Here is a 72,089-nt window from a genome sequence, read left to right on the forward strand (position 1 = left end):
TTATACTGGGATTGCAGAATCCCATTGTTAGACCTGACATCCTTGGTATTACCCCAAACATTTTGCCTTCAATCCTCTTGTGTCCTAAAATAGTTTGCATTGGCATAAGGACTCAGTGCACTTTACCACTGCTAACCAGTGCTAAAATATTTGCATTTGCTCCATAAAACATGGTAACATTGACCTACACCGGTTTGGCACATGTAATTTACCTGTGTGTCTCTAGTATATAGCCCTACATGAACCCAGGGCCTGTACAATAAATGCTACTAGTGGGTTTGCAGCATTCCTTGTGCCACCCAATAAAGTAGCACTTTAAAACGTGTCTCAGGCCTGCCACTGCAGCCTGTAGTGCAGTTTTAACTGCCATTTCGACTTGGTAAAATACATCTTTTGTCATGCCTACACATTCCTTTTTCTTACTCTAAAGTACTAATAGGCCCATAGGGTAGGGAACGTTGTATTTAACAGGTAGGACATGTGGATCTAACTGTTACATGTTCTGGCAGAGAAAAACTCCTAAAGCTGTTTTCACTACTGCAAGGCCTATCTTTGCCATTGGCTAACACTGGGTTATTTTATTACAAATATTAAGTGATAACTTTGTATTGAGAACAGATAGGGATATGTTGTTTGCACTGGAATTAATTGATACTTAAACACCTCTTTCATTGTAAAGTCAGATCTTCAGTCACAATTCTGAAAACGCCACTTTTAGAAAGTTGCCATCTATTGTCCTTATCATTTGTGCCTTATGCTAGTGTCTGGGTAACATGATTGTGAATTGATCTGCTCTTGGGGTTGGGTATTCCTCTCAGACAGTGATACAAGGGAGAATAGCTGTGGGCAGAGTGGGATGTCCTACCCGATGGCAAGGGGCAAAGCTGTGCCCTGCCCCACATGCACTTCAAAGGGGCTTGCCTCAAGCACACAGAAAATACCTCACATCAGCCTTTTGTCACCCTAGACAGTTTGGATCCTTGACAAGGGAAGAACTTCTCAAAACATATGTGGGGACAGTACAGGGTATCTCTCCACACACAAATGCACCAGGTATATATTGGACCCTAAGAACCACTATTTAGAACATTCTGGGTAGTTTGCTGCTTGAAAACTGCCTTGCTGTCTAAGAAGGGGGAGTTGACCTGCTTACCTTCATCACAGGCTAACCTGAGTGACTCCAAGAATCAGTTGGCTAACCTCTTTTGTGAGCAACAGGGACACAACAAACTCCAGAGGAGTCCCTGTGGCTGCCCAGCTGACCTGCTGCACTGGACCTGCCATGACCTTTAACTAGACCTACCTAAGCCCTGCTGGCCTATGTTGGAGTGAGTCTCTGATCCCAACAGGTGCCTCTACAGGCCCTGAACGATCAGATGGAGTACTCTTCTCTGCTTATTTGTAAGTATAGGTGCAAAATCCGTTCCGCTCGCGGAATTTGCGGACTTTCAGCAATTTTGCGATCCGAGAATCTCGCGAAATTGCAGAAAAACCTGCAAAACCGCTTGCGGGCCGAGTTGAAGCTCAAATTCAGTAACGCATTATGATCAGCCCAAACAACTAGTGAGCACGGTCGAGGCTAGGCAGGTGTGCTTCCTCCCTATATCTACCATCTACAATTAGATGTAATCCTTGATGGAGGTCTTTGCATCCAAGAGTTTCTTGAGCCCAATCACTGTGTACTTACTGTGACCAGGAGGCTGCTTCCTTCTCATCTGCTGCTCTGATCAGTCTCTGACCCTTTATAAACAAGAGGCATGTGAACTTGCATAGAAGCCCCGCCCGTTTGCCCCCCCCCCACACACACTAGGGTATGCAACGTCTTCGCGCCCTTTCCTCACTATGATGGACAGCTCACTCGAGGGACCTCAGCACCTTTCGGCGCGGTGTCAAAGTTACAGACACACGTGGTCACTGGAGACAAATCTTCTGGCCCTTTACGCAGCTGTAGTGTAGCAAAAGCACTATACATTTACCTAACGAGGTAGCACTTACTGATTAGCCAGTAGAAAGTACTCCAGTTGAGTAGAAGTATGGCACAACAGGGTGGCATCTTCGTGGATAAATATGCAGGCAGGATTCATTCTGGCACGATGCTCCTGTCACAAAAATTAAACCTCAACAGGAAGCACTTACAGATATAAATAAAGCAGGTGCACGAGTTGAAGCTCAAATTCAGTAACGCATTATAATCAGCCCAAACAACTAGTGAGCACGGTCGAGGCTAGGCAGGTGTGCTTCCTTCCTATATCTACCGTCTACAATTAGATGTAATCCTTGATGGAGGTCTTTGCATCCAAGAGTTTCTTGAGCCCAATCACTGTGTACTTCCTGTGACCAGGAGGCTGCTTCCTTCTCATCTGCTGCTCTGATCGGTCTCTGACCCTTCATAAACAAGAGGCATGTGAAGTCGCATAGAAGCCCTGCCCGTTTGGCCCCACCCCACACACAATAGGGTATGCAATGTATTTGCGCTCTTTCCTCACTATGATGGACAGCTCACTAGAGGGACTTTGGTGCCTTTTGGCGTGGTGGCAAAGTTACAGACACACGTGGTCACTGGAGACAACTCTTCTGGGCCTTTATGCAGCTGCAGTGTAGGAAAAACACTATACATTTACCCAATGAGCTAGCACTTACTAATTAGCCAGTAGAAACAGAACTCTAGTATATATTTTTGCAAATCAGCGAGTTCGCGGATTTTCCTGCGAACTTGCAGATTTTTTGGCCATTTCGCGAGATTTCGCCGACCACAAATCCCCAAAATTCGCCCATACTTACTTATATGTGGGTCTCAAGAAAACCAACGGAGCACAATGCAGCACGATGCAGTGCAACACAGGACCTCACAGTTCTTGATCGGCAGGCTCATCTAAACCGGCGTGACGCAACTTGATGCGGGACCTCGTATCACAGCACGTCACAGCTCCTGATCAGTGGCCTAATCGAAACTGATGGAGCGATACCCAACTCAATGCAAAACCTCGTATTGTAGCATCTCACAGCTCCTGATAGGCTGACTCATTGGATCGGATGTGGTGTGATGCAACTCAACGTAGAACCTATCATCACGGCCCTCTCAGCTCCTCATTGGAACCGATGTAGTGCAATGCAACTCGATGCAGGACTTTTCATTGTAGCACTGTGCAGCCTCTGTCTCAGAATCAATGTTGTGTGACCAAATCCTCACCTCTGGGACATGAGGTATAACTCTCAGTGGGACTAAGCAGACCCCTGTACCCTGGATTTTATAAACTGTGGGTACCTGGTCATGCTGGACCAGGACAAAGTCACAAGTTCGGGCCAACCATGATGGCCTGCTGGTCTAATACAGGGACGCAGTTAGGTCTGCTTTACAAATTACATTAAATCCTGGTTTATGGAGTGTTGTGAGAGGATGCCTTGTGCAGCGGCGGACCCAAGGAAGCTGCTGGACTACAATGTGAAGTGCTTGTGATATCTAGCCCGGTGTCAAAGATGTTTTGCGTACTCTCAGTTCCCAAAAATATGTGGGGCTACAATGCAGAGTCCTGCATTGTCACCCAGGATGCCATCGATGTGGGGCTTATGATTGTGAGGTCTGGTGTCAGGAATGTGTCACGCTGCTCCAGTTCTGAAGTGGCTACAAGGATATGCCTCATGCTGCACTGGTTCTGCTTACACGACCGCAGCTGCGTTGGCAGATTGGCAGAGCACCTTCAAGCCCACTTCCAAGGGTCCAAGACTGGGGTGACATCGACTGGGAAGCAAGGCTCACAATATACAGTGTCCAGGTGTTGGGTACTAATTGGTTGGAGCCTTTTCTGTCCCTGAGGTTCTGATCAGGAGGCCAGCCATCTAGCCCTTGGAGTCACTCTGGTGGTCCTGGGATCAGTATTCAGATCCTGTCCTTTCACTTAGGCAGTAAGACCTAATTGGGTCCCTGTATCCGGCCTGTGCTCCATTACGGCTGGCTTGAACTTGTGACTTTGTCAAAAGCAGACACAACCACAGTTGGCATTTTGTGCCTCTAGACAGAATTTTTACTTAAAACTTTAAAATTGCATATCTCCAAATGTACTAATTGGAATTTTGTTGTTTTGGCTTCAAATAAATTAGTAAATGTTATTCTATTTTTTAAACAGGTGTGTGTTTTTTCTTATGTTGTTGTTTCACTTTATTACTGTTTGAAGTGCTGCATGAATACTTTACACATTGCCTCTGAGTTAAGTCTGAGTGCTGTTGTACCAAGCTCTACCACAGGGTAAGCACATGTCAATTTGGGGTTTGCTTGTATTTCACCCTGACAGAGATTGTGGTTTCTCCTTGAATAGAGTTTCACCCCCCCCCCACCTCTCTCAACCAGAAAACCCAATTTCCAACATTGGTGCTCAGTGGTGAGATTCCGACTTCTGTTTGTGCAGTACCATACAGTGATTTTGTTTTTCACTTAAAACCCAGATGAATACTTTGCTTCCCTTTGAAGTGTTTTTAAATCCCCCTTGATTGGCTTTTTTGCTTTTTATATATCCACTCTCATTCTAACTGACTGTCTGTTGTTATACTTGCAGAAATGGGATTTGAGCTGGCCAACCTGGAGAGTTACACTGTGGTTTACCTCAAACAGTTCTGTAAGGAATGGAAAAGCACATCAAAAAGGGAACCTAGATGTTCAAGCTTCAGAAAGCTCTGAGGACCTGGACAGAGGTCGACTAGTTGCTGCGGGCAACAGAGGATGGGAATGAGGAGGAGGAAAGGGTTTATCTGCAGCAGGGCCTGGATATCAGATCTGAGATGCAGCACTCCGAGGATTGAGGTTGTAGCAGGGATTTCTGCTCATATACAGAACTGTTCACAGAGACTTGGAACCTCAGTGAATTGGGGTGTGCCAAAACTCACCTCAGCATCCAAAATCCCTTACCAGACTAGCTATCAGTGTCTCATTGGTACTTACAAAACCCCAATGATTTAGACAACCCAGAACATGGACTAGAACACCTCAGGTAACGTGGAACACATGAACACTCTTTCGTTATACTAACATATCAATCCAGAACGAGGAGGCAATGAGGACACGTGCAAGTTTGAAATGTTTTTTTCTAATGCAGTGTTCTCAAACGCAGTATCTTAGCTAATACAAGCAAACATATTATAAAGATCAAGGTTAACAGCATGGTTACTATTCCATAAAATACAAAAGGTGAAAGCATGTTAATATGCTAAAGGAAACAGGTCTAAATAGAACCTCAGTTTAAACTCCCTAGCTAGTATATTATATTATATCTACAGAAGGTCTCTTAAGGTTTTGGAAGGGCGGGCCCATACCTTTTGGGTTCAGTGGAAATGGATCACATAATCTCCTGCACCAACACTCTGCATACGGATATTCATCAAGTGTGTCTCCTGCCTTGTGCAGTGCATTATTATTCATGCCTAAAACCAAAGTTGGCGACAGCTGCATCCATATTATGTCTACTCTGTGCGCTGATCAATCCAAACAATAAGGCTGTGTTGAAATAATCTTGAAGGCCTCGGCACTCACTGCACAGATATAGATTACCAAGCAAGACTGATATTATAAGCAAACATGTTATTCTTGTGTAAAGCAAAATACCTAAGTAGGCGAATAACAAAATGTGTCGTGTGCAGAGGCAGCAGGAAAGGAAAACTGGCATTTAACTTCTAACCAGCACATGCTAAGTTAACACAGTGCAAAGGGGAAACCAATACACAAGACACCCTCCCTTTGATCCGAGCAATGATAGGACAAGAATGAAGGTACAAATTTAGGAACGCAGAGTTCAAGTTCGATAGTTCAAACACAAGTCTCTAATTTGGCACTTAAAAAACTTTAAGAGGAATAAAAATGTAATAGTCGTGAAAACACACAGCATTGGACATTGATATAGTCAATAGGCAAGCCTTTCAAAAACAGTCTGAGAGTCCAAAAAAATTAAATCCAACGAGATGTTTTAGGTTAAGCAACCAAGACTGCAAACACAATTCATCCTAATAATGCATATGCAAAATATGCAGCAACAGCCTCCAACAGGAAGTCACTATTAAAATACGAAAATAGGTCAGCCATCCAATTTAACAAAGGGAAAGAACATACATGCTCTTCGATGACCGGAGCCTCTTGCACCATCAGAGGACAACTCGGTGGGATCTCGAGGAAACTGCGAGCCAAGAAATCTTGCGCCACTGCAAACACATTCCAACCACCCAATTTACCATGCATCGCTGCAAAGGCCATAATCCCTCCATCAGAACAAAGCAATTCATGAACAACTAAGGGACTCATAAGTTGATTATAATCCGCATTGGGAGACACCATATTGCAGAGACACAAATCCAGGGCACATTCGAAGTCGCAACTAAGGCGACGGAAAACAGGCTGAACGCATGTAAAGAAGGAAAATCGAAGCGATAATCCATAAGCCGCACTCAGTGTAGCAAGAGGCAGAGCACCATACTACTCAAGCATCCGGGCGCGAAAGAGCCCCAGCTGAGACAGCCCGTCTTGCAACACAGGATGTGCATCCATTTTGAAATAGACAGAACAGCAATAGCACACCAGCAGCAAGAGCCAGTAGCAAGGGAAATACACCAAACAGGCTGGAGAAAATAGAATGGAAGAAAGCTGGAATGACTCCGAAAATCTTTTGGAAGGAAGTCACTAAGCCACTGCTTACAACTTTAAAAAAGTGAGCCAGCCCCGAAGTAGAGGACGCATTGAAGATAGTATGAATTAATTCACCAAAGTACAAGGGCAAATCAGTATTTAACAAGGCATGCACTTCTATGCAGGTGTTTGCCACGTGAAGAACAAATGTTTCATGAGCAGATGTGAGGGCAACTTCTTTCTGGGACAATAGAGCTCTCATGCAACTCATCTTATTGAACTCTGCTTTCAAGGTCGGAATCTTAGGCCAGATGGAAACATCAAGTTTCCCATGCGGGGTGGATACATTACATTCTTGCAACAAACTACACGTTCACTGACTGTAACGACATAAGCAATCCCTTTTATTAACCCACAACAATCCTCATTGTTCAAAAGTAAATAACTTCCGTTAGCCAGCAACGAGAATGTGGGAACTATTGCAGGCACGGGTGTACCTTTCAAAACACAGGCTAAATTAGGCTTGGTTTGGTTGCAAGAGCCATGTAATTGGATATGTTGACACATTAAGGAATGATCCGGTGTTTCAGTGCATTCTTCACTATTCAAATAAACTTCTCTTCCCTCCCTAAGACATCTCTATGTAAAAGGAAGCGACCAGGCTTCACAGAGATAAGAACTTCCCAGAGGCTCACATCTGCCAATGGCAAAGTACTTCACACAATTTTTAAATGCAAATAAAGGAAACGGAAGTGTTAATAAACCATGAATAAGCCATGTAGCAGCATTGGCTTCCGCGACAGAAAACGGTAAAGGCTTTAACTTCTCAATGTGTAACATGGAAAAAGAAGCATCCTTCATTGATAGTAAGCGTTGCTTGTCAGTCAAATAAAAGGGGCAAATAAGGATGACGTATTCATGTAATGCCACTGCACTTTTCCCGCCTTAAGAGTCTGTAATGTACATGCAAATTGCATAATGGAACGCAACTGATTCTGACCGTGGTACAAAGTGGACACTTCATCCTGCACAATATCTACAACAGATGACACAATATTATCTAATGTGTAAATGCGAGAACAGAGCGTGTTAAAGCTGTTATCTACAACTGCTAGCACTTTTTCTAAATTAGCTTGATCTATAGCCCTAAGGCGAGTAGCCGCCTCAACCTGGGAAGCTTTCCAGATTTCGTTATAAACAGCATATATCCATCTTTTTGATCTACCTTTAGCCGGGCCATTAATGAAATCATTCTAATCAACATCATCATTCAGTTTAGACAAATGCAGTTTAACTGACGCCAAGGTAGAATGTCTGAGCCAGTTCTAACACAATTTGCCTACAGAATATCACTTATTAACAAAATATTGGCAAACTGGTTGGCAAAGGTTATTTCACCACTGGTTTCCCTACACCAACACGGCTTCCTTCGTGGCCGAGGGACGATATCTCATGTTAATAAAGTGGTGACTTTATTTGATATTGCCCAAGTGGAAGATAGGGATTTGGGGTTAATATTGCTTGATGCTGAGAAAGTCTTTGATCGCGTTGCCTGGGACTACTTATGGAACATTGTGTATTGGATGGGTTTTGGACAAGGGTTTATTCAGGCTATACAAGTACTATATCAGTCACCGGTAGCTAGGATATGTTCAATGGGTATGGTATCGTATCCGGTAATAATAACTAGAGGGACTCGGCAGGGGTGTCCTTGTTCACCCCTGCTGTTTGCCATGTATATCAACCCATTTGTAAGTATGTTGGAAAAAAGCACCTTGGTGAAAGTGTTTATTGCTCAGGGGAATTAGTATTCAGTCTTCGCGTATGCGGACAATATAGCCATTACTACTTCAGATCCAGTTTTGGCTATATCGGAGGTGTAACGCATAGCCCAAGGATTTGGTGAAATATCAGGCAATAAGTTGAATACAACAAAAACGCAAATCTTTGCACAAACAATAGTTTGCCCGATGATCCAAGAGTGGTCAGGGAAGTGACATATCTAGGGATAAAAATGTGAGTGTCTATGAAGGAGTTGGTGTAAGCTAACTGGGTGGCTATAATGAGTGGTGTAAGTGAATCTTTATAAAGGTGGGGGCGTCTTCACCTCATATTGGTGGGCAGAGGTAATATCTCAAGAATGAAGTTACTCCCCAGGGTCTTATACTTTTTTTGATCCGTTCCCTTAGAAGTTCCGCGGGTTCAACTTCAACATTTGCAGGCACTTGGTGCTAAATTTCTCCAGGCAATCCCAGACGAGCTGCACGGATTATGACTCTCCCAAGAGAGAGTGGTGGCTGGTCGATCCCTGATTTTAAATTTTATTATTATACGTGTTTCTTATCCAATATGGGGTTATTATTTACCGGAGAGGAGGTTAGTAATGCCGCAGAAGCTCCGTCAATCTACCATATGCTTTTAGGAACAGAGGTTAAAAACTGCCCGTTTGCCGTTTAAAGAAATGGACGGTAGCTACTATAAAAGAACGTGCTATAAAGTTAAAGAGGCCGTTTTTAAGGTGTGGAAAGTTATTCGGTAAAAATTTTGTTTGCAGGGGATAACATATTACACATCGACGAATGCTTTAAGGATACTTCCAGCGATCTTTTGGGATTACGTGGAAATGACTTCGAGAAGTAAGGGTATTTTACGAATTGGAGATTATTATGAATCTGGTGGGCGTTATCCTTCCTTATTGGATTTTGCAATGAAATATAATTTACCTAGGAGCAGTTATCAAAATTTTTCCAGATTCAGCATTTTTTGGCCAGACATAATTTAGCGCCAATACCGCACAAACTTATCGAGGCCATTAGGTGTCAGGAGAAAATAGGGTTTTTTATAAAATCCTTTTAACCTCTAGGGTAGATGATTTAGAGAAGCATAATGTTAAATGGGCCAATTTTCTAGGAGAACAGGAGGTTTTCCTGGAGAAGGCTACTGCAATAGCTGGTGAAGGCCGCTTATCTGCAAATCTTAAAGCCCAATTTTTTAAAACTGTGTTTAACCTGTATTTTACACCAGCAAAGTTGGTGAAATGGAGGGAGGAATCATGGTAAATGCTTTCGCTGTGGGACCGACAATGCTGATAGTTTACATATTTTCTATTCTTGTGGTAAACTGGCTCTCTATATTAGACATATTGAAAAGTTTTGGTGAGGTGTTACTGGTGTGCCTATTAAAATTTCTGCATCCATGATGTTATTAGGGGTCGGTCAAGATTTAGAGCCTGGAAGACCTATGTACAAGCATCAATTTTTATTGTTTATGGCTATGGCTGTGCTCATCTTTGTTTTGCTGCCTCATTGTTGCAGCCTGAAGCCCCCGCTTTTGAAATGTGGAGAGCCTGGATGTATAATATATTTAATTTAGAATTCAGCCTATACTCAGTTAAAGGCTCAAGAAAACTGAAAATGGGTACCTATATTTGGGGGGCGTTCTTTGATCAAATGAATTTCTGATGTACTGCATTTGTAGATAATTGTAGTAAGGATCTTTGTTTATTTATTTTTGCCTGTGTTCCTATTTTGTCTTCAATTTGGGGATGAAATTGCTTGCTTTTTTTGATTTTGTGATCCTGTGGATTAATAAAAAATTTAAAAAAAGAATGTCAGTGGTAGTATCCTGCACCCTAAATTACAGGTAACTCAGATATCAATAATTCTGAGATAAAGGAATTACATTGTAATCTGAGGTGTCCCACCTCTCCTTTAAGAAATGATGAATGTCCTCATGAATTAAAACATGTTAAATGTAATGTAAGCCAAACTTTTAGAGCGCACGGCTACCCCAAAGGGTGTCCCGGCGCTTTAGCAAAGAGGCCCCATGAAACAGAAAAACCAAGGCAGACACACTACAGTTATCGCGGGTTACTTGGTGAAGAGCAGAGTCTTCAGCTCCTTCCTGAAAGCCAAGAGGTTGTTTGCTTTCCGAAGGGAAAGTGGGAGTTCGTTCCACAGGCAAGCTGTCACGTGTTGGAAGGAGCGACCTCCCATCCGGACACGTTTGACCACAGGCACCTCCATTTTGGCCAGTTCCGCCGACCGCAAAGACCTCCGTGGCACATAGAAAGCGGTACGCTTCCTCAGATAGTGAGGGCCAATCGCATGGAGAGCTTTAAACGCCAAAGTGAGGAGTTTAAATCTAATTCTCCTAGCGATAGGCAGCCAGTGCAGCCTGGCTAAGAGCGCTGAGGCACTGGCTCTCCTGGGCAGGCCATAGATGGCTCTGGCCGCCGAATTCTGTACAATCTGCAGCCTAGATAACAGATATTTAGGTAGGCCCGCAAAGAGCGCATTTGCATAGTCCAGGCGTGATCCCACCAATGCCTGAACTACATTCCTACGGTACTGCAGTGAAAGCAGGGGAAGAAATTTCCTAAGCATCTTGAGGATGCTGAAACATTTCCCTGCTAATCCCAGGATGTGAGGACGAAAAGAGAGGTCATCATCAAACACCACTCCGAGATTTTTTACTTGAGCAGATGGTGTCTCTGGGGGGAACATGTCCTGGGGCCACCATGTCTTCCAGCCCGGGTCGGGGGCTGGAAGACATGGTTATCCCTAACTTCTCATGGGGGCCAGAGAGTCTTAGGCCTGCACAGTGGTTATGAGTTCATTCATTTTGCTTAGCTTGGAATTCCCTGATAGTGTGTTTGACCGGTACTTATAAATAGCTTTAAAAAGTTGTGTTACTGATTGTTACATTTTTCTTCAGCAACAGTGTGTTTTCTTCAAGTTGCCAGCTTCAGCGTTTTATGTCTACTCATGTTCAGCACACTGCTCTTTAGGTTGAAAATCTTACAATGCTTGAATTCCAAAATGCATTTTTATCACATGCTTATTGCTGCAACAGTGCAGACAAGAAATGCGAAGGTATAGGCAATATTTGTGAACTCTTGACTTTGCAAATGATCTTTTAAAACTGTAAAACCTATGCAAACTTCGAATATAGGACAGTTTAAAAATGCAGCAAACCTATGCAGTTTTTGCTCTGGGACAGGAGGAACAGCCACTTGCCTTTCTTCTCACCATTATCGCTCTGCAAATCCTTTCCCACTGCAAGAAATCCCCCAGCAATGCTTTCTAGAACCCCAAAATGAGATGCTGCAGCCTAACTGTCACTTTATTTACCTCTCAGGTGACAGCCCCGAAAAACAAATTTCTGGAACCTTGTAGTGCGGTCCCATTGCAGTGTCTTTTTCAAATGCACCCCAGCATTTAAAACAGGCACCCCGCCATGGGACCACCACACCGTCTGCCTTCCAGACTACGGAAAATCTGGCAGGCGGGAGGAAGGGACCTTCGGAGGACCGGTTGCATGATGGTTTGCACCTCCCTGCCACTGCTCCCCCGAAAAGTCGTCATCTGGGTCTTAGTTTTCCTTGTCCTATTGCTTGTTCTTCTGGCCCTAGACCTTTTGTTATTCATTGTTTTGGCCATATAAATATTGGTTTTCCTAGCTATAGTCCTTCTGGCACTGGTTCTTCTTCCTCTTGCCCTCCTGGTGCTGATCTTCGTAGCTTTAGTCCTGCTCCAATTCCTGATGCTAATGTTGAACATCCAGATCTTGGTCCTTTTCCTGGCCGCCTTTTTCCATGTACATGCCACTCTTGCCATTACTAGTCTTTTTAGTACTATCCTCCAGACGCCTGTCATACTGCTACTGGTTACCCTGGTTTTGACTTTGCTTGAACTACTGGTCCTGTATTTCCAGTTCCTTTAGACCTTAACCTCTAATAAAAGAGAGAGGGACCCCAAGACCAAAGGGATAGGGTTCCACAATTGACACAAGTCAAAAAATTAATTCCCTTTGGGCGAATTCACATCAATACATAAGTACTTACAAACAAACAATAGACTCACCAATACCAGAAAGTAACAAGGAAGCAATGATAATAGTGAAAACATTCAATACACGTGAAAACACTATGGTAAAATTAGATCGTAAGACAATTTATTAGCATACATTATATTTCTTAAAAATTGGGAAACAAATACAGGACGAGACAATAATAAATAAAATCAACATTCCAATAAAAAGGAGCTACAGGAAAAAGGACTAAACTCAAATACAACAATTATTTTGAATTTTCCTTAGTTTCTTATTCCAAATTCACTCCTTGAGCATCGACGCGTTTCGGCGGTATAGTCAGTATATAACCGCCTTCATCAGGGTTTTTGTACAACTGTTTCCCAATACTTCTGTAAATTTAAATAAGATCGGTCTAAGTTACAGATAATAGACACAACGAATCATATTTAGCAAGAACATATTTAAAAAACATAATGTAAACATCCTACTCCAACTTTGAGCACACATAAAAACATTTCTTCCAAATTACAAAACAACATTAAAAAATTACATATAGTAGAAACCACATATGGGTCCAAATAATACATTTCAGTTCATCACACGGATATATTACACATGTTGACTGTACTACAAAAAAGATCTACCTAAGAAGGCCTGGAACAAATAGCCACAAATCTAAATCTTGTTGGGAATTATATGTTATTAGATAAACCAATTCTAACAAGGAGGTGGTAATAAGGAGAGCCATAATACATCACCTACCTCGGGCAAAAAACGGATTTTCAGTGCGTCATAAGGGGTATCCTTTGCAGGAGATATTCGTCCAGCGAATTATCTTCTTAGCATATATCGTGTTCCTATATATGACATAGATAGACACCTAATTTTATATTTATGGAGAGCGAAATCTGCCATTCGATAAGAATATTTGGCGCATGGCCTACCCAGATAACATATATAAACGTACTGGTGTAGCTATATCGGTTCAAAGTGCTAACCCAAGTGTTAACGGGTCTCCTAGTTGTCACAATATAGCCCTGCCTATAACATTTTACCAACATGTTTTCCATATTGCAGATATAACATGTTGTACTCAGATGATTCTACAACACGATGCACACACCGCCACAAGCGTAGTCAAACATGAAACAAGAAGTTATGCATCTCTATCTGTGAATAACGCAGGCCTAGTCATAGATGTGATATCAATATCCTTACGCTATTGTAGGCATAATCACACATACAATGTTTTGCCCAGAAATATTAAAAATAGATAAAAGGAGGACCCACTCCGCCTCCTACTTACTAAATTAGAAAATTGGCGAAATCATAATCCTATTTTCAAATTCGGTCGCACATCCAGCATACTAGCTGAGAACTACGGATAAGGAAATTGTCGTTAGTGGCTACATAGAAAGCAGATGTAAACAGCTTATCCTTAATTTAATCTCTGGGTATACTTACAAAAAGTTTAAAAATAGTATGGACCCAACACGCAGTAAAAACTGCAGCAATGTGCACTCAATATAGAATTCCAGGTAGGTCCTAGGCGTTTAGAACGTTATATGGTTCCAGTTATGAATAGATTCAAGAACCACTAGATTATTCTCTCCTTGCTTATCCTGTAAGCCAAACAAAAACAGACACAAATCGTGTCAAAAGTGTGCTACACTATTAACAACACGTTTCCATTAAATACACAAGGGACCATTCTTTACCTCCTTTTATAAGCTGATAAACGTCCCGCGTGATACAGTCTGGTCCTTCTGACGGCTAACAGCAACTAAGTTGTTCGCTGTGATTTATATACTACTTGGGCATGTCCGCATTCGCCGTGATGTAAGTGACGAACGCGGAAATAATGAATATAAACGGCAGACTTTCACAAGTGCCTGCAACGTTCCCGAATAGCATAGCGGGACGAAGGAATGGATATAAACGACAGACTGCCGAAATACCCACAGGGATACCAAATGTCATCAAAATAGATGACGGATTAGCGCAAACGTGATCATAAATAAAAATAATTGTTGTATTTGAGTTTAGTCCTTTTTCCTGTAGCTCCTTTTTATTGGAATGTTGATTTTATTTATTATTGTCTCGTCCTGTATTTGTTTCCCAATTTTTAAGACATATAATGTATGTTAATAAATTGTCTTACGATCTAATTTTACCATAGTGTTTTCACGTGTATTGAATGTTTTCACTATTATCATTGCTTCCTTGTTACTTTCTGGTATTGGTGAGTCTATTGTTTCTTTGTAAGTACTTATGTATTGATGTTAATTCGCCCAAAGGGAATTCATTTTTTGACTTGTGTCCTTTAGACCTTAACCCACTTGGCCCTGATACACCTTCATTCCCTTGACCTAGTACCCCTATTCCTTTTAAATATTCTGGTATTATGTATCCTGTTCTGGAGCTCCATACCTTGGCCTTCCCTGCTCTCACTCTCTTTGCCTTCATTGTCCGTCTGGTCAACCCTGTCCTTGTGATCTATTTCTCTTGGTATATGTGGCCCTCATACTAGACCCGGGCTTGCTCATGATCATGGTCCTCTTGTTGGTTCTCTTCCTGCTGGTCCTCTTCATCTCTTCCACCCAGTTCAGCCAGGTCCCTCCTCCAAGTGTCACTTAGGTTATATTTTATTTTTGCAACATAAGGATTTTTATGTGAGAAGAACGGTAGAAAAAGACAGTTCTGTAGGGACCCAGCCACTGTAATTAACTGTTTAAGGCAACAGCTGGAGAGATCTAAATGCACCCAAAATGTTTCTTAGTGTAATAGTGGTAAGTTACTTTTAGTGGTCATGCACATGTTCGAAAATGTGTATGTCATCTTTGATCAAAAATACGAAGCATCATTAAATTGCACGTTCCAAACCTGTTAAAGTAGATGAATGACTAGTAGGCCATTATCAAGCATTCATACGTAACCTACAAGACTTACATTTGAAATCATGCAGATTTTAACCCAATCTTTCCTTTTTCTAAGTTGATAAATGAGTTCCTTTGATTAGTTCATCTGACATGAACAAGGCTTCGACTTCCAGTTGGGCTAACTATGAACTTCAACTGCTCCCAGCTTGAGCACGATTTGGCCAAAAATGTTTGTTGTTCCTTAGGAGAGACAAATCAATTGCCTCGCCCTGGAATTTTTACACCTGAGCTGGGAACAAACCGAATGCTTTACAGAAAAAAACCTGGATTCAGGATTTGGCTCAGTAATGGCTGCCAGATACTTAATCCAGTTGTACCTCCCTCTATTTCATCAGTGCATATAACAGGAGAAGCAAGGTTGGTTGACTTGCAAGATGTTAGATTAAAAACCTCGTGTTCCAGGTATTTAGTGAAAAGCTAAGCAGTTTTCCTGAACTATCTAGAAATCATCTTCACCATAGAGCTAAGCCATGGTTCTGCAACTTTTCAGTATTTCACTGCATCTTTAAATAGGGGACAGAAAGAAGCATGGGGACCACCATAGAGGCTTTGTAATGATATTTTGCACTGGGGCATGGTCACTTTTCAAGTAATCAATCACTTATTGAATGTAAAGTGCACAGGTATGCTCTTCTAAGCCATCTGAAACTGCCACTCCATTTTTTAATTGTCCAAGATTATATTTTCATGCCCTTGGTCAAGAAACTGTTTATCTTCATTTATTGCTGGGAAACCATAGCAAGAAGATTCCAAAATCTGTCAACAGTTCTTCAGCAATAACGTTTTCCATTTCTGCTCAGCACTTGAGACTGTTTATCATTTCCTTTGCCCTCAACAACTTTTTAGACTATCAGTGTTACAGGTTCCATTTTCCCATTGCCATAAACATCTTGTAGTACTCCAAAACCAGGGCTTAACCATGACACAGGTTTTTGTTAGCAATATTACTCCTAGTTTTTTTAGAGTGTCATGTTCAACAGGAAATCCAGGGGAATAATGATTGCTGGCAATTTTGTTCACTAGCCCTAGCCCAAACGTATTAACTGAAGTAAGTGTTCTGCGACTTTTTGTATAACAAGGTAGTCATAGGCCCTAATGCAAACAAGGAAAATGCAGCCCTAGCACTGCGTGTGGGCAGTAAAAAAAAACCTCATAATTCCATACCTGTATCTGGGCTATGCCCATAATGGTACACTTTGCCAACTCTGTGTAGGAGAGATGATCTGATCAGTCCTGATGAAGATCTTGATGATCCTGGTTACTCTACCACGTGTTTTTGAAATGCATAGACGTTCTGGAGGGTGGAGTTGAGGAGTAGAGGTATTCTAATGAAAGAAATGAAGATCCATTATATGAACATTTATAAGGGATTCCGCCATCATTCTGAGGAATTACTGTAGTGTAGAACCCTTTAAGAGGCACAGAATACGTGATTCATCATTATCCTCTAGCAAAACAGAATAAGTAGGCAAAAACAATCTCCAACAATTTGTGGTGATAGTAGTGACTTTGAAATATGAATGATAGTTCAGGTATGCAGTTTTGTGGTGCTAACAATTTTCATGGATTTTTGTTGACTGTGATCACTGTGATGTATAATGAGGTTTTATTATATATGATATAAATAATGGAAAAAACGTGTTCACTGTTGTTTGAAACAGATTTGTAGGACAATAGGTTATTTATGCATCAGTTCTTTAATAATGTTTGATTGGGGAACTCTATGTCTTGTATTAATCTAGCCCATACCCAACAGTCCTTAAAAGGTAAACCTCATTTGAAGCTGGTGTTGTTATATTACACATTGTTTAAATAATCATCCAGGGGAAAGCAGTAGGTACTTACGGTGTAGGGATGTCCTGGATTTTTTGGAAATACATAATCTTCCACATAGTCAATTCCGACCCTGCAAACAGTTAGATATTACTTATGTTAAAGGCAAGTGTAAATACTTTTCTTTCAAGAGAATGGGCAAGAGACACCCTAAATTTTGTGGGTGTGTAGCGGAGGGGAAAATTATATAAAATATTATAACAGAAATCCAAGGACATTTTCCCATATACAATCAGACATTGGGTGCAATTATATGTGTGGAACTGGGGGAAGGGAGTGGCCACACCGTCGACCGTAATGGCTGCACGGCGTTGAAACTCCGGCGCACAATGCCCTAATTACACTTGGAACAACATGAACTAAACACCGCCAAATACTGATACCACAGCAGAGGTCCCCTGAAATGTATTGGGCCCTTTCTGAGGCCTGGAGATGCAGCGCTGTAGCCTTCATAGCCCCAAGCCACGAGCAGCATCTTCGGGGTGAGCGGAGTGGAGACCCATCCCACCTCGGATGCCCCGTTGAGACAGGGTCTGCAGGAAACCTGAGGCCGGAGCGGCAGTGCTCCGCTGGGTCACACTGCTTCTCCATGAAGTCCAGACTGCTGCGAGAGCTGGATCGACCCTGCTTGGAGTGGCGGGCGGCCTGAACTATGCTGTTCACGCTGGAGGACAGGTGAGTGAGGGGACAGGAGACCGGCAAACCAGGCTCAGTCACCGCTTATCTTATTGAGGGCTGGTATCGCTGACTGCAGTGTGCCGCTGCTGTGTCCAGGACCACCCACCCCCTTATATGTCACTAAGCGCTCAAGATACCACCGGAACTGTTACTACCTGAAGATATGCAGTTCTTCTAGTCTCAGTGCCAATGAGAACTGCGAGAGAGAGGGAGGGAATCCTTCCTGTCGGAACTAGGGTCCTCACACACCCAGCCAGCTAGGTGTCATGCTTCATCATGTGGACCTGCTCCTCTTTGGGTCGGCACTGCAAACCAGACGGGCACCCATAAAGGGGCTCTTTAGCAGAGTTCCTTTGTTCCGTGCAGTATGATGCAGTGGGTGTGAGGGGCCTAGATAGTGTAGATGTAGTGAAATGGTGACTAAAATAGGTTGGATAGAGCAGTCAGGACACAGATTACGGAACACAAGAGTAACATAAGATGCCAGAGAGTAACTACAAAGATGTACACCCACCATAAATAACTGAAGCATAGTCCAGAGTCCTTACAGTGGCTGGTCCTTGAACGGCATCCTAACATCACACTACAGGCACTATTCAGAATAGAAAAATGGCCGGTGCACCGTCTTTCCACAGCTCAGCATGGCCTAAACGACGACATACCTTGGGCTTCCCAAGCGAATAGATAAAATTACCCTGGTCAGGTTCTCCTGAAACAATTCCAAGGCCTTTTACATTAATATAATGGATTTGTGAACAAACTGCCCTCTGGTAGTATAACTGCATTGTGTGATATGATTGTCAAATTGTATGTTAGACACTAGGGTGCCATCACGCTACACTCAATCCGATATGTATGATTGGTACCTTGCAAGACTAGTGATCGCACAAAACTAGCTCCCACATAGGAGCGGGGGGTTGGTTGTACTATAATATGAACGCAGTGTTTTTGCTATATTGATTCCAGATAACAGGTTCCGGCACAGTGACATCCGTATAGATGTGAGAATATGCACGAAAGCATAGTCCAGTTTTGTGATCATGAGGGCTATTAAACAAGCTTGGCTCAGGAGTGATTGAGTATATGGAGTCGTACTTTGCCTCCAACGACACTATAGGATGGCCCCCATGTGCACCATAAACAAATGAGCAATCATATCCTAATCCAGTCACGTGGTCCCTACTCGACCTGGGAACTGCCCCCTCCCCACACAACACGACAGAAAGTATTTTAGCCCCATCACTAGGCAGCTCGTCACTTTTCCGGTGCCGGCGAAAAGGGGTAGTTGACTTGGCCCACTTCCTCAAAGGATTGGTGAGTATAAGCAGATTGAGGGCTAAGTCTAAATCCGGTGACAGAACGTTTTTACCAAGTGGGGTGCTGAGTGGTGGAACTGGCCATATGAGAAACCGCTACACCGATCCATTGGACAGCAAGGTAACAGGTGGATTTTAGGGTCGTGATTGATATGGCACACTGCGACAGCCGGGAGGTGGACTACCCGAGAGTGAGGGTTCCCGCTGTGCGGTGGACTGTATTGTAACCATGTCTAGATTGACCCCCAGTTGCAACTCCGGAATGAAATTGGAGGCTGTTGACTAATAAACTTGCTCTCCTTCAGCTGACACAGAGTCATCCGATTTGCGCTGGGGTAAACGTGACAACATTGCCTTGCCAGCTTGTTTTTCTCATCTATCTTGCCATTCATGTTTTTTAGGACACCATGATCCAAGTATCTTGATATTTTCCAGACACCGAATGAAGTGATACTTTCACTACAGATAGGTGAGTGGCTTGATGGCCATATCCACCCACACTAGTTGTGTACTTTAAATGAGTAATTTATTGATATCCTTGTTTGCATTTTTTTTAAATTACAGTCTCACCTTTTCTAAATACAGTCTTCTGTTGTTAACCAGGCAACCTACCTATTTTTGGTGAGTGATTAATTAGCACTCATGAAAATGTCACGTGCCACTATTATTACAATACACTACTATATGTTCACAAGCAGGGTATTATCTGGAGAGAGAGGTTTGGATATGTTGTAACATTAATACCTTTGATACAGTTGCGATTTCATTCTGTATCCCCTTCTCTTAAGTCACTTCGTGACACTGCGAGAAACCTTGCTAGTAGTGCCAACATGTGGTAGGTAGAACTCACCCCCACCACGGTGTGTAGATAGATTCACTTACAAGGTCCTGAAGAATTGCCACGGATCAAACTGACCCGCAGGCAGGAAACATGTTGACCTTTAGAGTTGAGCATAGCTTAACTGAACCATTACTTCAGAAAACTGCCACTCTTCTTGTTTTTAATTAGGTGGAAAGCCAGCCTGAATAAAAGTCTTATTTGGACTATCCTACCTATTTGAGTCACCATTTCACTACATCTACACCCTCTAGGCCCCTCACACCCACTGCATCATACGGTGAGGAACAAAAGATCTCAGCTAAAGAGCCCTTTATGGGTGCACATTGGCTATTACAGCGCTGACCCGACGAGGAGCAAGTCCACATGATGAAGCATGACACCAAGCTGGCTGGGTGTCTGTGGATCCTAGTTCCGACAGGAAGGATTCCCTTCCTGTCTCTTGCAGTTATCAATGACACTGAGAATAGAGGAACTTCATATGTTTAGCTAGTAGCACTTGACAGGGCATATATGCTGGACCTCTAATAAGAGCCCTACAGTCCCTACCTTTGTTGATTGACCACAGGAATTGTGGAACTTCAGTGACCAAATGCCCAAGCAGCATGGCTGCAGGCTCTCGACCTGGGGCTGATACCGGTGTTGCTGGCCTGGATGGTTGCCTGTGCCACTTCCACACAAAAGCCCGTAGGGCATTGGGAGAGTCAGTGTTGCCCTCCCTCACCTTGATACTATCATTTGCTCCACATGGCTAATATCTGCGACTGCAGGACAGCTGGGTGGGACTGCCGCCTTTGCCCTCACTAAACTACACCACAGGCCTTACAATTTGGGAGACGTGTTGGGAGAACCACAACACCACCCCCTACAGATAGGGCTGGTGATACCCGAGTCGACCAGGGAGTGGGCCTGTGAATATTTGTGGCCAATCTGAAGCTTGCAGTGGGAGCCCATCCCGGCCATAATCTGACTGGATTCCACTGCTCCAACCTACCCTGCTGAAACCCCAGTGTGAGGCATATGTGAGTTTTATTTTGAAGGTGCAACTGTGCAGGAGACTGGGACTACTTACTCTTCTACTTCCGGCTCTGGTACTGGACTCAAGTATGCTATGCTCTACCCAGCAAAAATGAGAGTGATAGTGGACGGTAAACCCGTCTTCTTTGAAAATGCTACTGACACCTTGGCCTTCTGCAAGCAACATCAAGGTGCGGCTCGGAGGATCCCTCTGCAGTCCTCTAGGCATTCTTTCCCAGATAAATAGCTGCCCGCTAGTGTGGACCTCATTACTGCGGACTGAGGATTTGGTTTCAGTGCTCGTTTATAAGTTGTCTACTACATATGATACCAAAGTTCGACTTTGAACTGGTGGTAGTTTATATACTCACAAAATCAATAATGTTTCGATATTTCTAACTTGAAAATGTGGGTGGGTTTTGAGATGTTTGCTTGAGATGTTTGCTTAGTGTGTTATGTCTTGATTTATTATATTGGTATTTTTCCTATCTCCCCTTCTGTATGCCCCCTCGTAGGTCTCCTTCCTCTCATTGTTCACGTCCTTTCTTATTTATACTGGCATTGTGGGTACAAACTCCTTTATCTTAGGGTATGCCCGTAGTTCCAGCAGTAGCTGTTAACCTCATCCCTTGGAACGTGCAGGGGCTCAATAATCCAAGAAAATGTAAGTTAGTATTGGTGTACCTCCGGAGACATAATGCTAAAATAGCATTCCTACAAGAAACTCACCTCCTGGTGCAGGGTCCCCCCTTCACAACCTCCTACCTACTCCTGAGGGTTCTGTCTTCTTATCTACCATTCCCTCCCATATATGCATAAGGAGACTATAGCTGACACGCAGGGAAGGTATCTACTGGTGTTGGGCACACTATTATGCTAGGGGGTGCTCCTTCTTTATGTATGCAAGCGCAACGTGGACGATCCCAGTTACCTTGAAAACCTTCACGTCTTGCTAAATTGTTCCGAATATTCCTTGGGGGAGACCTAAACCTTTGATTTGATCACACTCATTATTACTCTAATCAACCTGCCACCACCAAAACACACTCCCTTAGAATGATACAAGACCTCATACGTTCTCTGGACTTGCAACATCACTGGCACACATACCATCCTGTGACCCCTGCATACACCTTTCACTCTGCACGACGCTCACATGAATAGAGAACTTGTTAACGGATTCGCAGAGATATTAATGGACCAAGGGCATCGATACTTTACCACATACTCGAATAATCTGTCAGTGCTCCTTCTATTACAGAGCATAGATGGTCTTTTCCGGCTTCTGCGTTGCTGGATGAGTTGTTCTGGTCAGAATTACAAGAGGCCATCACTGAATATTTTACCCTGAATTTGGGAACGGTAGCCTTTAAGGCTTATATTCGGGGTGTTAGCATATCCAAGCAGGTGGGTTTCCTGCGATCGGTCCTCAGGAGTCTTGCTCAAGTCGAAGCTAAAATAGCATTATTAGATGCAACACCACTTGAGCCACTAGCACAGACCAAATGGAGTGCCCTCGTCTTCTAATTTACTGAGCATGCTAATAGAGATACGTAGTTGCTTGGCAAGTTTTATACGGCCTGTAGGTATGGGGAGGGAGTCCGCCCTGATAGAACTCTGGCATGTTTGGTGTGACTCCCTAGGGGATACAGACACATAGGAGCGAAAAAGCATGCGGATGACTCCGTAGCTACAGGAGGCACAGATATACTAGCCGAACTAGTTGTATATTAATGATCCCTCTATACAACCACTCTTCCTAAGGACTTCTCTCAACACTTAGCTTATTTAGAGGAGGTTGCAATAGTTTGGCATACTATAGGGCAAGCAGAATTTCTGGCAGATCCTTTCACGGTTGAGGAAATTACACTTGCTATAGATGCCTTGGCCCGTTCTAAAGCACTGGGACTCAATGCGCTATCGGGGATTTTTTATAAGACCTTGAAAGAGAGTCTGGCGCCACAGCTTCTTGAGGTTTATGCGGGGGCCCTGGAGGTTGGCACACTCCCCCTTCCGTGAGAGAGGTGGCCATCTCTTTGCTACTAAAGCCATGTAAGGAACCCACTAACTTCTCCTCCTATTGCCCCATCTGCATAATACATTTTGACAATAAAATCCTGGCCAAAATGTTATCCTCCAGACTGTTGTTGTTATTGGAACATATCTCCCCAGTACAGTTGGGTTTTATTCCACACAGGTCCGTGGCCTTAAACTTAAGAACTGTCTTCTCTGTTATAAATCACATTGAACCTACTATTCCTGCAGCAGTAGCCTTCCTGGATGGAGAGAAGGCTTTTGATTCTCTCGAATGGCCCTTCCTCACTGCTACGCTGCTCAAGTTGGGGAAACTTCATTGCTTTGATTACGTTGCTTTATTCATCTCCAACTGCGCGGCTCCGAGTGAATAGCTCTCTATCCTCTGCAATTTCAATTACACGTGGGACCAGGCAGGGTTGTCCGTTGTCCCCATTGCTTTTTATAGTGGCCTTGGATCCATTGGTTCTACACATGCAAGAAAGCCACATGCTTCATGGCCTGCAATTTCCCTCATGACATCTGCTAATGTCCATGTATGCGGACGACATTCTTCTTTTTATACGACATCCCAACGGCAACTTGCAGCCTCTCATAGAGGAGATTGACCGCTATGGAGCCATGTCTGGACTGCTGATAAACTGGGGCAAATCAGTACAGTTTCCTATCACTGTGGCAGCCACAGCGGATGACACAGAGCTTCCCTAGTGAAGGGCAGGTGACACCACTAAGTACCTTGGCATACACTTGCACAGAGATAAAGAGAAGGTTATAAGCTTAAATTATGGGCCTGCAATTATGCAGCTTACTATACAGGCTGAAAGGTGGATCTATTTGCCCCTGTCTATGGCCGGACGTATCATCCTTATCAAAATGAAAGTGATGCCCAGGTTCTTATATTTATTCAGTACTACACCTATACCGCTTACCAATGCCTTCTGTCTTCAACTGCGGGAATTACTTATATGCCTGATCTGGGCGGGACGCAGACCGAGAGCTTTTTGGGATACTCTGACACTCCCATACAACTGGGACTGATTTGCGTTTCCTGATCTTCAACTCTATTTCTTGGTAGCACAGTCTCAATTTGCTCATCACTGGTTCAACCCAGATGCTCCTATATAAAAGACAGAACCCCGGCACTCTAAATATTTTGTATATAATTTACAGATAAATTGTTATATTAATAAAAGCACCAAAAGATAATGAGAGAAACATTCTGTCACAGGACTTATGCATACAAAACAATAATTTATTTCCTCAGAAACACATAAGTAGTTTAGCAAACAGACTTAACATTCACAAAGGATAGATTCTGTAATGTAAGTAGAGATCCTGGGCCTTATTTATGAAGGCCTTGCGTCAGTTTTGCGCCGCTGGTGCGTCACTTTTTGTGACGCACCAGTGGTGTAAAAAATGCGCCTCGTTGCGCCATATTTAAAAAAAGTGACGCATCTAGGTAGATGCGTCACTTTTTAAACCCCTGCGCTACATTATACCTGCGTCAGGTATAATGTATGCAGAGGGGGCGTTCCCCCGCAAAAAGCCTCGAAATAGTGACGCAGTGAAATCTATGAGATTTCACTGCGTCACTTTTAGAACGCTGTTGCGTCAAAATCTTGCGTCACAACTGCCTCGAATTACACATTGTTAGGCGACCTCAATTTTCACTTTGATGCCACCCGGGAACATACCGCCATGGCGTTGGCAGATGATGTAGCGGCCCTACAACTAGTACAACGGGTCGAGGCACCCACCCATATTAAGGGTCATCTTTTGGACCCAGTGTTTAGTAACTGTACAGAGTTGGTGGTTGGGTTACCAATTCCCCTCCCCTGGACTGACCACCTACTTGTGCCCCTTACCTGGACTACACGTAAGCCACCTCTCCCTAGCCCCATGGTAAGGAATGCTAGAATTTGGGCCCGACTTCCAGTTGACTCCTGGTCCAATAGACTCGCGATTGCTCAGCCCTCTTATAATGGGGATCCTTCTGTAGCCAATCAAGAATTTGGAGAATGGATTGTACAATCCCTTGAGGCCACCCTACCCCTTCGTAAAATCATACCAAAACGCTCACAAAGAACCGCCCCTTGGTACTCGGAGGCCCTTAGGGAAAAGAAACTGCACTGCAGGAAACTAGAAAGACGGTGGCGTCTGGATTACTCACTGGATGAGAAAATCCAATATAGAGAGGCAATCAAATCCTACAAAGTCGAGGTTAAATCGGCCCAGTCTACCTACTTCTCGGACAAAATCTTGCGAGCCAAGTCTAAACCGAAGGAAATCTTCCAAATAGTTAAAAGCCTCACCAAACATCCCTCCCCTGGCATGCACATGAGTAAAACCACAGCCCACTGCAATGACTTAGCAGAATTCTCCCATCACAAAGTCAATCAAATCTATTCCTCTTTTCCCTCCATAGCACCATAGTCTAGAGCTCATGGTCAGGCAAACCTGGGGGCTGCTCCATCACAACCCCGATAACTTTGGAATACTTCCCATTGCTAGACCCCGAATCCTTTGACTCTTTAGCCCGCCAAATAAAATCTGGGTCACCATGTGACCCAGCACGCCCAGAAGTCATGATGCTTGCACCTCAGGTCGTCCTACCCACCGTCATGAACCTCCTGAATGCCTCCATCACCTCCGGTACCGTCCCTCCTGCCTGGAAGCGGGCCATGGTCCGTGCTCTGTTGAAAAAAACGAATCAGGATCCAGGTGACTTCAGTAGCTATCGTCCGATCTCCTTGCTCCCTTGGGTGAGCAAAATTCTCGAGAGGCACATCAACTCCCATCTGGTGGACTTTCTCAAGAATAACCAGCTGTTAGATGCCACCCAGACAGGCTTCCGACCCAGACATGGGACGGAGACCGCTCTGCTGGCAGTCACCGAGGAAACCAGACGGATCCTGGACCAGGGGGGATCAGTGGCAGTGATCCTCCTTGTCCTAAGCGCGGTATTCGACACGGTCAGCCATGACACCTTGCTGAGCCGTCTCCCGAATGTCGGTATATCAGGCGGGGCATGGCAGTGGCTGAAATCATTCTTTTTTTTTTTTTTTTTTAACCTTTATTGTGCAGATAGTAGCATACAAATACGGGCCTACAACCAATTAGGCCGGCCACGAAACAATCTGAAAAGCACGTAAATCAATAAAGAGGTTTCACAACAGTCACCTAGTGTATTGTGAACAAGTAGTTCAATCGTAGAGGAGCTGAGTGGGACCGCCGGATACAGGATCAAAGAAGGTTAATTTTATAATATGAAAAAACAAGTAGTGGCAATGGGTCAGGGATGACTAAAGCTATCTAAAAACTGTGTATACATATCAGGATACAATCCAGAAATCCAAGGTATTCGTGGTGAAAAATTGTGTTCCCATCAGAATTTTATAATAGAAATTATAGCAGGAGCAGTTGCAGTTTAATCATCTGAGTGCCCATAGTGGGCCACGAACAAGCAGCAAAACATTAAGGCATCAATAAAAACGGTCATCAGCAATAGTCTACAGCAATCAGAACATTTCCAATCCGTACCCACCATAGCCCGCCACGTGCACCCAGACCACAAAATTATTGTACTTATACATAACTGAGTAACCAGAACGGCAAAAGGAGTTACAGTCATTCTCTATACTGACCCAGAAGATAAGGAAAAGGGGGAACGCTAAAAAGGAAAGAAAAGAAGGAACGCTGTGCTGCTGTATGCGCCCCCCCAGCGATAAGAGGGAGCAAAGTGACTGGGGACCACATTATTGGGGGTGGGGTGGTCCAATCAGGATATGTGTGCGATCAATATCGTATAAAGTAGAATACATCACCCCCCCACCCCCACAAGCAATCACACCGCAGGAAACACGCACAGCCACGGCATCCTAAGGAAAGGACACAAAAGAGCCGTAGAAACTAAAAACGGTCAGAAAAAGACCCCAGCCCACCCACCCCACCCTGCACCCCTGCAGAAGGCTACGGCCTACCCCCCCAGCAGCGTGCCTGTCGCCCTAATAGGAAACCCGAAATATAGGAAAAGTTAGAGAGAGGGAAACGGAAAGAGACAAAAAGGAAAAAGAACCAGGGGAAAGGAGAGCCATCAATCGAACAATTCGGCCCCCCGCCATTACACACATTAATGCAACATAAAAACGAAATCGACATAGTCTCGGGTATCATAAACCTTCGAAGGAATCGTCCATAGTGTCATAGTTGAGGGCACTCCTCATTTTCATCCACCAACCATCAGTCCTCCGGGTCCAGAACGGACTCACCCCTGTCCTTTCCTAGCCATCGCTACCGCGCATGGTAGAGTAGTGGGCAGCAAACAAATCAAAGTGGAGAGGCCGTATGGTCGAGGCAGGACAGACCATGGGAGAGAACCAGAGGACTCCAGCAACCTGCGGCCAAGCAAGAACTTTTTGCTGCAGTCTAGACATTTCAGCAACGGGAACAACAAACAGTGTGGGTACAGTCTCACCGACCAGTTGTTCCCCGATCAGTCGAGCAGGAACGGGCTCCGAATCGGCACCCACGCCTGTGCCCGCCCCGATCAAGGCGACCCCGGGATTCGGAGTCGCTAATGTAAAATCTTGCCGTGTCACAGTGACAGCACTCCTCACGGCGACAGAGGGGGACGAAACAGCACACACTCAGAGTCGAGCCGCGTCCATGAGGGACGGCCCGACAGCAATGGCGGCCGTCCTTCTCTCCAGCACAAGGGCGTCGAGGGCCAGGGTCGAGCGCAAAGTCTTTAAGGCGTCAAGAACATCTCCAAGCGTGGGCTCCCGCTCACACGACCAGACCCCGTACACTTCAGCAACACAAATTCGCCGCCCTGGCTCAGTCCGTGACTCAGGGCACCGGCCGCCATCTTGCGGATCCAGCCGCATCCCCGTGCGCCTCAACTTCTGGAGCGGGCTCTCAAGCAAGGCCACCGCGGGAGCCCCTCGAGCCCCAGGATAGGCAGTCTGGGTGCAGAAAGGAGAGCCACCAAAAGGGGGACCGCCAGTGCCACTGCCCCGCGGGCACCGCACGCTGACTCCGGGCCCAGGGCTTCAAGATGGCCGGACAAGGCAACAAAGGGGGGAGCCTCCTACACGGTCTTTCCCCATCCACGGCACGCCGCACCTCACCACGGGGCCCTCCAGCCGCTGGATCGGGCCCGATCCGTTGCCATCGGCATAACCGTACCACGGCCTCACCCAGCCGACCTCTCCTCTCCACCAGGGGCCGCCGTCGACACCATCTCGCCGGCTGACCTCCACAGGCAAGTCCCCAGTCTCTACGCCACCGAGGCCCCAGATCAATCAGGGGTGTAACTTCGGATCCGCCGCTCGCAGGAGCCCCCGGGACAAATGGTGAGTACAAGCCTTCCTTCGTCTTTCCGAATCTTCCCGAGTATGTCGTCTCGGGGCAGGATGCATGTCAGGATATGTGTGTTGGGCAGGAAGGCTAGCGGAGCGGAGCTACATTGCGGCCATCACGGTCGCGAGCTTGGCTCCTCCCCCCGCTGAAATCATTCTTGAGCAACAGGTCCTTTCAAATTTTTGAGGGAGACCTGGTATCTACGAGCAGACAGCTGAGATGTGGAGTCCCGCAGGGCTCCTCCCTAAGCCCTGCGCTCTTTAACATCTATATGAGACCGCTAGCTGAGGTTGTCCGTCTGTTTGGTATTAAATTCATTTCTTACGCTGATGACACTCAGCTAGTGGTCTCCTTGGCGCAGGAGGACGGCCTATCAGTTTCAGCGGGGCTGATGAAGTGTCTGAAGGAGGTAAAAGGGTGGATGACCTCGTCCTCCCTCAAACTGAATGGGGACAAAATGGAGCTGATGCTCCTGGGTCCTACGAACCCCACATTTTTCAACTCCCTCTGGCCCCCTTGCCTATGCAACCCTCCAACCCCCAAGGAAAACATAAAGAGCCTGGGGGTCTGGCTGGACAAGGCTCTTTCTTTCAATACTCAGGCCACCAAACTCTCGGCTACCTGCTTTGGTCTCCTTCGGATGTTGAAGAAAGTTCTTCCACTTCTACCTATGGAGGCAAAACAAGTGGCCATTCAGGGTCTGATTCAGTCCCGACAGGACTTTAGCAATGTCCTTTATCTCGGTGTCCCTGAATATACACTGCGTAAGTTGCAGATAGTTCAAAACTGCGTGGCCCGCACATTGCTCCAGCTGCCACGCAGACTGTCAGCCGAACCTGGACTGAGCAGTCTGCATTGGCTTCCGATACAACAAAGAATTGCCTTCAAGGCTATGTGTATTTGCCATCAAGCCTTCTGGGACACAGGACCGGCTATCGTCCATGAGCCAATAACACAATACCATCCCAGAAGAAATCTTCGCTCTAGCCAGGCGTTTATGGCCACAGTCCCTAGAATAAAAAAAGGAAGAGCTGACGGCAGGATGTTCACTTATAATGCCCCCAAGCTATGGAACTCACTCCCCCTTCAACTCAGGTCAAGCCCGAATCTGTCCTCCTTTCGGAAGCAGTTGAAGACTTTCCTTTTTAACATTCCTCACTAATTCTTCCAGCCATTTCCCTTTGTAAGCAAACTATTAGCGCTTGGACGCCTCAGGGCAACAATCACGCTTTACAAATATATTTTTCATTTGATTTCATTTCATTTCAATACCACTTGATCCCAATGATATCCAAACCTTTCTACCACATGTTGGGCATGGCGTTAACTTAACAACATGCTGGGCAATGGCCCTCTCTATTCTCTGGCCATTCCACTACCCAGCAACCCGTTCTTGTTAGGTACCCTTGGCAGTCCAGTCCCAGAGGGCAGGGCACACAGCTACATGGAAATGTCCACACACCCTGAGATGACCTATATGGACAGCTTTTTAGCCACCAGATTGCTGAGTACACTTCGTTCATCGGTTACCACCTTCCCATCCCCACCTGCAGATTTCAACCCACTTACTCTGCTTATTTACGATATGTAAGGAACTCACTTGGTTACTAAACTATACCAGACTTGTTTGGCACTCAGACAGGTCCGCGACAGGGGTGTCAGACAGCGCTGGGAAGAATACCTGGGACACTTATTGACTGACAAAGAATGGACTTTCTGTCTTGACCAAGTACAGAAAGTCTCCCCAATTATAGACATAAACTCCTTCATTTCAAATTTGTTCACAGAGTTTACATCACCCCAAGCTAATTGTCCAAATTTGATCCTACTATATCATCAAGTTGCCTTAAGTGTAAGGCGCTAGCGATTTTGCTCATATGACCTGGACATGCCCCAAAATCATGATATACTGGGGAGAGGTATTTCAAACTATAGCTACCATGATCACTGCACCTGTCCTCCCCTCTCCGAGGCTAGGCCTATTAGGACTGGTCAGCTTATTAAACCGTACTATCGTAGGTTTGTAGCCAGAGCATTGATGACAACTAAAACGGAAATAGCGATACACTGAGAGCCAAACATTGCACTACTAAAGCAGCATAGCTACGCAGAATGTCATCCTGCAGTCTGCAGACTGATATATTACCTACTGGCGGTCGCCAGTAGGTATATATAGTTCGGACCAAGTTACCATAGGAAATTCCGAACATTCTATTGGGAATAACTTTGGCGCCGATTGAGGGATCTGCCTGTAATTTTCCTTACATTTGCCTCGCTGTGCTCCGCTCCTTCCCTGAATGTTTCGGGGGCATTCGTCAAACGGGGGCCGAGAAAAAAGGGGGGTCCCGAAACGTGTTTTCCCCATGTTAATTTCCATAGGGACATTCTGAGAAGGCTACAGCTCGAACAGCTGAACGGAATTATACCAGATTTGGCAAAATGGTAGGGACTGGTATGCAGCAGTGCCTTTTGTATGTTTGGTGTAAATCCCTCCAGTAGTTGTTGAGAAAATTGAATTTGAAATTTTTCAAATGGCATTTTCAATGGGACCTTTAGACACGGCTACAGCCCGAACGGCTGACCGGAATTACACCAAACTTGGCAAAATGGTAGGGACAGGTATGCAGTAGTGCCTTTTCTATATTTGGTGAAAATCCTTCCAGTAGTTGTTGGGAAAATGAATTTGAGCAAATTATATATCTATATGCGCTCAACATTCTATTTGAAATAACTTTGACGCCGATTGAGGAATCTGTGTGTAATTTTCCATAATTTTGGCCAGCTCCGCTCTGCTCCTTCCCTGAAAGTTTCGGGGAGATTCGTCAAGCGGGTGCCGAAAGGGGGGTCCCAAAATGTGTTTTCCCCATGTTAATTTCCATAGGGACCTTTAGACACGGCTACAGCCCGAACAGCTGAATGGAATTACACCAAACTTGGCAAAATGGTAGGGCCTGGAATGCAGTGTGCCTTTGCTATGTTTGGGGAAAATCCCTCCAGTAGTTCTTGAGGAAATTGAATTTGAAAATTTTCAAATGGCATTTTCTATGGGACCTTTAGACACGGCTACAGCCCGAACAGCTGAACCGAATTACACCAAACTTGGCAAAATGATAGGGACAGGTATGCAGTAGTGCCTTTTCTATATTTGGTGAAAATCCCTCCAGTAGTTGTTGAGAAAATTGAATTTGATCAAATTATATATCTATATGCACTCACCATACGCGCACCATTTGTGTACGGTACGCGTACCGTACGCGTACGTGCGCGTACCCATACGTGCGCAAGCGAGTTTCTGATTGGCTGGCAGTCGGCTGTGTACATTCCAAACTGTCCAAACCAGGAAGTGTTGGCCACCATCTTGTTTTTCAAGAGAACTGAGGCACAAGAGAGCCCAAAACAAGAGTGGAAAGCACGAAAAGGGGGCAGGGTAGAGACCCCCCAACCCGCTAACCCTTCTCAGGGGGTCCCAAAAGGACCCCCAAGGGCAAAAAAAAAAAAACAGGGTACGCACACCGTACGCGTGCCGTGCGCGTACCCCGCGATTTAAAAAAACTTTTTTTTTCACACTTGGGGGTCCTTCTGGGACCCCCTGAGAAGGGCTAGGGGGTCTCAACCCTGCCCCCTTTTCGCATATTCCACTCATGTTTTGTGCTCTCTTGTGCCTCACTTCTCCTGAGAAACAAGATGGCTGCTCGGTTGGTCCCAGAAGGATAATAACATATATAAATGTTATCCGCTAATAGAATTAGCATTTTCAAAACCTTTGAAATTTATTGAAAAAAATTATAGGTTTCACGCCTGATATAGTTAGGACTTACCATTTAAAAAACCTTGTAAATTCACTGAAAAAAACATAAGTTTCAAGCCTTAATAGTTAGGAATTAGCATTTAAAAAACCTTGCAAATTCACTTAAAAAACCATACGTTTCAGGACTTACATAGTTAGGAATTAGCATTTAAAAAACCTTGCAAATTCACTTAACAAACCATAGCTTTCAGGTCTTATATAGTTAGGAATTAGCATTTTAAAAACCATTGAAATTGCCCCTATATAGTTAGTTGTACTAACTATATTTCGCGCACCCGCAATCCACTGCTGATGATGTCATATATTACATCATTCATGACATGGTCAGTGGCATCACTGATGGCATCACTGATGACATCTCAAATGACATTACTGATGACATCTCATTTGACATCACATACTTATTATTGTATGTTGGTCAAATTATTTCTCTTTCAGTAAAAATTCACACACAGAAAAATGTGTGGAACTGCTTCATAATGGACACGATTAGAAAATCACATACCTTTACATACTTTTGGAGGCCTGCGACTGTCCCAGGTTTTCAGGAGTACTATAGGAAAGAGTATGGAATTCCAAAATTGACTACATCTGCTCACATGTGAGGGTGTAAACACACAGGAGCAGGAGATGCACGTATTTGTTGTGGAATCGGGCCTTTAATCAACCTCCAAAAGTAATAATGGTCACATATGTTTTACTCATTGGACCGTCTATCAAGAAGCACCGGTTCATGCATCCCAGCTGCAATGTCTTTGCCATTGTACAAACAACTCTCTGCCTTGTGCAGCTACGATCCATCTGAAAGACAGGCGATGAGAGGTGCATAACTCGACCTGCCGATTATTAATATTGATAGATGGAAGAGCTTTAACCTTGAAATATCTCGCTTCTAATATGGGAATCAAAGTTGCTAACAGACCTTATGCCATTGACTCCTAATTGGGGAAAAGCTAACATTGCATGGCCTCATTTATCATTTTCAGAGCCACAATATTCTAAGATGCCCTCAGTTGCAGATAGGCATACCCCCTCCCCGTCCCCCTCCCCACTCCACCCAAGCAGATACTGTCCTCGCCGAATGGAGGGAGCCACTACTGAGGCCGGGCGGAACTCAACAGCAGGTCTACTGTGCCCAAGTGGTGAGGCAGCACATAGGTCCATAGTTGGACATCAATCCTACAATGCCTTCAATCAGTCCAATGCACAGACTTGTTTCCAGGGGGTATTTGTTTTTTAGAACTGAACTTCGTTATTGTTCATAAATCAAGGTGCAAAATGTCACTTTCTCATTATTTTTTAACCAATCCTATAATTTATGTTATACTTCTTAAAATATTAATCTCAGATCCTTATTCAAATGACAGTACTGAGGGCACCCCAGTCCCTCAGAAAGCCTAGGGCTGTGATCAGGGGTATGCTGCAGCAGCTACTAATAACACAGCCCTTAGTGCATGTATAGGCACTAGAACATTCTGGCTTCCTTTACAAGATAGGCAGGTCCCACGTGGACATGGGAACACACTCTCTAAAAAAAAAGGTAGAACGCCTTCGGGTGGTCTATAATTTTTTCTCCACAAGTACAGCCTTCCACAGCACAGCTTCCATAACAGCACCTTCTGTGAGAGAAGGTGGCACACCTGCTTTTATACTGAGAACACCCTCATGCAAATGAGGTATCCCCCATTTGTCAATGTGCGAGAAGAGTTTCTCTGTCAACCCCTTTGAATTTATAAATGCTGCCAAGTGAACGGTATGCAACACTGTGCTTATTTCAGGCCATTGGCTTTCAGCTGTGGAAGTGAAATGCCCATAAGGAAATTGGACGCAAGGCTTTTCAGTGCTTGTTTTAAACAGTTGTGGTTTGCTAACACAAGTGTGTAACTTGCAAAAAGGTTTACTCAACCATTGTTGTTTCAGAATATGTGCTTAGTCGACCAGTATTTTAAATTTTGATAAAATAGCGTTGTGGTATATTTGGTGTTAAAATATTTTCCAAGATCCTGTTTTCAGTGAGGGTGGCGTTATTAAAATATGTGAATTTAAATGAACCATCCTCCAATTTAAGCTAGGATTGATATGTCTGTGTTCCTTCTAGCAAAGCAATGTAAACAGATGTAGAACAGATGCTGCCTCATCTGCCAGGCAGTGAATATTATATCGTCGCCATAACCTTTTATGATTATGTGCTTTAGGACATCTAATTGCTAGCAAAGGACCCTTCAATGCATGAAGCTGATTGAAATTATTTCAAATAATATGGTTTCAGTTGCTTCTCATTTCCTCCTGGTAAGTACTTTCACATGTGCTCTGCTGTAAATGTTTCAATGATCACAATTACCCTTCACTTGATTTTAGAAATAGTTGGTGTATTCTGACTCAGATAAATATTGCTTGCAGTTTCTAGGCCAATTGAATAAAGGCTATTTGAACTAAAATCTGTACCCAGAGATGGTGTTCATTATGATGTTTCTCCCCGGGGTGTTTTTAGGCTACAGCCCTGTTTGACTGCAGTGATCATGTGATGCCACAAAGGACTTTCCTTATAATCTTTTTCAGTGTACTGGCACTGTTGCCCATAACAATAAAATTGCAGAGCGCAAAAAACAAGCTGAAACCAAGCTATCATTTTCTCCTCCTAAATGTAGTTCTAAACACAGATTGGCAATGCCTAATCAGCAAAATGTCAGGCTAATGGTAAGTTACTTTCTTCAAGACGGCATTTTAATGCGATGTTCCTGTGATTTAATGGTCAGTCTAACAAAGGGGGCTAAAAAGAAATAAAACAGTTCTGTGACCAATAAAAATAGATGTTATCATCCCTTTTTAAAACTTGGTAGAGCCCACATAAAGAACATTGGCTAATCTAATAACTAATAAAGCAGTTTTTTAAATGGTATTTTAATAATCGGGAAGGAGAAAAGGGACCCGCTTGGTTATATGTTTAATGTTGCAAACCACTATACTTGTTTGAAAGGGTGAATAAAATACAGTATAATGATGATAATAAATCAGAGGCATCATCACGTAGGCTGTGATAGCAAGTGGGCTGGATGGAGCTGAGATATTTCTATTTGGAAATGAGTCGTTACATACAGAACCGGTATTTAGAGCAGTGAGTTCCCAATGTTCTGCCTTTTTTGTGACCTGCTGAAATCTATCAGGGGTAACAGCTGGGTTGTGATAATATCACATAACTTGGAAATCTGATCCCCGCTCAAACCTCACAGGGATTGGGATTTAACTCCCAGTTTGTATTCATGGCCATGCAATGATTCCTCTAAAGAACACTTAAGACATGTTTTGGTTATTTCAACCACCTAATGTTAGTTTCATTTTTCAACCACTTGTCTCATTTTTGTGCTTGAGCACCTTATTACTCTTTGGATATAGACACTTCATCAAACAGAAAATCAATTAATGTGATAAAATATCCAGTCAATACATTGCCAATCTATAAAAGCAAATGCCTCCAACTTACACCAAGAACAGTGTAAACATGTCTAAAAGGGTTCATTCTTACATGGGTAAATATGAGATGAGTGGAGCAAATCATTTTCTGAAACTTGCAGACTCCCCATTTGTACATCATTATTTGCTCTTAAGTTGAACTTAAGTGCACCAACTATTCGATTGGCAAATGGACATCCCAAGTCATGTTTCCCAGAATCCTATTAGGGCAATTTGTCATGTGTAAGTATATGTGCAAAAGTAAATTCTACCAATTTCCATTTTCACAAATGTAATTGCAGTTGTTGATTAGTGAACGTTTCCTGGTGGGTCCACTATAATCTCTCAGGTAGATTGCCGCCTCACAGCAATAATTAATTTTGCTTGTGTCAGGAGTTCGGTCATTTACAAGGATGGGGAGAGCTGAGGACAACCGTATTTATGTAAAGGGTATGTAGCAGAAGAAATCTATCCATGACATAACATATTTCCCCGTAGAGGAATAAAGAAAACTAAATGCACATTTGTTTTATCTTTCCTCGCGGTGAAATTTCCACGAGAAAAACATTTTGCATGCATAAGTGTTATGCCCTTTCAGCAGTACTCCTGGGATCCTTTCAGAATCCAATTAAAGGCAGGCATTTTTTCAGCATGTACAAGTAATCTTATGGGAGCACACTTTAAGCAGTTACTCTCATCTTTTTGCCTCGGGCAACAATATTCAACAAAATGCATCCTACATCTGGCGTCTGATTACACATCTCTCCTACTATTGTGACACACTCAGTCCACAGTAGCGATATTTATCCAAATTAGCATTTTTTCTTTACAGGTGTAAGTTCCTGACTTTAATGATACAAAACAACCAGCTCGCGCTCGGTGTGCAGCTCATCAAAAACTCACGGAAAGACGAGAAAAATAGGCAATGTCTTAGCAAGGCCGCTAGTACAATAAACAGGCTTGAGTTTTATAGTTATTTAAAAGGAAAACTTCGGATTCTCCTTCAAGCGAAGCCACCAGTTGTTTCAATAGCTGCTCAGAACTGTTATCATAAATTGTAAACCATGACTTTCCTACATCAGCTAGGAAGTGTTTGAAGGGTTTATAGATGGACAGCTACTGCCCGAGTAGGTCCTGGTAAAGAGACAATTGCAACTCAGGTGTCTGCAGAGGAAATACCTTCTAGTATAAGGCGTAGGTAGCTTGGAGGCCTGAAGATCACTCACATACTCTTGTTTTAATTAAGATGGAACAAACTTGTGAGGTTGCCCATCCATAGTGGGGATATCTCGTGCCATTCGCTCATCACCCCTGGCTCACCCCTCCCCAGTAAAACACTTACAAATGATTGATGTCCTCTGCGTAGCTCTATGATGATAGCAAACACCATTTTCCGTTGTGGGCAAAACTTCCCACATTGACCATTTATTAATTCACACATAAATGCTGCGCCCATACATATGCGCCACAGTTTACCATATATATATCCGAATTGGAATCTCTAGAGGCGTGTTGTACCAGCAGGACACAACACCACCCCTTTTTCCAAGCCACCAGCTACTAGGGTAGAGCCAGAGAGTCCAGGACCACCAGCAGGACGGCCCCCTCTCCCGCCTGCCTAGAGCCGCCATAATTGCCTCCCCTGCTCCAGGGTCGACCGTTTTTCCATCCAAAAGGAATCCCCCAGCCTTTCTCTTAGAAGGGACCCCGCCACAGGGCAAGGCGCCCCACTAGCGCCCTTGCCCTCCCCCCATGCTAACGCCCTGCCACTCTTCCAAGGTGTAAGGCAATGGCCGCCAGGGTTGCACCACACTTCCAAACCCGACCCTGGTCATGTGCACATCCCCCGTCTGATATATATCTGAAGTCAACGTCTGCAGCAAGCTATGTCCAGTAACCAGGATCTGTGAACCCCCCCCACAGCTTCTCCACCTCTCTATTCATTTTTCTCACTGATGTATTCATGGCTGCTACCGGCCCATCACCCCCCGTCTCTCCGGGTGAGAACCTCCGACCAAATAATGGTTGTGCCTGATAATACTCTTCTGATCCAAGTAAGGAGAGAGAATAATGCCTCCTTGGGACCAGGTTTTCGGCCCCCACATGAATAACCAGCACGTCTGAGATAGGCATAACTGTATTGAGCGCACTCCGCAAATGAGCTGAAACGTCCTCAGCCCGCAGACCTTTTAACCTAACCCATTGTGTATAACCCCCAAATCCCTTCGCGTCTTGTCCACCCCGGACCATGATGGACTGTCACCACCCCGGACTTTCCGAGTGACCACCTCCGACCAAATTATAGTAGCATCCGGTAATACTCTCCTGATCCATGTAGGTAATTCCTCTACCTCTCTATTCATCTTCTTATTTTATTCATTTTTTTATTTTTATTTTTACCAACATGTTCACTCTGCTGCTGATGGAATGTCACCACTCCAGACTCTCTGAGTTACTACCTCCGACCAAAATGTAGTAGCGTCCTGTAATACTCTCCTAATCAATGGAAGTAGACAGAATAAGTCCTCCTTCACTCCCTTTCTGTCCTCCGGGATCATGTTTTGTGCCCCAGAGTTAATCACCAGCCGTCTGTACTAGCCAATGTGACCAGAGCCCAACACAACACCGGAAGGACATCCACTGAGCACCACTAGCACGACCAGCGCCCAGCCAGCTCTAAAGTGTCCCTTATGCAGGGATTCCTCACTCACACCCTGCCATTCCTTTGATGTACAGCTTCCTCCTGCTGATGGAGGCTGCTCCCTATGTGGAAGTTGATGCTTTTCTATACACAGATAAGATCAAATGGCTAGATGTTCACGCGATGGTATCCCAGGCTGGCTTAATTATGATAATATTACGCTTGATATGCAATTACCCATACCAGAAATGAAGCCTATGACTACGGTACCTTAACGGCACCCCCACCAAACCGCCTCTAGATAGGCTGACCAGTTTTCTAATCCAACTGATACCCCTCCTTCCGCTACTTTGTCCCCATGTAAGAGAGTCAGCATAGGTCTCGCTAAATACTTCCCTCTGCCTGCTAATACCACTGTATTACATTGGACTGGTGACACTAATCCAGTCTCTTAAGCTTAGTACTTCCATTTAACCCAAGTACTTATTACTGTTATCGAACCTAAGGGCTCACAAGAATAACATTGCGCTGCCTTTGTCCCTGGCAAGCAGTAGCTGTAGCAATTATTATTGTTTATTATTGTTATTATTTTACCTGTCGACTAACCTTATCATGTACCCACTAAAAATAGTAATCAATGGTGCAACCAAACAATATACTACCAGATGTTTCTCATGTCCTCAATTCTGCTCCGCATGGTCCCGGACTGATTATCCCAACTTCGGGTGGAAGGAAGACCTCTTGCGCAAATCGCCTTTGAAAAGGATCCTGCGCTGGCTATTTAGACTCAGTAATAGGACTATGAGAACCCAATGAGAAACAACCTATTTAAAATTCAGGAATTACTTAACCCCTTTTGCTATCACCTCAGCATGTTGTTAGATGTAAGCATAGGTATGTAGGCTGGTTCCAAACTGACCCATACGACACTGGCGTGACCTACTACCCTGTAACAATTTAACCACCATTGCCACTGGCAGCAGCGTTAGGACCGAATAACTGAAGACGTCAGTGACCAACGGCTGATCTCATTACCTCCAGGGGGCACGCAACCATGCAAGCCATATCTACCTCCCCAGCCTTGTCTGATGGTGTCACTGAAAGTGGCAAAACAACCATCCCAGTCCTTTTTGTCCATGGGGACCCATACTTTGATATCCCAGAATGAACACCTTTGTGTTGACCTCTCATTAGTGTACCTGGAAAGAGACTGCATGGCTCAGCACAGGCCAGGCTATAACTAGCCCGTTTTATTTATTTACTTATTTATTTATTTATTTATTTATTTTTATTTTATTTATTTATTTTTTTCAATTTTCTATACCATACGAACCAGATACCCCACGGGGGAAGGAATCCTTCCCATCTCTGCTGGTAGCAATGTCTCGGCCATCCTGAAGTTCCCGCTAGGCTCCATCTTGAAAGCATGTTGCCGCCATGCGCGCGTGGTGCGCCTCCCAAGTTCATATAGGGGAATAGGGGAAGAGAATAACAAGACAATAATGTTCGGTGCAGCGCTGCCTTAGTTACACAACATAAGATGCATTCATTCACCCCCAATGAGGAGGCTAGGCCTTATGACTACACACATACAATATGTACACTAAGCCTCTTAAATGTAGCTCTGTTCCAGATCTGAGACTGAAACCCTGTACTCCCATATGCTAACTCAGCAAGTCTGGCTGTAATGCCACTTATAGTTACTTGTTTGCAAATCATTTCCTTACTGAGTCAAGTCTCCTAAGCCCCCCGAGCTGTTATGCCCCCTTCTGCATGCATACATTTTCATTGCCTGAATCTACGTAATGCTCAGCCTAATCTCAGGCTACGATCTCACGGTCGCGAATACAACCTACTTAAAAAAGCTAACTAGCATTACCACAGGAATCACCAACCACAATGCACCTTCATTTTAATTTGTTATTTGTAATGTCATACATTCAACTTAGTGTGCCAGAATTGTAATATTTCTTATAACGAATTATTGCAATTAAGCCCACATTCCACTTTAAAAATGGGCCATAATGTAGAAGCTCCATACACATCAAACAAGGCTCCCTAATTAATTTATTATAAAACTACCTTTGCTATCTCACAGTGAATTATCTACCTCTGTGGCCTAGACCACTGCCTTACTCTATAGCACCCTTCTTAAAGTGTGCCGCAGTGCCTTTGCGTAGTTCCGCTCTCCGTGGAAATAGCCCGAAACCATAAATACAAAGAAACACTAATTATGTAGGACTACCACTTCCAATACATGTTTACGTCGAGCATTTCTATGCTCGCTTCAAGAAAAGTCCAATGAATGTGGAACCCACTGCGCTGTTTCACGTGCCTCCGGAGAGACCTAAATAGGCTTTTTTGCACTTAACCCATACCACCGAATTTATTCAAATGGCTTGTACAGTTTTAAAATAGTAGCCTAACACAGCATTGACATTGGTGAATATTACCAAAGGTTAGTACAAAGAAATTATATTAAGTATTTTACACAGCCGCCAAGCCACTACAGGAAGGGAACATTGCCTTGGACAGTAGAAATTTCATTTCTTTTATTCAACTTAACTGCGGAAAAACTGCTTCGTGTAAATAGAGGGCCAAGACAGACGACCTCAATAGTTAATTGTATTGTTACAATGATAGACGGGTTTGGATAACCTTTCCTAGCTGCATAACTGCCGAGAAGACCAAATGGATGTTACCCCCTGGCCCCACGTAAGATGTTGTTACTTCTGGCAATTGGGAGAGCATCGCCAAAGCGAGTTTCTGCTGCTGACTTTTATTGTATCTAAAACACGCACCTTTAATATCGAATCTTGCCCAGGACGACAGAAAGATAGGCTATTACATGTGTCACTTAATTGTTATGTGTAAATAACAGAGCATTTTACCAGCACATTGTACAGCTATTTTATGTGTCCCCCTGTGTATAAGAAATGTATTCAATTGTCTTTGTATACACGTAACTGAATAAACCAGCATAAATAATCGCTGTACCATTCGCCTTCCTGGAAAATCTTTTAATGCATGTTTTGAACTGTTTACTTCTTGCTAACATGACATAAATGCTTACATTATTAACAATAAAACCAACCCTGGGGAGTTCTGTTGCATCTAATGCACTGCGTTAAATTATCCTGGTTGAGGTGTGCATATGAGTTCAATGAAGAACATGCGCTGACGTGGCTATACCTGTATCTGATACAATCTGTAATGCATCACCACACCCCGCTGTACACCTCTGCACACAGCTCCTAATCCATTCTAAACCTTTACAAACAACCACAGATCCATCTGTCAGGCGCACCATCCTGGCGAGCGCCCGACGTGCCAAAATATGCCCTATTACCGGACTTGTTGTGACCGACACTGCCCCATTGCAGACAAAGTCTAAAACGAAAAACATCCCCAGAGCAGTAGCTCCTGAGCATTCAGGCCGGGCTCCGTGACTCTCTGCCCCCAATTGCTTCTGACATGCCTTCCTCGGCCTGGGCCAGTGTTACAAGAACTAGTGCTATTAACTGAGCTGTGTTCCTGATAACGTGCCACTCGCCGTAAAGAAAGCGCTTGGACGCCTGGCCAGCGGCAGCAAGCGCTACATAATTCCTATTACAATATATATATATATTTTTTAAATTTTTATTTACATCGGTATGACTTGCTCGTGAATTTACCCCACTGTCCGGCCCAGATCACGGGTTGTCTGGGGCTGTATACGTTATGTCCTTTCAGTTTTAGCAAGTAGGAGCCCCGGGTCGTTAATGTAAAACCGGCAAGGCCGAAGTGACCCTCGCGACCTCTAGGAGCTGGCACCGGCAGTGTAGCACGCTTAATATCCTCTGTTGCTAAATTACACAATTAACATAGTTTGCCCGTTTTAGAATAAAAGTATAGTAGTGCTTTCTTTCATTTACTTAAAGTCTAATTTAAAGCATAATCCTTTCGGACTCTGGGGACATATATACGCGTGTTGCGCTGCCTTTGGCACGAACCCAGGTCTCCCAGCTCACAGTCAACCGCTCTGCCAACTACGCCGATTCATCTAATGCAAACTCGACCCAGTGTCCCAGAGCGCTTTACCGAGTGCCAGTTATATACGCCCGAACACAATAATTTCGGTAGAGAAGATTAAGGTAATTGCCCAGAATCACGAGATATTGCCGAGGATCGGTCCTTCTTCCCCTAGTCTGGCGGTATCATACCCCGGGCTTCTCGCGACCACGCTTCCTCTTTTTTTTTTTATCGCTAGATACTCGAACACCGCTCTCTTATAGCCCGTAGGCCAGCTCGCACCCCATCCCGCCACGCGGGTCAGAACAAAAAGCCCCTCCCTCCACGTACCGAATGACGCTGCCCTCGCTCTGCCCGCGATATCACTGCTCATTTTTTTTCCCATGACTCAGAAAACAGCAAGCGCCTATCATCTTCTTACTCTGGATAATTAACCTTGCTTTTTTCGGCATATATTTTGATTCTTGCTGCAAATAGGCAAAATATCTCTACAATTATAAAGCGCTTCAGATTCTTGCTGAAAATAGGCAAAATATCTCTACAATTATAAAGCGCTTCACCGGGGCCCGAACCCGAGGCTCCCGGCACCATAAACATATGCTCCAAACGCTACGCTACGGCCTCTCACCCGTTTGCACTCCAAAGCCGCCAGGCCTGATTCCACCGCACGACAACTATTTCCCGGCTAGCCTTCTCGTACAAAAGGCGAGAGACAAAGAGGGCTACTCCCAGAGGTGCTGCCTTCTTATTGCCTTGGGAGGAGGGTCCGCAGACGCCCACCAAACATCTCACATTACGGTGAGACCCTCCCCATGACCTCGGGCTGCAGAATCGAAACTCAACTTCTGAGGCGGGCACGGAATGCCCACTAAAGGCCCCCCTCCCCTAGTCGTGGGGGTGGCCTCTCAATATGGATGTCAATGATCTGTTTAAACCCCTTAAGAGTGCCAGACACAGGACAGCATCCTGTAAAACAGCTATTTCGCTGTGGTAAAAGAATAATTTGAATGAATCTAGTTTTCCCCTGACAAAATTAAAATAATGTTTGTAGTGTCTTGTAAATAAAAGAACACTGGATCTCTCTTGGTTCCTACTGTACACTGTAGGCCTTTGACGTAAGCGTTCGGGAGATAAGTTGAAAGCAGGCTTAGAATGTTGAGTTCTGGCTCACATGCAGCAGAAAAAGATGTGTAAAAACTACTCTATGTGTGTGGGGTGTTTTTTGGCGAGTACCTGGGCTGCAGGATGCTAAAAAATTCACCATCTTCTAATAAGGGTATTGAAAGTCAGAACCAACATTTTACAATCTTGCTTATTTTATAGATGGGTTCTTTCTCCAATCAACCTTTTTGCATACATATTAGTGTAACTGCTTTGTGGCTGCATTCTAGCAAGACCTATTACCTCTAAATAAGTTTGTTCAAACAGAAAGGTATTATAAGCAGTATTCCCCAAGAACAGAGACACTTGATAAAATACCAATATGCTCCATGCTATTTTCTTTTTAGTGTTAATGTATGAGAATATTACTTTCAGAATGCTCAGGAGCCCTGAAAAAAGGTGGGGGAAGTGAACGGAAATGCATGCAGTTTCAAAAGGGACAGTCCAGGTGTTATAGAAAAGAGTGGCTAAAAGCAGGGGTTGGTAGGACAGGACGAGATACTGGTCTCTGTGAAGAATGTACACTAGGTAGTTGATTCATGAGTGTGTAGTGAATGCAAACCTAGTAGATGAATGTGTTCTTTGTAGAGAGTATTCATGCAGTGGAGAAGGATGAGGTTTTCCTCTGTCTCTTTTCTTATTTGCCGTTTTAGTGACCCATCTGGTTAGAGATTGGGTCCTGTTCTTGGTGCGTCTGCAGCTAGATTAACTGGTGTGCTGCTTCAATAAAAAAGACATTTCATTTCAGGGCATGTGCAAAGTTTAAAAAGAAGTGATCCTGTGGTGCGGTACCTTTGTATATACACTTGCATATTATAGTGTTCGCTTGTTCTGTTTGCCTGCGTGACTATAACTTTCATTTTCTAATCTTTTTGTAGAATATCGAAGTAATATGTGGCCTATGTGCATTAAACTCACATTTTTGAGGCTCTGTTTCCTTCTTGCACTAGCATAAATTTCCTCTTCTTGATGCTCATTTTATTGCTCACTGTGATGGTGTGCACTCCTCTTAGAACACTGGGATCTCTATCATATACAGAGACTGGAGTGGGATACTGTATATAAGAAATTGGGATATTAGTTGGGGATGCTGATTACTGAATTGAAGTCATCCACAATCCTTTTTAGGGTGAATCCTTAAAGTAACTAAATTAGCCTGAGCTCAATCCCTTGATAGCTATGGCACAGAACAGACAGGCTGATGAACATTACCTGTCACAGCCGTGCGCATGTGCAGTGGACGGACACTATCACAGAGCCTCACAGTCCGTGTCTGCCGTCCATCAGAGCCGCCCGCCGACCGCCGACCACCGCTTCACAGAGACCCCTGACAGCAACGGTGAGCACCGGCGGCGGCTTCCAGGCACAGGCACGAGCGCAAGCTGCGCTCCTCGCAGAAACGCCGGGCGAAAACGGCCGAAACGGCGGGAACGGCCCGAGAGAGGCGGGAGCCTTGGCGAGTAGCGAGTTGCCCAGGAGCAGCTGTGGGAGCTTCTGGAGGGCTTCTTGAGGGCTAAAAAATAGCGGAATTGGCGGGAACGGCCCGACAGAGACGGGAGTCGCAGCGAGCTAGCCCGAGGATCGTCCTGTGAGTCGGGCCCCCTGGCAAAACACCTGTCACCTGTCAAAACTTTCCAGTAGAATTGGTTGCCCGCATCCAGCCAGACAGTCAGCGGAGGAGGAGCTGCAATCTGCACCTTGGGGAATAGGTGAACAGGGGCCAGCAAGCCAGACGCCGTGCGAGCGGAGCAGAGCAGAGGAGAGGAGAGGAGGCTACGGGTGCGATCGGGCGTGAGCGCTGACCAAAGCACTGTGAGAACAACGCCGCTGCCCCCCCCCCCCGCACCGCGCCCGCCCACCGCCGCCAGAGAAGCCAGGTCCCGATTCTGTGGCTGAGCGAACTGAGCGAGCTGCGAGGCCGGAAACTGAGAGGCAAAACTGTGCTGGCACAAGTGAGCTCCAGGCACGTCGAGTAACTGGGGACGGGGGACGGGAAACCCCTGATGCAGCAGGAGCTCTCTCAGCAGGAGTGGCTGAGTGCTTTCTTCCACGAACAGCGGGTCCCCACAGGAGCCGTCTCTCTTGTCGTCACCCTAGCCTCTGCAAAAGTTCCATCTCGTCGCGGCCCCATGGGGGCTTGACCAACCTAAGGAGAGGAGCCACGATCCACAAGGAACCTTTCAGCCCCTTGCCTTTCTCTCCCGTGCTGATGGGACAGTGAGCAGCTGCGAGTCTGAGAGTCTGCTCACCTGGGTTCCTGCACGGAGGGCGGAGTGGACCAAGTGGAGGACTCGACCCCCCGAAGCGGCAGGGGGGTGCAAAGCTTCGAGTGCAGTAGGGGTTGCAAGGTATCGAGTCTGTAGAGCAAGAATATATATATATATATAATAACTGCGAATAACAGTGAGAGCACACAGGGTTATTCGGTGCTCATCCAGCAAGGAGTCAGTGAGCCCAGGGAGGGAGAAGAAATTTTCCTCCCGTGACCTGCATGAGACTGCGCAGCAAGCGAGCAGCAAGTACCGCCAGACCAGCCAGAGTCACAAGAGCCCCCCAGTACGGCAGGGAGTCACGTCTTGTTTCCCTGAGTGGAGAGAGCTGGGAGCTGGGGGTGAGCAGTTAGAGTCCTTCTTATCACTCGGTCTATAGTTTGAGGAATTTACCTGCAGCCTTACTGTTGCCCCGGCGTGAAGACCAGAGCTGCAACAAAAAGCCACAACAAAGATGAGGTCTGGGAAAGTAAGGAAGGCGGTATCGGTCCCAAAACGAAAAAGGACCAGGCAACCGATATCGGCGATGGCCCCCCATCCAGCCAGTGAAACCCAACCAGCAGACAGAATTCCACCTGAAGGGTGCCGCAGCTCTTCCCAAAAGGCCACGACCAAGATCAAATCACACGAAGGAAAGCAGTCTGATCTTTTAAATTATTTTTTAACTACACCCAAAATTCCTCAACAGTCTCAGCCCCAGGAGGCAACCAGGAGCAGCAATCCACTCTGGGAGTGGAAATTAACTTCCCCTCTTCAACAAAACCCAAACGCCCACCCTTGGGAAGGCGAACACATCAAGTCAGCTCAAGTCAGGGAGGTATTCACCTTTGGCGCCACTCCAATCAAACCACTGCCCAGTCTTGGAAGTCATGGAAGCCGGGGTGGTGCCAACCCAGAACCATGTAACTTCAACAGCCAACAGAATATATTCTCGGGTGAGGCTTTGGGCCAGCAACCTGCCCATCTGCCGTAAGACACCCAGGGTGGTCTCCTGTCGCAAACCTCTCCGACGAGCCCATTGAAAACACAGACTGGTTCCACAACAAAAACCCAGAAACAATGTACTTTGGTAACCTCCCAAGGAGAAGAAGACTCTCCCACCGCAACAGAAGATTTGCCGGACCCACACCGGAAGATAATCTGTGCTCAAATCCACGCCCAAAGCACCGCACTGAGCAATAGTACTGCTCAAATCCCTCACCTAATTAGTATCCCTACCGCTCAATTGACGGAGCCAAGCCAATGCCCATCGCCCACGGTTCTGCATTCATTTGCTCCATACGAACTAACTATGCCCCCGTCTTAAAACGACCCCAACTAAAATCGATCCAAGTGACCAGCCCCTAGCAGATCTGTCCTATCTTTTTAAAGATACCCAAAACCCTGCAAATGACTCTCCTACCGTCTTAAACTCCAATCATGATGTTCAAACAATTTCCAGCGTTTGGCCCCAACTTTTGCAGACATTTCAACAAACAGTCAACGCCCTACACTGCCATTCGGACAAACTGGACGTACAGGTTGTTCTCCTAAACACGCTAGCCGTATTCACAGCAGGGATAGATAATAAATTAGACCAACTGAACAAACTAATTATGGGTGCCCAAGCGTCGACAAAACTAATTCAGTCGGTATGCTGCTGCTCCCCAATAATCGATTCTCTATCATCGCTCCCTGACTTCCTGGCCAGTGTTCTACAGGAGGTAAGGAAGTTGAGGGGCAGCAGCACAGGCACCACACCGGGAGCTCCAACTCAAAAGTCATCATATTGGACCCAGGATTATGCCACTTCCCAGCCAGTCGCCAAAGAAGGCACTAAGCCAACCGAGGGCACAGACTCTCGCTTAAACCAGGCAAGGGACCAACCAACCTCAGGTCACACACAACCTGGCCAGGCAGATGCTGAGCAGGGAAAGACGGGGTCGCCAAATAGAGGTACCACCAGTTCGGTTAACTCTCCGAAGGGCCCACTGGCCAGTCCCCAGTGTTTGACACTCACCACCCAGGACGATCAGTCAGGGTTTGAACCCCAGCTAAGCAAAAGAGAACGCAAGCGCCAACGTAAACAAAGAAATAAGGCCAAGGCACCAAGAACTGCTGCCAACCCGGGATACTACTCGCTTTTTTCAACGGCATCAAGCAAACAAGCACCGAGTGCGACAGACGCACCACCTTTGCCAGGAAACCTTGCTGCGCCCAAGACAAAAGAGGACCTACCTGTTACTAACATCCAACCCATAATGGGGAGTCCCCAGGAAATAAGTGATCCTTCAATGCGAGTAGCCAAAAAAGAGTCTGGCCCGGCTTCAATAAACAAGGACTCGACAAAAGACGAAAAAGGGATATCAAGAATCAAAGAAACCCAAGTGTCTCCAAAAACAGGGTACGTCACACCCCCTGTTCAGGGTGACGTTGCAATGACGGGTCAGAATCTGACTGAAACGTTTCACATTCAGAGACCAGATCATCCCACAAACCATCGCTGGTCGCCAAAGACCAAGACCAACTCGATAGTACAGGAGAACAAGCAAAATGAAGGATCGAGACCTAATAAAAACATAATGTGCCACCATCAAACTGAGACTGCCAATGCTACATCATACTCTTGCATCATACTAGCCCCAGAATATAAATCAAAGGGCCGCCATGACATCCTCAACAGAGCAAACGTACTCAAACTGATAGAGGGGATCCCTGGATTCATGGGCTTAGTATCGGATGAAATCGAGGCTATCGAGTTCCTCCCACCAAGAGGAACACATCCATCGGAGGTAACTCTGGTGACATTCAAGGAGGCAAAGTGGGCATCCACGTTTTTGAACAACAAAGCAACCTTAAGGGAATGGGGTATTGGAGTCTACCCATACTCTTTGCCGGGCTACCCAATCACACTCCTCAACCAACTACCATCACCTAAAAAAACTAGGACAACAAGGCAGAACGGTCAAGAAAAAACCTACTCAATTCTAAAAAATGCCTTAGGGCCAGAAGAAGACTGCAACATCCAATTCAGAGATGTAGCCACCAAAGACATTGGCCAAAGATGGGACTGGCTCCCAGCAATTTTATCAAATAAAAGCCACGAATGACCAGCTAATCCTATGATCATGCCAATCGGCACAAAAATTCCAGCGCAGCCACCACAGTCAGGAGCAGCATCCAACTCACCATCAGAACAAATTACCCTACTATGCTCCTGGAACATAAGCGGCTTACACCAAAAAATTGGGGACCCAGACACGCAATCTTTCTTGGGGAATCACTCAGTAATAGCACTACAGGAAACCTGGGCTTTACAGGGGTGCCCAGTGCTCGGGTTCACTGAGACATGGAATCCAGCAACCAGGGACAGTCGCTTTGGCCACTCGAAAGGCGGGCTGGCAACTTATGTATCAAACTCTATAAAAGCCCGAATAACACGATGGCCCCTTAAGGAAGACTGGGTCCTAGGGGTCAAGATCGATCCCTGGCGGAAACACCGTCCCCTCTTTCTCTTAAATGTGTACATTAACCCCAGTACACGCACAAAAAAGGTCCATCTGGCTCGTCTAACTGAGATTATGAACGATTTAGCCACGGACCAACCCAATTCAGACTGCATAGTTACTGGGGACTTTAACACCTACCTATTTCAGGGGAACGTAGCAGATAATGATGGCCCCCCTCTAATCCAAATCATCGAGGCCACAAAGCAAACTAAACCGCTCATACAAACCCAAACTAATCTAGGCGACCTATGCGTGAGCCAATTTTATAGTGCAGGTTATCTTGTTATCAACGGCAGAACAGCCGGGGACACTCCACCAAAGTGGACATGGACAAACGGCTCAAAGCAATCGCATCTGGATTACACAATCTGCACCGCACCCCTGTTAAATTGTATCATTGACTTTAGAATACACCCAAGAATTGAAAGTGATCACAGGCCCCAGGTCACAGTCTTCAACATAAACCCAGAGTATCACAAAAAGGCACCATCGACACTTCAGGGAACTTACACAGAAAACTTAAAGCGCCTAAAGTGGACTGAAGAAATCAGTTCGAATATTCTTCAGGCAAGCTCGGACATAATAAGACTGGGCCAGGAGCATGAGGCCAGTCCAACTGAACAATGGTCCATGTTATGCTCCCACCTGATTCATCTGTTCCCTGCAAGGCATCAAGCCCAAAGGGCAACCCCGACGCATCAATTTACATTATATCAGACAACGAAGTCACTAAAGAAAGCGAGAAATAAGGCCCTGCGGGCACTGGCCAAATTCCCGGGAAACAGTGATTGCATATCCAATTATCAAACCTCACAAAAATCACTCATGCGAGCGATTAAAAAGGACAAATGGGCACATGAAAACCAATTCTGGAGTAAACTGGTGTGGGAAAGTAAGCAAAAAAACTCGAGGAAATTCTGGGCGCTTATTAACCGCACCAGCTTAGGAACAGTGTGTACGGGGTCGGCTAATATCCCGGAATCAGACTGGGCAAATTTTCTGCTCGATCACTTTAAGTCTCCTGATTATCCAAGCCCTATTGGAAACACCACCGTAATTGAGACCAGCCAAGGGCATGGTCCTTCGTGGAGTATAACACATGAAAAGGTCTCGAATCTATTGTCAAAAGCAAAATCTGACGGGGCGCCTGGCCCAAACGGCCTGCCACAAACTTTGTTTAAATCAGATATTACCCTCTGGTCAGGAACATTGGCCAATCTCTTCAATTACGCATTAAGAACAGCCACAATCCCAGAGTCATGGCGGGGAGCCATAATACACCCAATTTATAAATCTGGATCTCATGCACACCCGAGCAATTATAGACTCATTGCCCTCCTGAACATTGAAGCAAAACATTATGCAGGTCTTCTATTAGAGGACCTAAGGTTATGGGTAAAGGACAATAAGCTTTTGCCAATGAACCAGACAGGGTTTGTGGCACACTCAGGAACCCGTACCAACTTGCTAGCAATAACAACTGTAGTCGACAGGGCAGTTGCAACCTCAAGATTAGTTCATTGCTGCTTTGTCGACTTCAAAGCAGCATTTGATAGAGTCCCCAGGGCCAAACTAAAGATGTGGGGGATAACAGAGAAACTACTAGAGGGAATAATCCAGCTCCACACTAGGACGTGGGTGCGGGTGAAGCTGGGGACCGGCACACATCTCTCACATAAAATAATGACAACTAGAGGAGTGAAGCAGGGATGTGTGCTGGCCCCTCTCCTTTTTAACTTATTTGTAGCAGATCTGTCAGCGATCCTAGACGACACTAATAGTCACTCTCCGAAGGTGGGTGGCATGACTCTAAGCAATCTTTTATATGCCGACGACCTGGCTCTTTTTAGTTTAACCAGGGTAGGGTTACAAAGACTCCTCGATAAACTGTTTGATTATACGATCAGCAACCAACTCGAGGTTAAAACGCAAGTAGTTACATTCGGCAAGAAACGACACACAGGGGGCGGCTGGTCATTCAATAATGTTAGTTTAGAAATTGGCCAGTCCTATAAATACCTAGGCGTCCACCTGGACTCAAAATGTAGCTACAAAAAACAGCATAGAGAGATCAGAGTTAAAGCAGTGACCCTAATGGTGTCACTAGGCAAACTTGCAAAAGATCTTTCGGGTCCAACCTTAGCTCCCCTTTTGGAGGTAATGAGAGCAAAGGTTGGCCCCACTTTATCCTACGGTGTTGAGATTTTCAGTGGTAAAATGAACACAACCCTGAACCAACAGACCACTAAAGTTTACAAAGGGGTGCTCCGGTTGCCAACGACCGCCTCTGCAGCGCAGATCAGGTTGGAGATGAGGCTAATAAACTACGAGGCCTCAGCCACTGGGGCATACCTTAACCTGTGTCACAAGTTAAGACAAGCTGAGCCAGGTACTTTAGAATCCCTAGTCTGGCAAGAAATCAGCCAGATAAATCCGGGGGGTTTGTACGGACGACTTTGTACAGATGCCATTAACCAAATGTCAGCAAGCGATTTGTGGGCCCTAAACCCAGGCCAGATAGCATTTAAAAAAGCTATAAAAAAATGTGTGAGAATGATTTCTTGTCTCACTGACAAAGCACTTTTTCTGAAACGTAGCCATGCCTGGGTCACAATAAATTCCTACAGACACCCAGTCCCAGCCTGCTATCTGGCCAGCACATATCCATTTTACCTGAAATGCTGCTTTTTTGCCATCAGACTGGGTAACTGGCGTTTCTTGCAGGACTTACCATCATGGCGACGTACATCGGAAGATCTCTCTTGTAGAGGGTGTGGGGAAACAGCGGAAACCATGTTGCATGTAAGTTGCCTTTGCCCAGCCCTTAACACAGAACACAGGCCCGGATTAAAATTAGAATGGAATAGGCTGGGGGTTCGGTCCTGCAGGCAAGCCATCATGGCAGCTCTGAACCCGGAAAACACAGTGCTAAACATAAAATTTATAAAATTTATCCAGCGAGCATATCACATCTTCAACTTAAGGAGACCATGCTAAAGTGCTTAATCTTTCTTTTCTCACCGAAAACAGTATTAACTGGCATTATTCTCAGCAACGTTAGACATAATTTGGTTATATCCAATGCAATCTGGCGCCTTGTTTCAATTTTTGTGATTTTAATATACACTATGAGATAAAATCCCTGTTTTTATAATGTTTGTTAATGGATCGTGCCTTTATATCTACACTTGTGTTGTTATTCCTAGAAGTTTTTATTCTAATATTCGGTCAGGCTGTGAATCTGTAAATTCTTTTAAAGATATGTTTTATATCTAAATAAAGATTATTATTATTATTATTAGAACAGACAAGCTTAACATAGAGACAATGTGTAAAGAATCTATGCATTATCACAATAGCAATAAAGTAAAAACACAAGAAAAATCCCAAACCAATTTAGAAAAACGGACTACATTTTATTGAATTAAGTGATGCCACAACAACAAATATCCAATAAGGAAAATCAGATTTATGAATGTTGATGTTTTTAAGATTCAAAAATAGCACCAGTTGCGGTCATCTGGTTACGCATCACTGTTCCCGAGCCGCAAGTGAAGACTGTTCGCTTTGCAGCAAGTTCCGATATAGAAACCAGGTTCGACCCAGTTGGAAGTTTCGTCCTTGGATTTAAGTCCTCTTAGCATCTTTGTCAGACCACCACAGACAGGGGAGACGCCCACCTCTGCCAGGATTATAGAGCCAAACAGGGCATTGGTTGGAATTGCAATCCCTGAATGGCAGCAGTGCCGAAGCAGGCACCACTGTCTGGATTACAATGTCCTTTCCCACAGCTGTTTCAGAGCAATCTGACCACCATGAAAAGAGTGTCAGAAATGAACTTTGGGAGCCCTAAACATGACCTGTCTCTCGTGGACCACTGTATATTCTCCCTGGGGACACATGTAGTGCCCCCACTCATATCCATGCATGGTGTGCCATGCACCCCGTGGTGCATGGAAGTGCACAAAGTGCTTTTTTATGTGGTGACTTATGCTGCAGCCCTTTTCATGGGCTGCAGCACAACCCGCCATGTTGAAGAGCACTTTCCAACCACCAGCGCAGTGGTTCCATTCTAATTTGGTGTTGGACAGTCGACTGCTTGTAGGGCAATCTCCTGATCTCTGATATAGAGGTCGGAGGTCCAACTGCCGACATCGTAATGAGGGCCTACATTTCTAAAATGGCAGCCACAAATCAGCAGCAGGCCAAGGCAACAGTCTGTGGCCAAAAATGCCATCTCAATGGATAGCTGCTGGATGAGGTCTCAGTGAAGCTGTTGCCTTTTGACAGGAAAGCTCAGGGTAGGAGAAATTTGAATTTCGCACCCAGAGAAGGTTCTCCACCAGCCGGATGCTTTTGGTGTCTTTGCCCGATGAATATTTCTACCATCTGACTTAGTCACTTTATTGGGACTTGGAATCTTCAAGCGGTCAAGGCTGTAGGTTGCACTCTGGAAGGCCATCTCTGTGAGGTCCAGATGAATCTGATGTGCTGCTGTAGAAAAGCTCAGAGCAGCAACCTGAATCTTTGGCCCAGCAGCAACACACTATTGTCGGATCGGCTTGGCAAGTTGGTCCCGAATCTCTGGAGGTGATGTAAGTCAAAAATGTTTCTAAGTTCCAGGTTTCAGGAAAAGTTAGGAAATGTACAATTTGACAGTAACCAAGGGTCCAGGACCTTAGGAACAGCACTTGACAATCAACACTCACTCTAGCAGGGTCAAAAGCAGGTCCAGGTAGAACTGGTATACTGGCAATTTGCCTTAAATACCTACTGCAGCTTGTTGTGTCCATGTAGCTGGAACAGTAGAGCAGCATTAGGACAGTTTGAGTCCACTACTTTGACATTGGTACAAGAGGGTGAGCAGGTCCAATCTTTTAGGCTCTTTTAAAGGCCCTGTTCACTTCTATTTTTCTACAGGTCCAGAATGTGTTGGGAGGAGGGTACTGTGGGTGCCACATTTATGCCTGGCACCAGGGTGTGGGTGAAACCCAGCCCCTCCCGAACCAAAATTATAAAATTTACCAGATGCAACCCTACCCACTTTTGCAGCACTTCCTGTGTGCCCTACTGCAAATATTATTACTCTCTGTCTAAATCCAAGTTGATGAAACCCTCGAGCCTGTATGCCCTCCACATGCCACTTCCATTGATTTAGGATTCCTGGAGCCCATCAGCTCCTGACATCGTTTTCTATCCTCTGAGGTAGGAGAGCATGTTACAGTCCCCCCCTCGTTTCTTCTCATCACTCCCCTGACGGATCAGAGCTGCATCTCTTCATTACCCCGGGCCCACCGCAGCACCGGTGTTGCAGTCTCCGTGAATTTTCATTATCACGCTACCCGACCACAATCCCAACCCTACCTTAATTACATCACCCAGCTCCCACCACACTGTGCTCTCCTGCAGACCTTTACCCGACATTCTTGTACCCCTACCAAAGCCGCACCAGCCACCCTGGATGGGCCCATGCTCTTCTCTTCGTGACTCATTGAGCTTGCCCTCATATCCTCCTTTGGAGACACTGCTCCCCCTACCATGGGTGGGACAGCTTTCCCAGCAGATATCTACCCTAATCACAGCAACTTTTCAGGCATTTCTTGATTGTCTAGTCCTGATGATGATCCCATAACCTTTGTTGGGAATCAAAAACATAGTCCAAAACCACATCTTGACTCCTACCTGTCTTGTTGATTCATGCGGAGCACAAGATGTCTTTGATAATGTGACGGTTGCTATTGCTTATTTTTACCACTAAGTCAATTTTAAATTAGAGGCCTGAGGTAAGGAAATCTGTTGATTTGTAGTTACCCCATCACGTTCAGCTCACTTCATTTTTTGGGGGATTGTTTATTCTCTAATTCTTGAAAATAAATCTGTAAGATTTTTGCACTGAACACATTCAGACCCAATCCTGATTTCAGCATTGTGGTTACATATTGGTACTCATTTTTGAAAGGGACCGCTGTCTCTGATCATCATAGAGGGGGTGGACAGGCCAATGAGCAAATGCTCCTCCATGGTCACTCTAATCCAATTCCGGGGGAAGCTCCTCTCCCACAGGGATTGGTGCCTGTCTGGTTGGGGAGAACAAAGCAGGGCCCACCCAGGTGTCAGCTAGACAGGGTAGGCCTCTTTGAAGTTAATTAAGTTCATGGGCAAAGGCTCCCTAGTGAATTGGGCTTCTAATAAGTATTTCAAAAAGTCCAAGAATGACATTTTTAGGTGTTTCCTATCTGAGGATAACATTAGAAAAGGTAATATTGTGTTCCGATGCTTTCCTGTGGTACAGCCGACCCTTGCTATCGTAAACATAGCTTTTGGGGCCTCTTTACTATAAGGACATGTTTAACATTAAACGTATACATGTCCTAGTTTTAAATGCCATGCACCCTGCCTTATGCACTTTATAACCTACTTAGGCATGACTTACTAGCATTAGAAGGAAGGTTAAGACCTGACAAAAATGATTATTTTGACAAGTCAAAGTTGCTGTTTTTAAGGCTGCACAGCCAATCTATAGAGGGTAGTCCTGCAGTCATTTGTTAACTTTCATAGCAGTGGATGCACAACATGTGCTGAAGTCTTCTTGTAAGCTTTAAATTACAATCCCTGGATACACTTTGTACCATATACTAAGGACTAATAGGTAAGTTAAACATGCAAAATTAGATGTATTCAAATTTCATCATGTTAAAAGAGGGAGCACATGAACTTTACCACTAAAAGGGGTAAGGTACACAGAGTTCTACAGCCAGCAAAAACAATCAAGGCAATACTCTAGGGGTACCCCATGCACAAGATGGTCCTCTCCAACACTTTAGATGCTCTCTCTACTGATTGACCTTTCAGGTAATGATGAAAGTATACTGGCAGTGAGAATAGGAAAGCTCATTTGTCCCAGTTTGTGATAAGGCTGAATGGCTGGTTAAAGTCATTGCTCTTCATTTATCAAAATGTATTATTGTTATCATCAAATAACTGACTATGTAGGCACTCAAGACAATGCATTGTATAATGATTGCAACTTTTGTGCACCAAGAAATATGCACAACCGATCAAATCACCATCTATGCCAATGGTTAGTCCTGCAGTAGAGTCTGCCAATTGCATGTGATGCCTGGGTGAGTGGGCCCATCTGTAAACCCTAATTGAGATTTATATGCTTCTGTCATTCTTTGGTACAACATAGATAGGAGATAGTCGATCTGATTCGCACAGTGGAACTTTCTGCTCCTCAAGGAGACCTGACTGTAGGACGCTTCTAACTCAAATTAGGCAATGCATTATCAATCATTTTCACAATCCTTTTCTGAAAAATAACACCTAGTTGATGAGAAGATGTGGTTATAATGTAATAAAAACAATGTACATGCTAATTTAAGCGGAATTTGGATCACCTTTATCCTGTACTTCTAGTCTACTCCTTCCAACTCTTGGCACAGTGCAATCTCTTTTGTGGAGGGATGTACGTCTCCGGAAAGTAGTTCTAAAGTGAAAAATTCTCTCTTAGATGTGTAAAGACAGGTATTGCCACACTTCAGCAGGTTGATAGTCTTAAGTAACTTTAATGTCCACACTCATGTAGAATATGATACCCCTGCTTGGAGTTTCTGGTTTCCTTTAAAGATCCTAACTTTCAGTGAGTGCCCGGTCCTTTGCACATTATAGTGCACACATTGTTTTATATGTTTGACTGCAATGAGCAGATTCTGGTCATCAATATCAATCCCCTGCTGTTGGACTGATCACCTAATCATTGATGTTTATCTTGGGTAGCCCATGACCAAAATGGGTTGCCCAAATATGGAGGCCTTACAATTTGATTGGACATATTGAATGGAATAAGGGATCTGTCAGACTCAAATGATATGCACCTCTTCTCTTAAGAATGAGCTCCCAGATAACGCGCATATTTGTTTGTCTGATCTTACGAAACCTTGGCCCTCAATTACTACAGAATGATGCAGAACTGTGCCACAAGCCATTTTTGCTGCGGTGGGCAGCGTAATTTTAAAAACACTGGGATGCGTCATATTAACAGCAATATGATGCATCCCTGTGCATTCCCCTGTGCTGGTGTACAATTTGCTGTCAAATGCCAGCGCAGCCACCCTTACATCATGTTGCAAGGGTGCCTGCATTATGGAATGATTGAAACACCTTCCTGCACAAAAACATTAATTGATGGCATTTTCCTCTTTCTATGCGTGCTGTAGAATGAAGCACACATAGAAAGAGGAAAAAACAAGGAGAAATACTATTATTTCTCCTCATTGTGTGACTCCTATGCCTCCCCATGGGAGACGTAGGTTTTTGACGCATTGCCAGCTTTACAAAATGTTGTTCATCTGGGAATGTCTCAAGTTCCATGGATGTTGCGTGGGACACCAACAGCAAGACCCAAGGAATGCCCCTTTCACACAGAGTAATGCATGAAAGAGGGCCATATTTACAGGGCCATCAAATGTCATGCAGGACGACTTTACGTGGCCTTGTAGATGTGGGCAAGCCCATTGTGCTGCCTGTGCATCAAAAAACGTGACAGAGGAAAATCTGATTTTTGTTTGCTAATAATTCTGGCAGCGTTTGATGAATCTTCATGAAACCTTTCCCCACAAAGCTCATCCATCTCAGTTCCTTGCTGGAAAGTTTTTGGTAATCCATCAAGTTGAGGCTAATAAAAAATGCTGTCCTGAAATGCAATTTCTCCATGCAACTTCCATAGGGTATTTTAGAAAGACCAATAGTCAAAACAGCTGAAATAAATTACTCCGAATTTGGTAGAAAGCGTGTTTTTTGTGATTTTGTCTGAATCCGTTCAGTAGTTTTGAAAAAATTAAGGTTAGAAAGGTATAGATATATTGCCAGTTCGGTTGTAATTCAAAAATGTAAGCCACTGATTAGCTTAGGGAACTTTGTAAAGCATTTACTCTGATTGGCTGGGTGCAACATGAACAGAAATATTGCGGAAGCCAATTATGGCACTTGTGGCCTTAGTACCCTCTCCTGAAAGTGTTTAAAAAAAACATCCAAGGGGGAGAGTAGGGGTACTCTTACCTCCTGGCCCTTGCAAAGGAGGGGTTGCAGAAGATGGGCAGAAAATTAGAAAAAATAATTTTGAGGGTCGCCATTATCCCACACATCTCCTGGGACTGGGGAAATAAATTACAAACAAAACGTGTGGGTCGGTGTCTGTGGGGGGTGATGGATTGGCCACTCCATGGGTGCTTGGGTGTGAGCCTGTCCCCAAGCCAGGCCCTGCGCCCAACACCATGCCATGCATAGCTGTAGGCATTATGCAACAGAGGTTGTTCACGGGGCAAGTCCTCTGCCCTACCCCATGGTGCGTATGGCCATAGGCTGTGTACAGCGGGAGGTTCTGTGCCCTCGAGCAGTTGGGTATGGTAATAAGTCCTCATGTTACATTATGGATTAGAAATTGACCTGGGTTAGGAAATATAATGTTAGCGTACACTAACAGGAAAAGTCAGTGTGGTTTACTACCTTGACTGTAGTGCCACTTTTTTATACACATAGTGGGAAACTGCCTCAGAGGGCAGCTTCACTTTCCTTTGGCCTACAGAGACCAGTGTCATATTGAAATTCAGTGTAGCCTGTGTGTATGTAAGTAATTCAAATCCACAAGTTCCAAAAATACATCTGCAAAAGTAATGGCGGACACAGAATTGTCATATTTTTCTGGCTCAGCTCAGGATCATAGCCCAGGCCTGTTGTCACCCTGCTGTGACAGGTTAATTACATTTCTCTCCTGCAGCGGAAACAAAGGCCTTCTCACACAGAATAAGGAATTACCAGTGCTTAACTCAGCTCCTGTGGGGTGAAGGGGTGAGGCTGAAGGATCTGTATCCATCAATAAGCTATTACACTGTACAGGGAATGGGCTTGCCCAAGCCCACTGAAGACCAGACCTCGGGACCCAGCACAGGAGGGGATTCCACTTTGAAGATTTGGTGAGAAAGGCCCTGGCAGTGATGTATGTGACGGGTGAAGCTTAGGTCCCCAGAGGAGATGCGACTTGTGACTCCTGGATGGCGCCATTTTGAACTGTCCGATCATGTTGTGCAGGAGGGTTGGGATGGGGTGGAGAGGTGCTGTGGCACCCTAGGATTAGTCAGGGGTGCCTGGCTTCTGGAACATTCCAGTTCCCCCAAAACCTCTTGCACAAGGGGAAGACTTTCTCTTGATTGGTGTTGTCTGCTCTGCTCTGCTGGATCCAGGGGCTGCCATGGACAACTGGAGAGAGGGACTCCCTGATCCCCAACAAAGGACTAAGGACTCTGCTCCAGATGACCCCACAACCAATGGGACTCCCCAAGGACCAATGTGGTGCCCCCTTACATCCACTGAGAAGCAGTTGGGGGAAAGCCCTAGACTTCTGCGACCAGAGACAAGGATGAGGAAGACTGGCACAGGGAACCCGGCAAATCATCTCCCTGTAAATTACACCTCTTAGGAGGTGGGGAGGCCTGCTCAAACTGCTTTTGGTGACTAGAGCTCACCACCAGAAGTAAAATGAGCCCAAGATCATCCAAATGGGCCTGAGTGATAGTACTTTCAATATTGGTGACCTTTGAAGCATAAATGGAGCATGGGGCTCCACCATGTTTCCTGACTTTACTCCTGGGGTGGGCCAGGGCCCAGGGGTCGGTGCAAGTTAGATTAATTATTATTTTTTAGTGAGTGGGCATGCATGGGCACATCTCCCAAGACTTTTATTTGGCTCTGGGACCCCAACCCCTCGGCTGTATGTCCTGAAAAAGGGGTCGAAACCAAGGCAGGGAAAGTAAGGCTGCTGGCTCCCACGCCAATGGAAATAAAGCCAGTCACGTGGGAAGCCGGAATGGTCAGCATGGGTCCTGGTACCCCCTTGAAACAAGGGGGAGAAAGGAAAGCTTTGTGGCTCTCCCGGCACATCAGAAGAGCCGCTGATAAAATATTCACTGCTTCAGGGGCTCTCTAATTTCATATATTTTTTTCCTTGTGGTGGCCCCAGAAGGTCCAGAGCACCACCAACAAATATGAAAATGCTGTGGGTGGGGGTGCTGGAGGAGTTACAGCAGCTCCCCCAGCATAAAGTTTGGGAAACTGACCCTATGATTGTGGGGTCAAGGAATCCAAGACCCTTTAGGATTTTTTTTAAAAGCACTCCCAAGGATAGAGCATTTGCTCTATAGCTGGGAGACCAAAGTTCTGTAGGGGCTTGGTCTATGGCTACATATAATGTGGTCTGAAAGTATATCAATAAGCTATATGTAATGAAGCACCCTCTATAGGGTTGAAATTATGGTTGTACTTAATGTAATCAAAATGTAATGCTTATAGGAGCTGCATTTTCATAGTTGGAAAGTGTATACATAGCACCCAGACAGCTGTTTGGTTCATTTTAAAATGCATTGCGTTATTGACATAATATTGTTGACAGTAAATATTGGTGGATATGCTTTATTAACACTAATACGTGTGTTTATACATAATTATTATTGATGACTGCATTTAGGTACAAAATAATGGTTTATATAACAAGTGGTCTGTTGATCTTGAACCTTTCACCAAGCTAATAGACTTACCTTATATGTTAGTATGGCCTTTTATGGGGTCAAAATAAATTATGCAATTTCATATATTCTATTTTCCATCTATATACATTTGTAAATAATGTATAGTATTTAGTAGTGTGTTATAAAGAAAAAGCACTGACTGGACAATTATTCATTGAGTGTTAATAGTGTGTGCTAGCAAACAGTGATTACTAGTCCACACCATCTCCCCTGAGTAGGCCTTGGGCTGCTTTGCTTCTCTACCCTGAGAAAGTCAAGCAATGTGATGAGGTGTTTTGTTCCCAATAAGGGGAGATCTTTGACCTATTACTTGTGCAGGCCACACAACTAATATCCCAATTTTCTACAGAATGGTAACTATATTTTACTTTTTGTATTAAAATTAAAACTCATAAATTCACTGGAAAACATAGATTAAAGTTACATTAGAGTTAGGTGAACATGTCAGTTATACCGTATCATTGTAAACCAAACAAAACTGACATTTACACTGTATAGTTTACTGCGATAGCTAGAAGTTGTGTCCCCACCATTCTCTGCCTTTGTCCTCACAGATCACATCACTAATGACATGTTCGATTAATTCCTTGATGACAGCACTGGGCATGCTGGGGGCACAAGGAACTGCAATTTAATGCAAAGGGCATTGCGGTATATTTCCAGAGTCTTCTCAACTACTGTTTCCTCCACCAATTCCTAAAGCATTATTTATGAAATGTCTTTCTCCTTGCCAGTGCATCTGCTACAAAATACAATGTATGGCAGTAAATTATAAAACTGTCAACTAATCAAGATTAGGCAGAAAGAGTCATTGATTGCCTTTATGTTCATTTGGGATAGTACTATTTTCTGTGATGCTCCTGTGCCTATATGCAGGTGGCGTCCATTGTGTGCACAATATAAATATGTACTTAAAAACATTCATGTTCTGGGTCTGGTGGCTTAGTGGACAAATGTGTCCACTGTAGGGGCCTGTGATCTACCTCATGTTTACAGGTTCAACCCTGGCAGGCAGGGTCCACTCAGCCTGCAACCTTCTAAGGTTGATAAAATGAGTACCATTGAGTTGAGTAACAATAAACAACTGTTATTCAGCGCCAAGATACCCTTGGGTGAGCATATGCTTTACACATGTCATGTTATGTTATACTATGATTAACATTTTGGCATTTTGCCATATCCACAGCCAACACACAGATACAATATATTGGCTAACTGTAGATTCAGGGAAAGTGGAAGGGGATAGGAGAAAAAGACACTATATCTCATTACTCGGACTCAGCATGCTGCTAGGAACTGGGGTCTACATAGTGAATATCAGAAGAGATGCTCTGAACTTAGGGAAGGTGTTGTTTTGACTTGGAGCCTTTTCCAACCTATCACAGCTTCATAAGATTATAATTGTTGTGGTCGACAGAATAAAATATGAGGCCTCATTGGATTGGATGATGAGGAGGGGCACTTGCGACCCGGTGCGGAAGGCCCCGCATACACCTGATGAAGATCCTCAACTGAACAAAACACATTGGTTTGACTGGCATCTTTTTAAACCAAAAATTATATTACAATGAAGATCATTTTCTACATTAGAAGACTTGATATGACTTCCTTTTATGGTCCCTGAAACAGCACCTTGTGCTATGAATGTCTCCTGTATGACTCTGATAGACTAATAATCGCTGACACTCGTGGAGTGCTTCTCGCTATAACTGATTTTGTTTGAATATCATTATTACCTGCATACCATATTGAACCATCAATCACTTATTACAGCAGTAGCATGCCTTCAGAATATCTTCACGTCTCTGACTTAGAATGTGTTTAGTGGGAAAATGATATTCCTAAAACGAGAGCACAAATAATTATCTGTACAACTAGGTATAATCAAACATTGTAAATAACTGTTGTTCGCTTTGCTGGGAAGGTACATTTCATTTGTTTTGTTAATATTCTGTCTGTGGTGATGGAATGCACAAAAGGTTGCATTTTCATAAACTGTAATACAACAAACATTCATCTGAATGATCAAAACTCACACTGATAGCACTTAATCCCTTCCCTAACACCTGTCACCACCTCATCTATAATATATGCACTGTGACTAGAAGAACTATGTCTCTCAGAATCAGTTCTTCACATCTGTAAAAGGCTTCTTTGTGATAGATCTTATTTTTCTTGGAAAACAAACTCGCTCCTACACATCCACAGGTTCTGATAACAAGACCAGAGGGCATTGGTGCGTAGTGCTTACTCCAGAGATGCAAAGCCTTTGCAAAACAGTGTGGGTACACCAGGACCGCTGCCAACCCTTTCTTCCCCAAGCAAACTCATTGCAGTTGAGCATACAGTATTGGGCATGCATGCCCAGTGAGAGCTGCTGGATGGATCCTGATAACCAGCCCCAATTTACTTGGAAATGTAATCCTAAAATACTTTGACTCTGGGCCCTGTACCCATATGCCTACAGCATAAGATTAGAGGCCTTGATAACCACTGGTTTCTGATTAAAGGTGAGAAGGGAATATCACAACTAGATAGTGAAAAAATAGGATCCTCCTTACAGATGGGGCAGGATCCATGTCTTACACATGGGATCAATTGCAGTACTTCAATCAAAAATAGCTTTATTCGATTGTCGAAAAGCAATCATAAAAGTACATAGTTATAAAATACATAAAAAATGTCAGGTAAAAATTCATAATAAAAAACATTACATATAGTCACATTAAATATTACAGTATTACAATCTTAAAAATATATAACCATCATTACTGCGCAAGACAAAGCATTCAAGTAAACATAAGTTTCCTAAGATAAAACACTTTTTTCAAAAAAGCTATAATTCTTAGAACACCATTTTCATTATCTAATAACTGCAATGACAGTAGAGCTGGGCGACATTGACGTAATCCAGATTGTTTTAAAATAGGGACCAAAAACAACAAAATAAAGTAACATGAATCGTAGTTTGGTGGGAGATATTATCACAAGGACATGGCTGGAGAGCATGTGTCCAATCATTCATAACGGGGAAAGTCACTAATCTATGAAAGATTCCCAGCCTAAAATGGGTTAATAAGAACCTGTCATAGGAACCGTTCAAAAAGGATAAGTAGGGTTGAATATTAAAAGTAGTTAATAAAATCAGTTGATTGTGCAGGACAGTGGGCTTTAAAATCTCAGATGTCATTCTCAGGGGATCCAACAGCATTAGACACTCTTTCATCAGATCCTTTCTGGTTACTGCCTTAATAGAAAAAGGATTTAAAAAATACTGTAAGTGGCCCAAATCCTTAAAAAAATCATGAACATATCCCAGCCAGGGAATCCTCATTGCTCCTACTAGTTTCATAATGTCTAAAAGGAAATCTTTGTTCAATTTTGTTTCATATTTCGTCCATAGCCTGTGCCACAATAGCACAGGCTTTGACCTGATTAAATCAGAGATAAACTAGAGGCCTAATTCAACGTGGCAAATACACTCTGAGGTACCACTTGGAACGGCTAAAATGTATTTTGGAAAAGAGTTTTCAACTGTCTGTATGGGGGTGAGGTCGGCAAACGCCCATACCCCACTCCCATAAAGAACTGAACAAACACACTGTGCCTTCTATATCTTAATTAATTCCTTAGAAAGTCTTTTGCCCAATTTCCTGGCAAAGATAGTAAGGGCAGAAGTAGTGCGTAGAAGAGCCAATTTTCATGCTTCTACAGCTTGTACCCAGCTTGTACCCAGGAATCATTCTGGGAGAAAAGGATACCCAGGTAAGAGAGATTTTTTTATTTGCCTCAATCTTTTGTCCTGCAATAAAAATATCTTTGTTTGTCTTAAAACCTCTACCACAGTGCATAATGAAGGTTTTTGAAGAGTTAACCCTTAAACCCAGATCTTTCATAAAGAGGGTAAAACTATCCACCTATGTACGTGACATCAGGACAGCGTCATCTGCGTACAAGAGGGCTGGGATTGAGCGGCCAGCTACTTGAGGAAAATCCTGGTTATCTTTACGCAAGGCATCCTCAAGCCCATTTATAAACAAAATAAAAAGGAATGGAGCCAGGACACAGCCCTGTCTGACACCACTCCTAATCGAAAATGCGGCCGAACACTCGCCTTTCAAGCCATAGCGTACGCGTGCCTCAGCGTCACTATAAAAACGTTTAAGAAAATAAATAATATTCGCATCAACCCCCAAATCTCCCAGCAATTTCTATAATTTAGAGTGGGCCACACAGTCGAAAGCGGCTGAGAGGTCCACAAAAGCTAAAAACAGGTTCCCTTTCTTGGCCCTCGAGTATTTCCCCACCAACAGAGAGAGGTTCAGACCCTGTTCTACTGTTCCCAAACCAGCTCGGAAGCCATATTGCAAATCAGATTGGATCGGGTTTTCATCAGCCCCAATCCAATAAGCGCTCTAATATGACCCGGCCTGCTACCTTCGTGATAGAATTCAACAAAGAGATCGGTCTGTAACAACCCGGGTCATTCCTGTCCCCTTTTTTGAAGATAGGCACAATGGTAGACTCTACCCAAGTGGGTAGGAAACCAGCATTACAACTTGCGTTAAGCACCTGCACAAGAAGAGGCCCCCACAGAGGAATAATTGACTTAAATATGTCTATGGGGACCCCGACTGGTCCAGAAGCCTTACCGCCCTGGCTGGCGTGTAAGGCCCTTTCAACTTCCTCCAAGGTAAACACTAAGGGCCCGATGTAGGTGGCAAATACCGGTTGGAAAATGGCTGAATTCGGCCGTTTCCGACCGGTATTTGGCATCTTGAGATGTAGGGGGCCAGATTTTACAGATTCTGTAAATTTACCGAATCGGTAAATTTACAGAATCTGTAAAATACCGAATCAGTATTTTTACCAATTCGGTAATTCCCAGATGTAGGTGGGACTCTTCTGAGTCCCAAAGGCCCTACAAATTCGGTATTTTACCACCCAATCCAATTGGGTGTTAAAATACCGAATTCAGGTGTGCATGCACATGTGTGCATGCACACCTAGCCATGTGACAGACAGACATGCCCTTAGGGCATGTCTGTGTGCCACATTGCGCACATGCCTATTTTTGGGGTGCCAGAGGGTGTCAAAGTGACACCCCCTGCACCCTTGTGAAAATCGGTATTTACCGATTCGGTAAATACCGAATCGGAAATGCCCATTCATTCCTATGGGCTTCAAAGCCCATAGGAATGAATTACCACCTAAAGCTTGATCATGGTCTTGTCTACGAATTTTGGCCCATAAAGCTTGTGGGACTACATTTCCCATAAGTAAATCAATGTCTGCCAAATTCATAATACATGCATTAACAGTCTGAGACAATTCTTTATAATACCCAACAGGATTCTTACGAGGGTCCGGTAAGGATTGCTTAAGTGCCAACACTTCTGATCTTTTCCAAGGATCATGTACCAAAATGCGCTGAAAATGAGCGGGGATAGCTGCAACATTACCTGCCTGTGGAACCGCATCCCTCCATATCGGAGGAACTTCTCACATAGGATATTTTGCCATTTTATGACGAACCGCAGGATCAGGCTCAAGAGAATTTTGAGTGAAAAAGGAAGATCGGAAAGTAACAAGCTTCTGAACAGCAAACCCTACATCAGGACCCACAATAAGTCCCTTATCAAATTGATCCCGTATTTTGAATAAATCTTGAGGAGGGGAATTCAAATCCATATCTTCCCACCCTTAGATAAGAGTGTTGCACATAGTATTAAAGACATACCTCTGCGTAGGCGCGTTCCATTGCAGAAAGGTGTCTAAAATATCACGTACACTATACTGTAGACTACTCAGAATCCAATTACGAGCAAGAGAATCTAACTTAATCCGTTCTTCTGAATCAGGAATCTGGCTACGAGATTGTCTTTGAGATGAAGCAGGAGAAAAGAAAAGAGGTCCAAGAAAAGGTGACAGAAGACCAGAAACAGTTTCAACTAAACGTTGTCGAGCTGTAGGGGAATCTAATACTAGAACAGGAGACAACGTTTTCTGTAAAACAGGAGAAGAACCAGTAGCAAAAGAAGGTAAAAGTAAAGGAGACTGAAGCACAGGAGTTTGGGGTACAGAAATCGGTGGCAAAGGGGGTGGAGGTGGAATCACAGGAAGAGGCAACTGTGCAGGAACCAGAACAGCTGGATTAGCAACAGGTTGTAATGGAGGTGCATTAGCACCTAACACATAAGGTGGAGGTAACGTCAATTGATGGGACACAAAAGGATCTTCGTCAGAACCCTTACTCTTTGAGGCAGTAGGTAACACAGGATAACATCTGTCTATTGCCATACGATGCTGTCTTTCCGAAACCTCAACCATCTGATCAGCTTCATATTTTTTAAACTGTTGGGCAGCCTGCAAAATCGTCATATTCTGCTCTTTCTTATCCTTCTTCATTTGCTTAATTTCTTTCTGTTTGGCTTCTTTCCGCCAGAGGCGGAAAGAGTTAAACATTGTCGGCCGGGCTTTTCTCTTAAATAAAATCGCTTCCAAATTATTTAGTATATCAGGCTCAAAGGTGCCATTTTGTGGCCACCGTAAGACACCATCTTTTTTAGTATATTGAATCCATGTTTCATTAAAAATAATAGGACCTAAACTATGTTTTGAATAGAGCTCATAAGTGGGAGTTCCAACCGGAGGAATCGGACAAGAATCCTCTTGCCGGGAATCCCTAGTACAACCAAAACAACAACATTTCCTAAACTTACTAAATCCAGACATTTCGTAACGAACTGCACTTCTTACAAATGTCAAGGGATTTTAGACAATATAGTCACAGCACAAATGTACTTACCCCTTGGCTTCAGTTAGTGCACTAATCGAATAACAAAAAACAAAAACAAAAAGTGGGCGTTACCCACGAATACTTAACTAAATGTTTTTCTCACGCAACAGATGTCAGTCTAATGTCTCGCGATACTAATCATCACCAGGGGGCCAAAGCAGGGCGACAGTCAGGGCAGCAGTCGTCAGCAGCCGTCGGGAAGGAGTAGCCGCGCTTCAAAAGACCTTTGGTCCACTTCGACATACAGGGGTCGCTCACGTGGTTCGTGAAATCCTCCGTAATTTTCTTGCGAAGCTTCTCACGACCCTTGGGCAAAACTACAACCACTGAAGCCGCTCCTTGTTGGGCGCCAATTGGAGAACCTGACCTTATGGGCCAGGCGGCGCAGGGCACGCCTAAGGTCTCCGGGTTAACCTGCCTTGGCAGACAGAGACACTAGACTTCTGTTGGCTGCAGCTAAGCACAGTTGTCCTGTAAGTACACCAATTGTAGGTTCTCAGGAGAATGCCACTTCTTCCGTGGCGCACAAACTATTATAGTACACAGGTTTACAATGCCAACTCCCAAAACCTACAAAACTGACAAATAGGAATAGTTTGAAAACAAGCTATCGAATGACTAAAACATACCCTTCTTTCAGACCCTGTGTGCTCTCCTCCCCTCAAGCTAATCAACACTAGTGCCCGTAATTCAATTTGCAGGTGGTAGAACATGTATGAATGCTTCAAAAGATAGTTTATGTAACAAGAGAACACACGAAGAGAATGTTGAAGGTCCAATGAACAAGATAAAGTCAAGAAGAATGGTGGGACCCAAACAGTGGAGTAAGACATGGATTAATCAGTCTAGACATGGATTTACAGACTCGGCAAACCCAGAAATCGGTTTCGTAAACATGGGCGAGAGTTAATCTTTACTTACGAGAGAGACACGTAGCAGCTGAAAAGGCAAAAACATCGCGTTCACCGCATCTGCCGTGCTGCCTTAGTGAGGCAACACAAAATGGCGGTTAAACACAAAATGGCGGCCAGATACAAAGCGGAGTCGAAAACCACGTAATCTCAGCACATTAGGGACAGCCTGAACTCTATGTGAAGGCTCATTCTAGAAAAATAGGGCACTTGATCCCTCTCACCATCATATCTCTGAATATCACCAGTTTCATGCAATCCCGTAACATGATTGAATTTTACACAAGACTCAAAGCAGAGTCAATCATTGTCTTCTAGGCCACTTAAAGTCTCGAAACGATTCCGTGTAGGCAAACGATATCTTGGCTGCCCATTTTCCAGATGGTTTTCTGGTGCACATTGAGGACCTAAGTTCATTACAGGCTCTAAGGGGCGATAGAAATATCCTGAGGGTAGTATATTTATTAAGCATGGGCTGAAAATTCGGTCCACTCGCGGAATTTTCGGATTTTCCGTGATTTCGCAATCCGCGAATCTCGCGGAATCGCGGTAAAATCCGCGAATCAGCGGAGACAAATTTTCAGCCAAACACTTACAGGGTTACAGCAGCAGGTGCAAAAGTTGAAGCTAATTTTTTGTAACCTTTTACAAAAGGGTTACAAACAAATTAACTTCAACGTGGACACCTGCTGCTGTAAGCCTGTAAGTGCTTCCTGGCGCCTCGTTGCCTACTTGCAACTATTCTCTGACCCTGCTCTGACCCTTGAAGCAGGGTCAGAGAATAGTTACAAGTAGGCAATGAGGCGCCTGTCACAAAAATTAAACCTCAACAGGAAGCACTGACAGATATAAAAACAATCATTTGCAATGCAATAGGTCTCGCATTAGGAAAGTTTGAGCTATTGGTCTTGTAAATGACAATTTTTTTTATTTATGTGTTGGTTTTGAAAATAGCTAAATTAATAGCTTTGTCATTTACAATGCCAATAGTTATAACTTTCGCAAATGTGACACCTGTAGCATTTGTAATGCAACATGTTTTGTATTTATGTGACTTAGCTGTATTGATATTACAAATTACAATGGCTTTTAATTTTTTTAAATAATTAATACTTAAATAAAAGTGATTTTAATTTATAATGGCAATAGCTTAAACTTTTGTAAATAACTTTTGTGAAGATTATGTTCAGTGTATTTTATTGTGACGAAAATCCAAGAACAGAAGTGAAATATTACCTTCTTTTTGTGACATTTGTAATAAAGTTTGAAACATTGAGAGAACATATTTGAACCAGTTGTTGTTGAATGGTTGTGCAGATTGATGCTGGGGTGGCGCTGAGTGGTGATGTGGTGGTGCTGAGTGGTGCTGTAGTGGTGCCGAGTGATGCTGTGGTGGCGCTGAGTGGTGCTCTTGGTGCTGATTGGTGCTGAGTGATGCTGTGGTGGTGCTGAGCGATGCTGTGGTGGTGGTGAGTGATGCTGTGGTGGTGCTGAGTGATAATGTGGTGGCGCTGAGTGATGCTGTGGTGGCGCTGAGTGATACTGTGGTGGCGCTGAGTGGTGCTTTGGTGGTGCTGAGTGATGCTGTGGTGGTCTAACAGAGGGCAGAAGGGCACAAAAAACGAGTCTAACAATGGGCAGAATGAATTCCGCCCTGTGTGGTTGTCCACGAAGATGCCACCTTTTTGTGCAATACCTCTACTCAACTGGAGTACTTTCTACTGTCTAATCAGTAAGTGCTCCCTCGTTGGCTAAATGTATAGGGGCAGATTTACAATACCTGGTGCATGCCCAGGGATGCACCAGTAATTGTGCGCCGCAGCTCCGCCACCCATTGTGCGCCGCATTTACAATGCGGCGCACCATGTGGCAAAAATGGCACAGATGCGTCACGCATCTGTGCCGTAAAAGCAGCGCATTGCTGGAGCTGCGTCGTGCTTGCGACGCAGCTCCAGCAATGCTCTGGGGGGCCCTATCTCCCCAATGCTGCATCAAGCCTTGCGCCTGCTTCAAGCAGGCGCAGGGTTTTGACGCAGCATTGGCCTAAAAGTGACTTAGTGAAATCTTGTAGATTTCACTCAGCCACTTTTAGGAGGCGTTCCTGTGCAGGAACGCCCTCCCCTGCGCCGGAACGCCTCCTGATGGCGCAGGGCTTTACAACGTGACGCATCTCTCAGAATCATCACGTTGTTAATACCCAGCACCATGGCGCATCTTTTGTGCTGCCGCTGCAGCACAAAAGGTCTCGGTAGAGGGTGGCAGTGGTGAACAAGAGGGTGGCAGTGATGAACCATAGGGTGACAGTGATGAACCAGAGCGTGGGAGGGGTGAACCAGAGGGTGACAGTGCTGTACCAGAGGGTGGCAGTGCTGAACCAGATGGTGGCAGGGGTGAACCAGAGGGTGGCAGTGATGAACCAGATGGTGGCAGGGGTGACCCAGAGGGTGGCAGTGGTGAACCAGAGGGTGGCAGGGGTGACCCAGAGGGTGGCAGTGATGAACAGTGGAGTGGCAGTGGTGAACCAGAGGGTGGCAGTGCTGAACCAAAGGGTGACAGTGGTTAACCAGAGGGTGGCAGTGGTGAACCAGAGGTGCTGTGATGAACCAGAGGGTGGCAGTCGTGAACCAGAGGGCGGCAGTGGTGAACCAGAGGGTGACAGTGCTGAACCAGAGGGTGGCAGGGGTGAACCAGAGGGTGCTGTGATGAACCAGAGGGTGGCAGTGCTGAACCAGAGGGTGGCAGGGGTGAACCAGAGAGTGGCAGTGCTGAACCAGAGGGTGGCAGTGCTGAACCAGAGGGTGGCAAGGGTGAACCAGAGGGTGGCAGGGGTGAACCAGAGGGTGGCAGCGATGAACCAGAGGGTGGTAGTGGTGAACCAGAGGGTGGCATGGGCAAACCAGAGGGTGGCAGTGGTGAAAAGGAGAGTGGCAGTGGTGAACCAGAGGGTGGCAGTGCTGAACCAGAGGGTGACAGTGGTTAACCAGAGGGTGGCAGTGGTGAACCAGAGGTGCTGTGATGAACCATAGGGTGGCAGTCGTGAACCAGAAGGCGGCAGTGGTGAACCAGAGGGTGACAGTGCTGAACCAGAGGGTGGCAGGGGTGAACCAGAGGGTGCTGTGATGAACCAGGTGGTGGCAGTGGTGAACCAGAGGGTGGCAGGGGTGAACCAGAGGGTGGCAGTGGTGAACCAGAGGTGCTGTGATGAACCAGAGGGTGGCAGTCGTGAACGAGAGGGTGGCAGTGGTGAACCAGAGGGTGACAGTGCTGAACCAGAGGGTGGCAGGGGTGAACCAGAGAGTGGCATTGCTGAACCAGAGGGTGGCAGTGGTGAACCAGAGGGTGACAGTGCTGAACCAGAGAGTGGCAGTGCTGAACCAGAGGGTGACAGTGCTGAACCAGAGGGTGGCAGGGGTGAACCAGAGGGTGGCAGGTGGGAACCAGAGGGTGGCAGTGGTGAACCAGAGGGAGGCAGTGATGAACCAGAGGGTGGCAGTGGTGAACCAGAGGGTGCTTGCCCATACACGACCGCATGGG

The sequence above is a fragment of the Lissotriton vulgaris genome, chromosome 4_1, assembly GCF_964263255.1.
Source record: "Lissotriton vulgaris chromosome 4_1, aLisVul1.2, whole genome shotgun sequence".
NCBI lineage: Eukaryota > Metazoa > Chordata > Amphibia > Caudata > Salamandridae > Lissotriton > Lissotriton vulgaris.